The sequence below is a fragment of the Bombina bombina genome, chromosome 2 (genome assembly GCF_027579735.1).
Source record: "Bombina bombina isolate aBomBom1 chromosome 2, aBomBom1.pri, whole genome shotgun sequence".
NCBI classification, from domain to species: Eukaryota; Metazoa; Chordata; class Amphibia; order Anura; family Bombinatoridae; genus Bombina; species Bombina bombina.
The window spans coordinates 294,122,749-294,194,837 of NC_069500.1; positions in this window are offsets into that span (position 1 = coordinate 294,122,749).

Below are 72,089 nucleotides of genomic sequence, written 5' to 3' on the forward strand. Positions count from 1 at the left end.
TATTTGAAAAAGGGGATTGTTACTTCTGTGTGGGAAGTCACTCTGTGAGCTGCAGGACAGGTAGGCACATCAGTAAAGCTACTGAGGTATATAGGTAGCCTGAGGTCTATTTGGTTTGTTGCGCCAACACATATTTCTATTTAAAGACACAGTACACATTTATTTTTTATTTTCAAATAAAGAATTGTTACACTTTATCCTTATTTATTACATAAGATGGATCAAGAGGCTTTTCAAACCATTATCCTAGGCGAATTTGCTGCTTGTCAGTTATGTTTTGATGCTCAGGTGGAACCCCCAGTTCCTTTTTGTTCCTCATGCAATGAGAGAACTTTAAGTTATAGAGATAAAATATTTGAGCATGAGCCACCATTATCCCAGGCAAATGCTGTTCAGGTGTCTCCTGTTGCAGATATGCCTCAGCTTTCTCCTCAAGCGTCCCAACTTTTTCAGTCTCCACATACAGTGCTCTGTGTTTCCTCTTGAAATCCTGTAGGATTTTCTCTACAAGACATTGTTTCCTAGGTATCCCTTGCGGTATCTGAGGCCCTGTCAGCTTTCCAAAAGTTGCAGGGAAGGCATAAAAGGAAATATAAGGAAACAGTTAGTAAGGTTTCTGATCAAGTTCGGGCTATCCAGAGTGTCCCTTCCCATAGGCCTGAGGAAGAAGACATGTCGGTAGCATCTGAGGGGGAAATGTCAGACTCAGACAGTGTAATTCCTTCTTCTGATGCTGAAGTGGTATCCTTCAGATTTAAGCTAGAACACCTTCACTTATCACTTAAGGAGGTTTTGGCTACTTTGGACGACTCCGAAACAACTATCGTAGTCAATCTTAAAAAGTCTAGTAAATTGAACAAATACTTTGATGTTCCCTCTGCGGTGGAGGTTTTTCCTGTTCCTGACTGTGCTTCGGAGATTATTGCTCGAGAATGAGAAAGACCTGGTATTCCCTTTTCTCCATCTTCTATTTTTAAGAAGATGTTTCCTATAGCGGATTCTATTAAGGAGTCGTGGCAGTCGGTTCCTAAGGTAGAAGGCTCCACTTTAGCCAAGATGACTACTATTCCCATAAAGGATAGTTGTTCTTTTAAAGATCCAATGGATAAAAAATTGGAGGATTTACTAAAAAAGTATGTCCACCAGGGTCTACAATGGCAACCTGTGGTGTGTATCGCCACTGTTACCAGGGCTGCTGCTTACTGGTTTGATGTGTTGTCAAATTCTCTTCAGACGGATACCCGATGAGATCCAGGACAGGATTAAGGCTCTCAAGTTAGCCAATTCCTTCATTACAGATGCTTTCCTACAGGTTATTTAACTGGGAGCCAAAATTTCTGGTTTTGTGGTTGAAGTCCTGGTCTGTGGATGTTTCATCTAAATCTAAGCTCATGGCTATTCCTTACAAGGCTAAGACTTTCTTTAGACCTGGTTTGGCAGAAATTATCTCAGATATTACTGGAGGGAAGGGTTCTTTTCTTCCTCAAGATAAAAAGAATAAGCAGAAGGGACGTCAGAGTAATTTTTGTTCCTTTCATAACTTTAAAGGTAAGTCTTCCTCCCCTTCCTCCAAGGAAGATCAAGTCAAGCCTTCCTGGAAGCCCAACCAGTCCTGGAATAAGGGAAAGCAATCTAAAAAGCCTTCAGCTGATTCCAAGTCAGCATGAAGGGTTGCCCCCCCCCTCCCCCGGGAGCAGATCTTGTAGGGGGCAGACTCTCTCTTTTTTCCCAGGCTTGGATAAGAGATGAACTGGATCCCTGGGCGGTGGACATTGTCTCCCAGGGATACAAAATAGACTTCAAGTCTTTTCCTCCCAGAGGCAGGTTTCTCCTCTCCAGATTATCTGTAGACCAGATAAAAAGAGTGGTGTTCTTACATTGTGTCAAGGACCTTGCCGCCCTGGGGTAATAGTTCCAGTTCCGTTTCAGGAAAGGGGTCTGGGATTTTACTTGAATCTGTTCATAATCATAGTTCCCAAAAAGGAGGAACTTTTCGACCAATCCTAGATCTAAAATGTTTAAACAAGTTTCTCAGAGTGCCATCCTTCAAGATGGAGACTATACACTCCATTCTTCCCTTGGTACAGGAAGGTCAGTTCATGACAACCATAGACCTAAAGGATGCATACCTTCATGTTTCCATTCACAGGGACCATCACAAGTTTCTGAAATTTGCCTTTTTGGACAATCATTTCCAGTTCGTTGCCCTTCCATTCGGCCTTGCCACAGCTACCAGAATTTTTTCAAAGGTTCTGGGGGCTCTTTTAGCTGTGCTTCGATCTTGGGGCATTGCAGTAGCACCTTATCTGGACAACATTCTAGTTCAGGCGCCATCTTTTCAATAAGCAGAATCTCATACAGAGATCGTATTGTCTTTTCTTCGATCCCACGGATGTAAGGTGAATCGGGAAAAAAGTTCTCTGGTTCCAGCTACAAGGGTCGTATTTTTGGGGACCATAATAGACTCCCTGTTAATGAAGATTTTTCTGCCGGAGGTCAGAAAAAGATTTTTGACTTCCTTTCGTAACTTTAAAGGCAAGTCTTCCTCCCCTTCCTCCAAGCAAGATCAAGTCAAGCCTTCCTGGAAGCCCAACCAGTCCTGGAATAAGGAAAAGCAATCTAAAAAGCCTTCAGCTGATTCCAAGTCAGCATGAAGGGTTGTCCCCCCCCCCCCCTCCCCTGGGAGCAGATCTTGTAGGGGAAAGACTCTCTCTTTTTTCCCAGACTTGGATAAGAGATGTATCAGATCCCTGGGCGGTGGACATTGTCTCCCAGGGATACAAGATAGACTTCAAATCTTTTCCTCCAAGAGGCACGTTTCTCCTCTCCAGATTATCTGTAGACCAGATAAAGAGTGGTGTTCTTACATTGTGTCAAGGACCTTGCTGCCCTGGGGGTAATAGTTCCAGTTCCCTTTCAGGAAAGGGGTCTGGGATTTTACTTGAATCTGTTTATAGCTCCCAAAAAGGAGGGAACTTTTCGACCAATCCTAGATCTAAAATGTTTAAACAAGTTTCTAAGAGTGCCATCCTTCAAGATGGAGACTATATGCTCCATTCTTCCCTTGGTACAAGAGGGTCAGTTCATGACAACCATAGACTTAAAGGATGCATACCTTCATGTTCCCATTCACAGGGACCATCACAAGTTTCTGAGATTCGCCTTTTTGGACAATCATTTCCAGTTCATGGCCCTTCCATTCGGCCTTGCCACAGCTCCCAGAATTTTTTCAAAGGTTCTGGGGGCTCTTTTAGCTGTGCTTTGATCTCAGGGCATTGCAGTGGCACCTTATATGGACAACATTCTAGTTCAGGCGCCATCTTTTCAACAAGCAGAATCTCATACAGAGATCTTATTGTATTTTCTTCAATCCCACGGATGTAAGGTGAATCGGGAAAAAAGTTCTCTGGTTCCAGCTACAAGGGTCGTATTTTTGGGGACCATAATAGACTCCCTGTTAATGAAGATTTGTCTGCCGGAGGTCAGAAAAAGAAAGATTTTTGACTGTTGTTTTGTCCTTCAGTCCTCTACACAGCCATCAGTGGCTCAATGTATGGAGGTAATCGGTCTGATGGTGGCTTCCATTGACATCATTACGTTTGCTCGGTTACTCTGTATACAGCAGTAATTCACCAACTTAGTAGAAAATTATGCAATAAAATTGGTATTTTATACAATGTAACTATTTGTCATGTGGTGTCACTTTATCACTGGGTTTAGAGGTAAACATTTCAAGGAAACTGTATTATAAAATGTGTTTCTCCTTAATGTATTCCAATGACTTGTTATACCTACTGTTTAGTATTCAATGTATGGAAATTGATCCTTTGGGGCCTATTTATCAAAGCGTCAACTATGTTGCATTCGCCGGCATCAATATGCTCGCCAGACATCGCTGCCTGAATATGTTCTCCTTATTTATCAACAAAGCCGTCAAAAACATGAGCGTCACGTACGGTGTGAAGAGCATCGGACTAGTGTTAACTAAGCGTCATCGATGTTGCAGTTTTACGGGTTTTTCCCAACTTTATACCATTTTATTACTGTACATGAACAAGCACATTTCTCTAAAGCTAATCTTTTATTTTTCAACTGTTAATGTACAAGAAATAGATTGATTTACACCTCAACAAACAATATCTCATAGAAAGTTATTATTATATTGATTTTGTTATATGATACTTTCAAATAAAAAAAAAAATTAACGTGTATTTGTATTTCTAGGAGTCATATTTTTTTTATTATTATTATTAATGCTAGAATTTGTACATATATCCTTGCACATTATATATATATATATATATATATATATACATACATATATATACATATAAATATACATATATATACATATATATATATATATATATATATATATATATATATATATATATATATATATATATATATATGTATATATGTGTGTGGGTGTACTGTTAAGTCAGAAATCTTTTGCAAATATATTTACATGTCCCTAAGATCCTTTTTTTGTTCTAAACAATGTTGTCTGTTATATCTCTGTGTTTATTTATACCACTATATGTATATACTGTAAATGTATTATTATTCTGAGCAGGAATAATTGCGAATATAACATGTAATCAGAGTTTCATATGTATTTATTTGCAATCAATGTATATTTTAAAGGGATAGGAAAGTAAAAATTTAAGATGCATGATTCAGATAGAGCATGTAATTTTAAAACACTATAAAATTCACTTCTATTTTCAAATGTGCTTTGTTCTCTTGGTATCCCATGTTGTAAAAGAATACACACATATCCTATACTAGTGGGAGCTAGCTGCTATTTGGTGTCTGCACACATTTGTCGCTTGTGATTTACTAAATAGATGTGCTCAGCTAGCTGCCAGTAGTGCAATGCTGTTCCTTCAGCAAAGGATAACAAGAGAATGAAGCAAATTTGATAATAGAAGTAGATTGGAAAGTTGTTTAAAATTGTATATTCTTTCCAAATCATAAAAAAGAATATTTTGGGGTTTCCTGTCCCTTTAAGAGCTGGGCCAGTTTTCTCTATGCACCTGTCTAAACCCTCCTGATTGCAATCTATTTTTAAAACCCACCCCTACACAGGTGTTATAAAATGGGCTGGCATATAAGATGACATTTCTAACTGAAAAAGAAATTCAAGAGAAGGAAGAAATACAATGAAAATAGCATGCCAGTAAAGAGGTGATTTTAATTTCTGCTGTATCTGAATCATGACAGTTTAAGGTTAGGTGGGCTATCCATTTGAGCTATCAGCTTAAGATTCTATTGAATCAAAGATCAATTCGAATTTTAAAATCCTTGTCTAAAATATTGCACTGTGTGTCCTAATGTCAGCATCAATGTGTATCTTTAATACTAATTTCACATATACATACTTTCAAAGTATAACACACAATGTAACAAATGGCACTTACAAGTTCTGATAAGTGATCAATGACACAAGTATCAAGCAATTTGATTTGTTAGTGATAGTTTATGTGTATTTGAATCTGATTGGCAGATGTCATAAATCATGTGATTATGCATATTCCAATCAAAAGTGGTGGAAAAATTCACTAGTGTATGGCTTAATTGGTGTGAAAAGTGTTGAGTCAAATATGGCGTGAAGTGGAGAGTGGGACTTGCATGGCTTAAACATAGTGCACATAGATTTTTCACAGAAAATTAAAAGGAAGTTAGCTATATTACGTTGTGTATTTATTTCATTTTTATCTCTATTAGTGCAACAAATTTGGGGCAAAACTTTGCACCAAATATGTAGAAATAATATTGCCCCCTTGCTTTGTAATGAGAGACAAATTTGTAGCATAATCCATAAGTAGTAATGTGTTTTACATTTTTATCCATATATCTACTAGTGCACCAAATGTGTAGCAATACTATTGTTTGATTTAGAAAGGGTATACAATTTTAATGAAGTTTCTCATTTACTTTTATTATGTAATATACTTCATTCTCTTGTAGCATCGAACATAAGCTTTCTGTGTTTTCAGACTCCCATTGACTTATATGGCATCCGGGACCTCAAGGGTGGCGGATTGAAAACTAGGTACACTGAGTCAGAAAAGACGCAAGCATAAATGTAGAATTTTTGATAACTTTGTAAGAGCTTCAAATAGTGTCGAATAAGAGGGCGAATGAGTTCCGCTTGAATACCACGGTTTTCAACTCGCATCGATCTGTGTCGGATTGAGAACGCGGGAATATATTTTACACCACAAATTTTAACATTTGCTGATCTTGACGCTTTGTTAACTATGGTGGATCAATCTCGCGACAATTACGACTCGTAATTCCAGAGTATTTTCAGTTGACGCTTTGATATATAGGCCCCTTTGTGTTTATTTTTTGTATTTGAAATAACTATTTTTGCTCATTAAAACCATCACCTTTTGTTACAAAGGACATATCCATACAAATTGACTTATGACAGAAAAAATGTTTTTTTTTATATATTTGTGTACAGCAAAAACATCTATTTCAAACAACAAAATAAAGGTAAAGGGTATGTTTGCAAATAATTCAATACACTCCAGCAGATAAAATAAACTATGGGAACACATTAAAGGGGAGAAAAGCTTAGAGTACAATGCCCCTTTAGTTTACCTTGCCCTCGATCAGCCTCAAAAGACTAATTTTCGATCTGCACAATTACAATAGCATAATTTTGTCTAATTCCTGCACTCGCAAACAGGTTATTGGTCACTTGAAAAAAGCCCTATCTACATGATGGAGCAGAAAACTGCTTTGAGTTAACAATACTGTTTTAGCTCACTTTTTAACTACATTTCAAAACTATTTTTGGCTTATCGAATTCAGCACCTCAAGGCACTCTTTTACATTGCACTTATGGTAAACACTCTGAAATGGCCCCTGGAGACATTCTAGAGGTAAGTGGTATTGATTTATTAAACCTCCATTTATCCCTATTGAAGAGGCTGTATACAGTCAAGAGGGTACGCAATTACATATGTAATTGTGTAGACTATGTGATGTCATGTACAGCTATGGGGATCTGCAGGAAAATTCACTTTAGGACAACTACATTTACAAATGGCATATATATATTTTATATATGATATTTCTCACTCGCACTGTCTTGATTGTATCTTACAGTACAGCCGTTAATAAAATTGTGTTTTTACAGGAAATCACATATTCACAGGTTTCAGAGTTAACACATCTAAATGCATCTATTAGGTTATGTGGAGGGCCAGACTCTGCACTTTTTTTCTATCACTATATAGGCATTTGACAACTTTTACAATGATTGTGTTTAATCAAGATTTTTTTTCTAGTGTTTTTAAAGGCCCGGTACCATTTTGGCGTGAACTGTCACAAAATGTCGACTTTGAGTTTCTATGTAAAACACCTAAAATAAAAAAAAAAACAAATAAATAAATAAATATATATACAGTATATATGTGTATATATATATATATATATATATATATATATATATATATATATATATATATATATATAAAAACACACAGGTGTCCGGACAGAATTCTCAAAACAGGTTCATTTATTGAAGAAAATAGCATATAAAAGCATGCACACAGCGGCTCTGCAAATGTCTATAAAGTGTTAGCTTGTGAAATAGTGGCTTGCAGGCATTGATGGTAACATGGCCGGATGGATAAGGGCTGTTAGGTGCACAGATAGTGGGCTATGTCTGACGCGTTTCAGCTCCTATAGAGCCTTACTCATAGACTGCATAATGCCCACTTCTAACATGCAGCTTTAAATAGGCTGACCTAACTTATTATTGGTTGTAATATGGCCCAAATCATGTAACAGGTGAGTACACTTAATTGGGGGAAGGATAGGGAGATGTGTGGTTAACTGGAAAGCAAGCTATTAGATGTGTTATGTGCTGCGTTCACACCCACTCTTAATAGTATCTCCTTAGGAGGAGTTAAAAACTATATATATTATACTCCAAAGAAATAACTTGCACCCGGTTTCTTCAATAAGGATGTTGCCACTTTATTCACATATTGTGGTATACTTTACACCCAAAAACATCCAACCGAAACGTTGGATGTTTTTGGGTGTGAAGTGTACCACAATACAATATGTGAATAAAGTGGTAACATCCTTATTGAAGAAACTAGGTGCAAGTTATTTCTTTAGAGTGTGTTTGGAGACTCTGCACCGGCCATTGTTAACTTGCAGGGAGTGCTAAGGTTGTGTAAGATATATATATGTATATATATATATATATATATATATATATATATATATATATATGTATAGTATCTCACAAAAGTGAGTACACCCTTCACATTTTTGTAAATATTTTATTATATCTTTTAATGTGACAACACTGAAGAAATGACACTTTGCTACAATGTAAAGTAGTGAGTGTACAGCCTGTATAACAGTGTAAATTTGCTTTCCCCTCAAAATAACTTAACACACAGCCATTAATGTCTAAACCATTGGCAACAAAAGTGAGTATACCCCTAAGGGGAAATGTCCAAATTGATCCCAGTTAGCGATTTTCCCTCCCCGGTGTCATGTGACTCGTTAGTGTTACAAGGTCTCAGGTGTGAATGGGGAGCAGGTGTGTTAAATTTGGTTTTATCGCTCTCACAGTCTCATACTGGTCACTGGAAGTTCAACTTGGCACCTCATGGCAAAGAACTCTCTGAGGATCTGAAAAAAAAGAATTGTTGCTCTATATAAAGATGGCCTAGGCTATAAGAAGATTGTCAAGACCCTGAAACTGAGCTGCAGCACGGTGAGCAAGACCATATAACGGTTTAACAGAACTGGTTCCACTCAGAACAGGCCTCGCCATGGTCGACCAAAGAAGTTTAGTGCACGTGCTCAGCGTAATATCCAGAGGTTGTCTTTGGGAAATAGACGTATGAGTGCTACAGGCATTGCTGCAGAGGTTGAAGGGGTGGGGGGGGTCAGCCTGTCAGTGCTCTGACCATACGCTGCACACTGCATCAAATTGGTATGCATGGCTGTCATCCCAGAAGGAAGCCTCTTCTAAAGATGATGCACAAGAAAGCCTGCAAACAGTTTGCTGAAGACAAGCATACTAAGGACATGGATTACTGGAACCATGTCCTGTGGTGCAATGAGACCAAGATAAACTTATTTGGTTCAGATGGTGTCAAGCGTGTGTGGTGGCAACCAGATGAGGAGTACTGCAGGGCAGTATTCCAACATGATAACGACCTCAAACAAACCTCCAAGACGACCACTGCCTTGCTAAAGAACCTGAGGGTAAAGGTGATGGACTGGCCAAGCATGTCTCCAGACCTTAACTCTATTGAGCATCTGTGGGGCATCCTCAAACGGAAGGTGGGGGAGCGCAAGGTCTCTAACATTCATCAGCTTTGTGATGTCGTCAAGGAGGAGTGGAAGAGGACTCCAGTTGCAAACTGTGAAGCTCTGGTGAACTCCATGCCCAAGAGGGTTAAGGCAGTGCTGGAAAATAATGGTGGCCACACAAAATATTGACACTTTGGGCCCAATTTGGACATTTCCACTTATGGGTGTACTCAATTTTGTTGCCAACGGTTTAGACATTAATGGCTGTGTGTTGAGTTATTTTGAGGGGACAGCAAATTTACACTGTTATACAGGCTGTACAGTAACTACTTTACATTGTAGCAAAGTGTCATTTCTTCAGTGTTGTCACATGAAAAGATATAATAAAATATTTACAAAAATGTGAGGGGTATACTCACTTTTGTGAGATACTGTATATATTATATGATTTTTAATTCTTTAAAACTGTATATCTCCACCCCCCTGCTTGGCTGCTTAGTTTATTTCTAAAAAAAATAAATAAAAGAGATTGGCCAATAGTGAGTTTTTATTGGGGATGAGCCTCCATACACACTAAGTCCAAACTCATGATAGTGTATACATTATTGAACTTGTAACAAGCATTCCAGACCATGAGTTCAATTGTATTTAAATAGATCTGGGAGGTATTCTATAAAAACATTTTACTATAGTTTATATAGTGTAGCTGTTTAGCATTCTAAACATTACAGGACAAATCTGAACTTGCTAGGTATGAATTATCAGTTGTTTCTTATACAGGGAGTGCAGAATTATTAGGCAAGTTATATTTTTGAGGATTAATTTTATTATTGAACAACAACCATGTTCTCAATGAACCCAAAAAACTCATTAATATCAAAGCTGAATAGTTTTGGAAGTAGTTTTTAGTTTGTTTTTAGTTATAGCTATTTTAGGGGGATATCTGTGTGTGCAGATGACTATTACTGTGCATAATTATTAGGCAACTTAACAAAAAACAAATATATACCCATTTCAATTATTTATTTTTACCAGTGAAACCAATATAACATCTCAACATTCACAAATATACATTTCTGACATTCAAAAACAAAACAAAAACAAATCAGTGACCAATATAGCCACCTTTCTTTGCAAGGACACTCACAAGCCTGCCATCCATGGATTCTGTCAGTGTTTTGATCTGTTCACCATCAACATTGCGTGCAGCAGCAACCACAGACTCCCAGACACTGTTCAGAGAGGTGTACTGTTTTCCCTCCTTGTAAATCTCACATTTGATGATGGACCACAAGTTCTCAATGGGGTTCAGATCAGGTGAACAAGGAGGCCATGTCATTAGATTTTCTTCTTTTATACCCTTTCTTGCCAGCCACGCTGTGGAGTATTTGGACGCGTGTGATGGAGCATTGTCCTGCATGAAAATCATGTTTTTCTTGAAGGATGCAGACTTCTTCCTGTACCACTGCTTGAAGAAGGTGTCTTCCAGAAACTGGCAGTAGGACTGGGAGTTGAGCTTGACTCCATCCTCAACCCGAAAAGGCCCCACAAGCTTTGATGATACCAGCCCAAACCAGTACTCCACCTCCACCTTGCTGGCGTCTGAGTCGGACTGGAGCTCTCTGCCCTTTACCAATCCAGCCACGGGCCCATCCATCTGGCCCATCAAGACTCACTCTCATTTCATCAGTCCATAAAACCTTAGAAAAATCAGTCTTGAGATATTTCTTGGCCCAGTCTTGACGTTTCAGCTTGTGTGTCTTGTTCAGTGGTGGTCGTCTTTCAGCCTTTCTTACCTTGGCCATGTCTCTGAGTATTGCACACCTTGTGCTTTTGGGCACATTCTGCACTCCCTGTAAAGGTGTGTAGCATAAAGAGGATGATGTGGTCAAAATAATCATTTGCCTAATAATTCTGCACTCCCTGTAAAGGTGTGTATACCAAAATGTTTATACTAGGTTACAAGTGGAGCTATTGAGTAATGTTCAATGTAATATGTTAGCGCTCGAGCGAAAGCAAAAGTTGCACTGACACTACAAATCTTTGAGCACTTCCCAAGCCAACACCTTCTCATATACCATATCCCTTTGAAACACCTTTTTCAACAATTATTGTAATGAAAAATGTGTACTCTGCATATATGCGAGTGTGTGTGTGAATTTTTTTTTTAATATATTTACATGTGTTTGTTTATAAGACACAAACAGGGAGGATATCTAGCGTTTTACCACATTTTTGTGTGTGCTCACATTCTATGTCACAGAACAAAAAATAAATGAAAATATTAAAATGTGAAAAGGTTTTTTGTTACATAGTTAAAAACATTAAAAGACACTTGGATCTAATAAACTATGTCATCTAACGCTTTTCATGCTTATCATTGTACTAGTTCTACATCATATTTTGAACGTCAGTTTGAATTAACGCCTTAAAGCCTGTTAGCCAATCAAAAGGGCTATCTCCCTCTTTACACAGCTGATGCTATATTACTCTTTAGTTTAAGGTAGGGATACGGTATTTGCCGTAAACTCACAAAACTGGAAATGACGTATCAGTCAGCATATGTATGTATATATAAATAAATATATATATATATATATATATATGTATATATATATATATATATATATATATATACACACACACTGTGCAGCCACTTTATTACTGTTGAGCTTTCTTTAGCCTTCAAAACTGCCTGAATTCGTCTAGGTATGGATTCAACAAGATGCTGATATTGTTGTGGAGATATTGTGTACCATGAAGACAGTAGTGAATCTCGCAACTCCTGGAGATTCAATGGAAGTGCAAACCTGCAGCAAATAGCCCTTTCCAGCTCATCCTAAACATGTTCAATAGATTTGAGGTCCGGCGACTGAGCAGGCCACTGCAGCAAAGAAAATGAATTGTTATTTTCCAGGAACCATCCCATAGTAATGCAGGCTTTCTGCACCGGCGCATTATCCTGCTGGAAGTAACCATCTGCCTGAGGATAAACTGTCAACATGAATGGATACACTTAGTCAGCAATGATAGTTATGTACATTGTGGCATTCAGACATTAATCTAGGGTGGACCCAACGTGTGACAGGAAAACATTCCCCACACCATAACTCCGCCCCAACCACCTTGCACAGTTTTCATCAGACATGACAGTTCCATGGATTCATGCTGTTTTCACCAAATTTGGAGCTTGCCATTAATATCACGCACTAAGAACTTTGACTCGTCAGACCAAGCAACCTTTTTCAAGTTTTCGATGATCCAGTGCTGGTGTTGTTGTGCCCACAGAAGGCGTGTTCTCTTATTCTCTTATTCTTCTCTTATAACAACGGCCCCCGACATGGCCGCAGGCTTTGGTAGCCCATCTGTGACAAGGTGCGCCTAGTGGTGCATTTCAAAATGTTTTTCTCCACACCAAGGTTGAATTATGATGTGATTCACAAAATTGTGTCCTCTGACCATTCTCATCAGCGAGCATTTTTCTTCCACAGGACTGCCGCTGGCTGGATATTTTTTGTTCATTGCTCGATACATCCTTGAAACTATGGTACGTGAAAAGTTCAGGAGTACTGCCGTTTCAGATACGCTTTGTCCAGCACGTCTTTCCCATACTATAATGCCACATTCAAAGTCCATTAGATCACTGCTCTTCCCCATTCTAGCTGTTTGTACGCTTAACTGAATGTGGTTCTTCTGTATTTATACCAGAACCGTGGCCCCATGATGGGCAACGTAGTGGAACAAACCATTTGTGTGCACGGTAGTGCTGTTACTAAAAAAAGTGGCCACACAGTGTATATATGTGTGTGTAAATATATGTATTTATGTATTTATATGTGTATATATGTATTTACAGACATATAATCAAATAAATACATATGTATACATATATAGACAAGCCCTGAATATAATAGCTGAAAACATGTAAAATCATATTTATGCAATATTCATATTTAATAAAGCGTTTAACTGTGTATGTATTGTAAATATTTAGCATTCCAATGTTCTTCACATAGAGGAATATGTTCTAAGAATTTTTAAATAGATATTCCTAAATATATCTGTTTATATCTATACCTATATATAATCATTCATATATATATACAGTACTGTATATATATATATATATATTATTATTATTATTTTTTTTACCAAAAAAACATCATATATATACATACATATATATATATATATATATGTATATATATATATATATATATATATATATATATATATATATATAAAACAGGTAAAGTCCAGCACCAGTTTCTCCCTTAGTTGCTGGGTGCAAGCTGCCTCTGTCCCACCCAGACAGATAAATATAGAAGCATAGAATAAGCTGCAGCACTCCAAATTTCTTTTTGTGTTATTTTATTACAAGCAGTAAGACATAGGCGACGTTTCGGGCTTTCGCCATTTCTCAAGCCAAGTGATTAAACTCATAGTTAAGGCCTACTTTTTATAGGCTAGAGGTGTAGAAAAAACACAGGTGCAAAACATGCCAGTGATTGAATTTTAAAGAAACAGTATTATCTGTGACATTCAATATTTGCATACTCTTTTTATATAACATTAATACAACAATGTAACATTTTTAAGTGCAGGAATTAAAAAAACAATGTAACATATATTTATATATATATAGCATTAAGTGAATACTGTGTTTTTATATATAAAAAATTATATTTTTTTAACCAATTGTGTACATTTATTTGTTAGTGCATTAAATATGTAAAAAACTATTAATGTTAAAATTATCTGATTTGGTTAATTAAAACCAACAAATAGTTATTAATCATTTAAGAAGTGTTTATCTTTTTTGATGGATGTTTATAAGAGCTAGAAAACTAATAAACTGCTAAAGCTAGAGTGGACATGATTCAGATGAATTTATATAGAAAAATATCAATACAAAGCCTAATAATCCTCAATCTATTCCTGGTAACTAAGGTTAACAAAGAAAACTATCTTTTCTAGAATTTTTATTTTTATTTTTAATTTTTAATTAGATATTATTATTTGTAACCTGGTTATACATAGAATATAAGTTTTTGTAGAATTGGCTTCCTTTGTTTCTTATTTCTTATGTAAATCTTGATCTAAATTGATAGAGAAAAAGAAAGACATATAAGTTATTGCATCCAAAGCACTGGTTAAAGGAACAAAAATAGATTGTAATCTTTGTTCAATCCTTTAGGGTACATACTATCTAATGTATTAATCCATATAACTTCCCTTTGTTTTAATTTATTGATCCTATTCTGACCCCTTCTTTGTATTGGAACCTGTTCTAATATTTGATAGCGTAATTGATTTACATTATGATTTTTTTCTTTGAAATGTGCAGAGACTGGTAAATCTAATATGCCTTTACGTATGGTATATTTATGTTGAGTAAGTCTATCCTTTATTTTCTGACATGTTTCCCCTATATAAATTAGTCCACATGGACATTTTAATAAATATATCACATGGTCAGTTTGACAAGTATATAGCCCATTTATATTATACCGTTTTCCTGTATAGGGGTGTGTCACCTTATCTCCTCTTATAACACTATTACAATGTGAGCAATTGTAGCATGGAAAGGTGCCTTTTTTACTTGAAGTTAACATTTTAGTTTTGCTGCTACCTATATCTGTTTTGACTAAATTGTCATACAGATTCCTAGGATGTTTATAGGACAATAACGGGGATTTTGAAACTCTTTAATATCTTTATAACTATTTTTAAGAATGTGCCAATGTTTTTTAATGACTCCAGTTATTTGTCTGCTATTAGTGTTATATGTACTGATAAACGGGATTCTATCCTTTTGTAATGTTTTCTCTTTTTTGGTTAGTAATTCATTACGTTCAATATTATTGATCTTTCCTAATTCATTATCTAATATTTGCTGTGGATATCCCCTTTGGGTAAATTTTTTTACTCATTTCCTGAAGTCTCATATCACAAGATTTTTTATCACTGACAATTCGTTTTACCCTTATATACTGTGATTTTGGCAAAGATTTAATAGTACTTTCCGGATGACAACTGTTATAAGACAATAGCATATTCTTATCGGTTTCTTTTACAAAAATATCTGTTTTAAATGTATTATTTTCTAAATAAATTGTAATATCAAGAAAATTGATCTGTTTATGGTTATCTTGCATTGTAAATTCAATATTCTCCATGTTGTCATTGATTTGTGAAATAAATAAATTCAAAGTTTCTTTATCTCCTAACCACACCATAAAGACATCGTCTATATAGCATCACCATACGCTGGCATATTTTTTAAAAAGTTCATTTGAATATATATGTTTTTGCTCATACATTCCCATGTATAAGCCAGCGTATGGTGGCGCCATATTGGCAACCATAGCGGTGCCTCTTTTTTGTCTATAAAAGACATCACCAAACAGGAAATAATTGTTATACAAAACTAGAGTTAATAATTCAATAATGAATTCAATTTGTAAGTAAGAGTAAATATTTTCTGCTCTAAGAGCTTGCCTAGCTGATTTTATTCCACCTAAATGAGGTATGCACGTGTATAAATTTTTTACGTCTAATGTAACCAATATGGGATGCACATTTGTTTGATATGAGATCATATTTAATTTATTGAGGAAATCAGTTGAATCCTCTATATATGATTGTAACTTAGATACTATGGGTTTGAAAATGCGATCTAAAAAAGTGGCTACATTTGAAAGGACAGAGTCAATACTGGCAACTATGGGGCGACCAGGAGGGTTATGAATATTTTTATGGATTTTCGGTAATATATAGATAAGAGGAGTGATACATTCTTTCCTAATGAGATATTTTTGCAATTGATGATCGATAATTTTATTATCTAGAGCTTTTTAACAATATGTGTAAGTTCTAATTGTATTTGTTTAAGTGGATTTTCCTCCAATTTTTCATAGACTTCATTATCTCTTAATTGTTTGTTAATTTCTTCTATATATTTTACTTTGTCCATGATTACAATTGCGCCGCCCTTGTCGGCCTCCTTTATAATGATGTTAGGGTTATTTATTATATCCATTAAAGATTTTTTTCCCCATCTGTCAAGTTATATTTAATTGATACCCCTTTATGTGTGTTAATATTGTGCTTCAGTTGTTCTATATCTTTACTAACCAATGAGACATATGTTTCTATGGGGTGATAACTAGTAGGTGGAATATATTCAGATTTTATACTCAAATTATAATCAGACAATTTAAGACAGTTTTCATTATTAACATTGCTAGAATAAATATGTTCAGACATTCTAGAAAAATGTGCTTTGAGTCGAAGGTTTCTAAAAAACCTATATAATTCAATGTCCAAGTCCAGGAAATTGATCGTATTACTAGGGCAAAAGCCTAAGCCCCTATTAAGTAAGTTCATATCACACTCTGAAAGCGGTGTTTGTGATATATTTACCACCAAATTGTTTACCGTTTCATCCGGCATCCTCTCGGCGGCCGACTTGCAACTCTGCTGATGTTTGCGGCCGCCCCTCCTCCTCCGTCTTGTCTTGGCGCCTGTAAGGAAAAAGAAGACTGGGACTGTGGTGTTGTCCCCGCTGAGTTACTTCGAGATGTGTCGCTTGCATCTGATCGTGTGGAGCGATCTCTTCCGCGACAGCTTTGGCGTCTGACGTCATCTCTGTACCCTCTCGTCTCACGAGATTCCCATCTGTACATGTGACCATTCAGGTAGTTGTCTGCATCTCTGGAAAATTTGTTGCGTTTCTTTTCCTCATTGGTTTTTTCGAAACTCTTCCATTTTTCTATCAATCTCCTCTTTTAAGGTGGTAAAATCAGAAAGGGAAAGTTTATCGTGTAGACTATTTTCCAGTGCTTGTATCTTTTGTTGGTTTATTTGTATCTCCTTCTGTATACGTTGTATAGTCAATATCATTAGATCAAAGGAACATTTGTTTAAGATTTTTTCAAAGGTGGAGCAATATTCCTTATCATCCATAAATAGTATTGGTCTAAGTGACACTCTGAGGCCTCTTGGGATTCGGCGTAATTTATAATATTCTGCCAGCGTAGAGGAGTGCAGTTCCCAATTAATTTCTTTTTTCTTTTCTCTCTCCCACTGCTTTAAGCTTATTTCCGTGTCAGGAACTGCCAAAAAATTATACTTGATAATATTTTCTATATAAATTCATCTGAATCATGTCCACTCTAGCTTTAGCAGTTTATTAGTTTTCTAGCTCTTATAAACATCCATCAAAAAAGATAAACACTTCTTAAATGATTAACAACTATTTGTTGGTTTTAATTAACCAAATCAGATAATTTTAACAATAATAGTTTTTTACATATTTAACGCGCCAACAAATAAATATACACAATTGGTTAAAAAAAATCACAAAAATATAATTTTTTATATATAAAAACACAGTATTCACTTAATGCAATATATATAAATATATGTTACATTGTTTTTTAATTCCTGCACTTAAAAATGTTACATTGCTGTATCAATGTTATATAAAAAGACTATGAAAATATTGAATGTCACAGATAATACTGTTTCTTTAAAATTTAATCACTGGCATGTTTTGCACCTGTGTTTTTTCTACACCTCTAGCCTATAAAAAGTATGCCTTAACTATGTGTTTAATCACTTGGCTTGAGAAAGGGCGAAAGCCCGAAACGTCGCCTATGTCTTACTGCTTGTAATAAAATAACACAAAAAGAAATTTGGAGTGCTGCAGCTTATTCTATGCTTCTATATATATATATATATATATATATATATATATATATATATATATATATAAATAAAAAGAACATATTCTGCTATGTGAAGAAAATTGAAATGTGAAATATTAATATTTTATGTCGGGTTAGTGAGCTTAAATGTGATTGGGTTTGCGCGCAAGTAGGTTTTGTTTCCATTTTTTCACTCTCCATTGAAGTATATAGGGTAATACGTTAAAAAGTTTGCCTTTTTTTACGTGTTGGGTTAGGGCTTGTGCAAGAACATTTTACTTTCAACTGTGCTACCTGATGTGCGGGAAAAGACTACTTCTAGTGCAGTTAATGCAAGAGCGGGTGTGATAAACAGCACTAGCTTTTATTAATTAATACTCCAACAATAAAACATCTGTTACAATGATTAGAAAAATAAAAAATAACATTAAAAATATCCCACAAAACACTCACTCACATAAGGACATAGGGCTAGATTACAAGTGGCGTGGTATATTTCTTTTTCGCAACATTAACATTATTCAAAATTAAATATTTCTACACGGCTAGATTACAATTCGTGCACTGACTGCGGCACCTTGCAATATGTTTTTTTTTCGGCTCCCTCAAGCATATTCAGCCTCACTAGTCTCACCAGTCCTTATGTTATTAAATACTATTTAATAACATATCGCAAGTTCGCTCCAGTCAGTGCGCAACTTGTAATCTAGGCTACATATATCTGATGGTTTATAAAACAAATATAGATATATATACACACATATATATATATATATATATATATATATATATGCATATAAATATATATAAAATTATATATAGGTATAGATTCAGGTATACCTCACTTTACAGTGCTTCCCTTTACAGCGCTTCGCTTATACAGCGATTTGTGGAGCTGAAGTTCAACCTCCAAGGATTTTGAAACAGTACAGTGCTGTACACATTGTGAGATTGTGAGCAACGTGACTGGCACCATTTTGTTATGCACAGTTCACTCCTTTTACAGCATTACAGTGCAATCTGTGTCTCAGTGTTGTAGTCTGGCAAATTTTACTCACTATTTTACAGGTACAGTTTTTATTGAATACTAACTGAATACTGTGCTGTGCTAGTGTTAAACTAAACAAAGCACTATTGCACCCCTAATATATGTTAGTTCATACATGTTTTCAAGTTTTTAAACACACTAGCAAGTAAAAAGAAAGCTAAAACTGCCTTGTTTCACCTTTAGGCGGATTTCACTTTGCGGTAGGGCTCCGGACCCTAACCCGCTGTATGAGCGCGGTATACCTGTATATATATATATATATTTATATATATATATATATATATATATATATATACAGTATATAGATACAGTATACAGTATATATATATATATATATATATATATATATATATATATATATATATATATATATACTGTATATATAGGTATATCTATTTAAAAATGCATGGAACATATTCTGCTTTGTGCAGAACATTGGAATGTGAACTATTTACAGTAAATACATAATTAAACATATCTACAGTATATACATACAAATACACATTTAGCAATGTATGTGTATGTATCTCTATGTTAAAGTACTTTAGCTACTTTTTTTTCTTCTAACACCTGAGATCTCATATCTTTGAGCCCTTATAACTTTTTTGTGCAATATTTTTTTTTTTATATAATTTTTGTTAGATGTGTTATTAGGTGTATAACTGTACTCTGTAATTATTGTGTATGTGTTTTGTGACACTTTTTTGTTTCAGGAAACAGTTAACCACAGCTCTGAGATTGCTGTAAGGATTGAAGAGTAAATCAAGATTGCACTAGCGCAATCGTGATTCCACTCAACTCGTTATATCAGCGCAATTAAAACTGCTTGCAAAAAGACAATATCGCTAGCGCAAAACCATTTGTGCCTCACTTGTAATCTAGCCCATAGTATATACAAGGGGAATTCAGGTAACTGATCCTGCATTTTGCCACACTCTATTAAACTTAGATCTAAGAAATCATAATTATGGAGGTGGTGGTCAAGATTGCATTATTCTTCAAATGGGGTTACACTTATAATTTAATTGATTAATCAATAACCCACATATTAAGTTCACATCACATCGCATCTCAAGAGCCAATGGTTTCTTTGTGTTCAAATAAAAGATACATTTTACTTCTTTATTAAAAAAATGTTGATTTTACAAACAAAAAGTACGGCTTGGAAGGAAAAAGGTTCCTTTCCCTCTAGGTTTGATGAAAAATGCTAACTACTAAGGTTGGTGGCAGAATGGTATCTATATCTATTAGATGTTCTCTGATATATTCCTTTACCGTCCTACTAGTAGTACATCATGTATATTGCTTCTCTGAAGTTTTTTCATTCTTAGACCTCTAGAAATAATGTTGACATTTACATATTTATCCAGATATACAATTTTGTACCATAGTTTTAGTTCTTATATTCTTATGTTTTCCATAGCCAGTAAAGAGTCTTTTTTTCATCAAAAGTTATTTGTTCAGTGAGATACATCCCCAAGGACTTTACTTTGTGACATCTTTATAGATATGAGTATAAATGTGTCTCAAATTACTTTAGATAATTATCAGGCACTATATCTGCAATCAGGTTGTTTAAAACCAAGTTGTTTCTGACTAGTAAACATTGTCATTTATAAGCAGAACCACAATTGCACGAACATCTATACTTAAACCGTTTTGATAATAATCACGTATTTCATATGTATAATACACTTTGTTTATTTTTTTTAAACAAATAGAACTGCATATTTTATAACATGCAATTGTATATTAGCTCTTAAATTTCAGAAAGTCTCGCACTCACCCTTCTCAGTAGTAAGGTGATTCAATGGGCGCGATCCGATATACGGCGCAGGTTTTGGCGCAAGCGTGGAAACCTGCGCCGCCCGTAGTTTCACCTCGCACATCGAGCTATCACATATACGTCGCCGACAGTTGCTAAAGTGCCGTAAGTCGGACAAACTAGCGATGTCCAGAAATAAGCATAAGTACAAATTTCTGGAGTCGCCAGTGACTTACGACACTTTAGAAACTGCCGCTGCCTAAAAAAACTAACTAAAGTATAAAATATCCTGTAACTGTTTAACACGCCTCCCAAAAATAGCCCAACACTTATACCCCTCTAGCCGCAATCCCCCCTCTCACTCCTAACAATAAATGTATTAACCCCTAAACCGCCGCTCCTGGACCCTGCCGCCACCTATATTATATGTATTACCCCCTAATCTGACCCTCCTACACCGCCGCCACCTATATTATATGTATTACCCCCTAATCTGAGCCCCCTACACCGCCGCCACCTATATTATATGTATTACCCCCTAATCTGACCCCCCTACATCGTCGCCACCTATATTAACTATATTACCCCCTAATCTGAGCCCCCTACACCGCCGCCACCTATATTAACTATATTGAACCCCTAATCTGAGCCCCCTACACCACCGCCACCTATATTAACTATATTAACCCCTAATCTGAGCCCCCTACACCACCGCCACCTATATTAACTATATTAACCCCTAATCTGAGCCCCCTACACCGCCGCAACCTATATTAACTATATTAACCCCTAAACCTAAGTCTAACCCTAACACTCCCTAACTTAACTATTATTTAAATAAATCTAAATAATATTAATATTATTAATTTACGCCTAGATTTAGAGTTTGGTGTTAGCCGTCAAAAGAAGCATTAAGGGGTCCTAATGCTGCTTTTTACCGCCCACTGGTATTTAAAGTCAGCCAGGAAAGGGTCTATCGCTCACTTTCATTCCGCGGCTCGAGGCTACCGCAGATCCCATTATGTCAATTGCGTATTCTATCTTTTCAATGGGCTTTGCCTAACGCTGGTATTTCGAGTCTTGGAAGAAGTGAGCGGTAGACCCTCTACCGACAAGACTCCGACCGCCAAAAAAAGTCAGTAGTTAAGAGCTTTATGGGCTAACGCCGGAACATAAAAATCTTAACTACTGTGCTATAAAGTACACTAACACCCATAAACTACCTATGTACCCCTAAACCGAGGCCCCCCACATCGCAAACCCTCTAATAACATTTTTTTATGAACCCCTAATCTGCTGCCCCTAACATTGCCGACACCTACATTATATTTATTAACCCCTAATCTACCCCCCCAAAGTCGCCGCCACCTAACTACAATTATTAACCCCTAATCTGCCGACCGGACCTCGCCGCCACTATAATAAAACATAATTTATGTAAGAATTTACCTGATAAATTCATTTCTTTCATATTAGCAAGAGTCCATGAGCTAGTGACTTATGGGATATACATTCCTACCAGGAGGGGCAAAGTTTCCCAAACCTCAAAATGCCTATAAATACACCCCTCACCACACCCACAATTGAGTTTAACAAATAGCCAAGAAGTGGGGTGATAAGAAAGGAGCGAAAGCATAAAAAATAAGGAATTGGAATAATTGTGCTTTATACAAAAAAATCATAACCACCACAAAAAGGGTGGGCCTCATGGACTCTTGCTAATATGAAATGAATGAATTTATCAGGTAAGTTCTTACATAAATTATGTTTTCTTTCATGTAATTAGCAAGAGTCCATGAGCTAGTGATGTATGGGATAGCAGATACCCAAGATATGGAACTTCCACATAAGAGTCACTAGAGAGGGAGGGATAAAAATAAAGACAGCCAATTCCGCTGAAAAAATAATCCACAACCCAAATCAAAAAGTTTTAATCTTATAATGAAAAAAACTGAAATAATAAGCAGACGAATCAAACTGAAACAGCTGCCTGAAGTACTTTTCTACCAAAAACTGCTTCAGAAGAAGAAAAAACATAAAAATAGTAGAATTTAGTAAAAGTATGCAAAGAAGACCAAGTTGCTGCTTTGCAAATCTGATCAACAGAAGCTTCATTCTTAAAAGCCCAGGAAGTAGAAACTGACCTTGTAGAATGAGCCGTAATCCTTTGAGGCGGGGACTTACCCGACTCCACATAAGCAAGATGAATCAAAGACTTTAACCAAGACGCCAAAGAAATGGCAGAAGCCTTCTGACCTTTCCTGGAACCAGAAAAGATAACAAATAGACTAGAAGTCTTTCTAAAATCTTTAGTAGCTTCAACATAATATTTCAAAGCTCTTACTACATCCAAAGAATGTAAAGATCTTTCCTGAGAATTCTTAGGATTAGGACACAATGAAGGGACAACAATTTCTCTACTAATGTTGTTAGAATTCACAACCTTAGGTAAAAATTGAAATGAAGTCCGCAACACCACCTTATCCTGATGAAAAATCAGAAAAGGAGATTCATAAGAAAGAGCAGATAACTCAGAAACTCTTCTAGCAGAAGAGATGGCCAAAAGGAACAATACTATCGAAGAAAGTAATTTAATGTCAAGAGAATGCATAGGCTCAAACGGAGGAGCCTGTAAAGCTTTCAAAACCAAATTAAGACTAGACATGTGCGATTTGTTTTGGATTTATTCGGAAATTCGGAAAATTCGGTAAATTCGGAGATTCGGATCGATTCGAATTTCTGAATTAAAATACTTCCGAATCTACCGAATGAATCCGAAATAGCTGCCGTATCTCCGAATAAATCCGAATTAGCTCAGTAAAATTCGGCATGGGGAAACACTAACGGCTAGATTTAGAGTTTTGTCTGTAACAACCCGCGTAGCTAACGCTGGCTATTTTCTGGCCGCACCTTTTAAATAACTCTGGTATTGAGAGTTCACAGAATGGCTGCGTTAGGCTCCAAAAAAGGAGCTTAGAGCATATTTAACGCAACTTCAACTCTCGATACCAGAGTTGCTTACGGACGCGGGCAGCTTCAAAAACGTGCTCGTGCACGATTCCCCCATAGAAAACAATGGGGCTGTTTGAGCTGAAAAAAAACCTAACACCTGCAAAAAAGCCGCGTTCAGCTCCTAACGCAGCCCCATTGTTTGCTATAGGGAAACACTTCCTACGTCTGCACCTAACACTCTAACATGTACCCCGAGTCTAAACACCCCTAACCTTACACTTATTAACCCCTAATCTGCCGCCCCCGCTATCGCTGACCCCTGCATATTTTTTTTAACCCCTAATCTGCCGCTCCGTAAACCGCCGCTACTTACATTATCCCTATGTACCCCTAATCTGCTGCCCCTAACACCGCCGACCTCTATATTATATTTATTAACCCCTAATCTGCCCCCCACAACGTCGCCTCCACCTGCCTACACTTATTAACCCCTAATCTGCCGACCGCACCGCACCGCTATTATAATAAAGTTATTAACCCCTAATCCGCCTCACTCCCGCCTCAATAACCCTATAATAAATAGTATTAACCCCTAATCTGCCCTCCCTAACATCGCCAACACCTAACTTCAAACATTAACCCCTAATCTGCCGACTGGAGCTCACCGCTATTCTAATAAATGTATTAACCACTAAAGATAAGTCTAACCCTAACACTAACACCCCCCTAAGTTAAATATAATTTAAATCTAACGAAATAAATTAACTCTTATTAAATAAATTATTCCTATTTAAAGCTAAATACTTACCTGTAAAATAAATCCTAATATAGCTACAATATAAATTATAATTATATTATAGCTATTTTAGGATTTATATTTATTTTACAGGTAACTTTGTATTTATTTTAACCAGGTACAATAGCTATTAAATAGTTAAGAACTATTTAATAGCTAAAATAGTTAAAATAATTACAAAATTACCTGTAAAATAAATCCTAACCTAAGTTACAATTAAACCTAACACTACACTATCAATAAATTAATTAAATAAACTACCTACAATTATCTACAATTAAACCTAACACTACACTATCAATAAATTAATTAAATACAATACCTACAATTATCTACAATTAAACCTAACACTACACCATCAATAAATTATTTAAATAAAATATCTACAAATAACTAGACATGTGCGATTCGTTTCGTTTCGATTCGGAAATTCGTAAAAATCGGCAAATGCGGCGATTTGGATCGAACCGAATTTCCGAATTAAAATTCTGCCGAATTTTCCGAATCGAACCGAATCGAATCGATTCGTAAATTCGGATGGCCATTGGGATTACACTAGTATTGTACAGTATGTTAGGTTAACACCTAATATACAGTATAATACTAGTCTAATCCCACCTAACACTTACCGAAATGCTGAATTTACGAACCGAATCGAACAGAATCGAACCGAATCGAACCGAATTTCTTCGAATCCGAATGAATCCGAAACGAATCCGAAACGAATCGATTCAGAATTTTCCGAATTCGAATCGATCCGAACCGAACTTCGAAAAATTCCGAATCGATCCGAACCAAACCGAACCGAATTTTTTCGCCATGCACATGTCTACAAATAACTACAATGAAATAAACTAACTAAAGTACAAAAAAATAAAAAAGAACTAAGTTACAAAAAATATAAAAATATTTACAAACATTAGAAAAATATTACAACAATTTTAAACTAATTACACCTACTCTAAGCCCCCTAATAAAATAACAAAGCCCCCAAAATAAAAAAATGCCCTACCCTATTCTAAATTAAAAAAGTTCAAAGCTCTTTTACCTTACCAGCCCTGAACAGGGCCCTTTGCGGGGCATGCCCCAAAGAATTCAGCTCTTTTGCCTGTAAAAAAAAACATACAATACCCCCCCCAACATTACAACCCACCACCCACATACCCCTAATCTAACCCAAACCCCCCTTAAATAAACCTAACACTAAGCCCCTGAAGATCTTCCTACCTTATCTTCACCCTGCCAGGTTCACCGATCCGTCCTCGGAAGTCTTGATCCAAGCCTCGGAAGTGTTGATCCAAGCCCAAGCGGGGGGCTGAAGAGTGACGTCCATCCTCGGGCTGAAGTCTGGATCCAAGCGGCGGCTGAAGAAATCCATCCTCGGGCTGAAGTCGGAAATCCATCATCGGGATGAAGTCTTCTATCAAGCCGCATCTTCAATCTTCTTTCTTCTGGAGCGGAGCGGAACCATCTTCTTCCAAGCCGACGCGGAACATCCTCTTCAACCGACGACTAGACGACGAATGACGGTTCCTTTAAATGACATCATCCAAGATGGCGTCCCTCGAATTCCGATTGGCTGATCGGATTCTATCAGCCAATCGGAATTAAGGTAGGAATATTCTGATTGGCTGATGGAATCAGCCAATCAGAATCAAGTTCAATCCGATTGGCTGATCCAATCAGCCAATCAGATTGAGCTAGCATTCTATTGGCTGTTCCGATCAGCCAATAGAATGCAAGCTCAATCTGATTGGCTGACTGGATCAGCCAATTGGATTGAACTTGATTCTGATTGGCTGATTCCATCAGCCAATCAGAATATTCCTACCTTAATTCCGATTGGCTGATAGAATCCGATCAGCCAATCGGAATTCGAGGGACGCCATCTTGGATGACGTCATTTAAAGGAACCGTCATTCGTCGTCTAGTCGTCGGTTGAAGAGGATGTTCCGCGTTGGCTTGGAAGAAGATGGTTCCGCTCCGCTCCAGAAGAAAGAGGATTGAAGATGCGGCTTGATAGAAGACTTCATCCCAATGATGGACTTCCGACTTCAGCCCGAGGATGGATTTCTTCACCCGCCGCTTGGATCCAGACTTCAGCCCGAGGATGGACGTCACTCTTCAGCCCCCCGCTTGGGCTTGGATCAACACTTCCGAGGCTTGGATAAAGACTTCCGAGGACGGATCGGTGAACCTGGCAGGGTGAAGATAAGGTAGGAAGATCTTCAGGGGCTTAGTGTTAGGTTTATTTAAGGGGGGTTTGGGTTAGATTAGGGGTATGTGGGTGGTGGGTTGTAATGTTGGGGGGGGTATTGTATGTTTTTTTTTACAGGTAAAAGAGATGAATTTCTTGGGGCATGCCCCGCAAAGGGCCCTGTTCAGGGCTGGTAAGGTAAAAGAGCTTTGAACTTTTTTTAATTTAGAATAGGGTAGGGCATTTTTATTTTGGGGGGCTTTGTTATTTTATTAGGGGGCTTAGAGTAGGTGTAAATAGTTTAAAATTGTTGTAATATTTTTCTAATGTTTGTATATATTTTTTTATTTTTTGTAACTTAGTTCTTTTTTATTTTTTGTACTTTAGTTAGTTTATTTCATTGTAGTTATTTGTAGATATTTTATTTAAATAATTTATTGATAGTGTAGTGTTAGGTTTAATTGTAGATAATTGCAGGTAGTTTATTTAATTAATTTATTGATAGTGTAGTGTTAGGTTTAATTGTAACTTAGGTTAGGATTTATTTTACAGGTAATTTTGTAATTATTTTAACTATTTTAGCTATTAAATAGTTATTAACTATTTAATAGCTATTGTACCTGGTTAAAATAAATACAAAGTTACCTGTAAAATAAATATTAATCCTAAAATAGCTATAATATAATTATAATTTATGTTGTAGCTATATTAGGGTTTATTTTACAGGTAAGTATTTAGCTTTAAATAGGAATAATTTATTTAATAAGAGTTAATTTATTTCGTTAGAATAAAATTATATTTAACTTAGGGGGGTGTTAGGGTTAAAATTAGCTTTAGGAGTTAAAAAATTTATTAGAGTAGCGGTGAGCTCCGATCGGCAGATTAGGGGTTAATACTTGAAGTTAGGTGTCGGCGATGTTAGGGAGGGCAGATTAGGGGTTAATACTATTTATTATAGGGTTATTGAGGTGGGAGTGAGGCGGATAAGGGGTTAATAACTTTATTAGAGTAGCGGTGAGATCCGCTCGGCAGATTAGGGGTTAATAAGTGTAGGCAGGTGGAGGCGACGTTGAGGGGGGCAGATTAGGGGCTAATAAATATAATATAGAGGTCGGCGGTGTTAGGGGCAGCAGATTAGGGGTACATAAGGATAACGTAAGTAGCAGCGCTTTGCGGTCGGCAGATTAGGGGTTAATTATTGTAGGTAGCTAGTGCGACGTTGTGGGGGGCAGGTTAGAGGTTAATAAATATAATATAGGGGTCGGCGGTGTTAGGGGCAGCAGATTAGGGGTACATAAGGATAACGTAGGTGGCGGTCGGCAGATTAGGGGTTAAAAAATGTAATCGAGTGTCGGCGATGTGGGGGGACCTCGGTTTAGGGGTACATAGGTAGTTTATGGGTGTTAGTGTACTTTAGAGCACAGTAGTTAAGAGCTTTATGAACCGGCGTTAGCCCAGAAAGCTCTTAACTACTGACTTTTTTCTGCGGCTGGAGTTTTGTCGTTAGAATTCTAACGCTCACTTCAGACACGACTCTAAATACTGGAGTTAGAAAGATCCCATTGAAAAGATAGGATACGCAATTGACGTAAGGGGATCTGCGGTATGGAAAAGTTGCGGCTGAAAAGTGAGCGTTAGACCCTTTCCTGACTGACTCCAAATACCGGCGGTAGCCTAAAACCAGCGTTAGGAGCCTCTAACGCTGGTTTTCACGGCTACCGCCAAACTCTAAATCTAGGCCAAAGTCTGCACCTAACACCCTAACATGTACCCCTAGTCTCTAAACACCCTTAATCTAACACTTATTAACCTCTAATCTGCCGCCCCCGCTATCGCTGACACCTGCATTAGCTTATTAACCCCTAATCTGCAGAACGGATGTCGCCGCCACTATAATAAATGTATTAACCCCTAAACCGCAGCACTCCCGCCTCGCAAACACTATAATAAATGTCATTAACCCCTAATCTGCCCCCCCAACGTCGCCGCAATCTAACTACAAGTATTAACCCCTAATTTGCTGTCCGTAACATCGCCGACCCCTACATTATAGTTATTAACCCCTAATCTGCCACCTCCAACGTCGCTGCAATCTAACTACAAGTATTAACCCCTAATCTGCCGACCGGACATCGCCGCCACCTACATTATAGCTATAAACCCCTAATCTGCTGTCCCTAAGTTCGCCAACCCCTACATTATAGTTATTAACCCCTAATCTGCCACCCCCAATGTCACCGCAACCTAACTACAAGTATTAACCCTTAATCTGCCGACCGGACATCGCCGCCACCTACATTATAGCTATTAACCCCTAATCTGATGTCCCTAACATCGCCGACCCCTACATTATAGTTATTAACCCCTGATCTGCCACCCCCAACGTCGCCGCAACCTAACTACAAGTATTAACCCCTAATCTGCCGACCGGACATCGCCGCCACCTACATTATAGCTATTAACCCCTAATCTGCTGTCCCTAACATCGCCGATCCCTACATTATAGTCATTAACCCCTAATCTGCCCCCCCCCAATGTCGCCGCAATCTAACTACAAGTACTAACCCCTAATCTGCCGACCGGACACCGCCGCCACCTACATTATAGCTATTAACCCCTAATCTGCTGTCCCTAACATCGCCGACCCCTACATTATAGTTACTAACCCCTAATCTGCCACCTCCAACGTCGCCGCAACCTAACTACAAGTATTAACCCCTAATCTGCCGACCGGACATCGCCGCCACCTACATTATAGCTATTAACCCCTAATCTGTGTGTCCCTAAGATCGCCAACCCCTACATTATAGTTATTAACCCCTGATCTGCCACCCCCAACGTCGCCGCAACCTAACTACAAGTATTAACCCCTATTCTGCTGACCGGACATCGCCGCCACCTACATTATAGCTATTAACCCCTAATCTGCTGTCCCTAACATCGCCGATCCCTACATTATAGTCATTAACCCCTAATCTGCCCCCCCCCCCAATGTCGCCGCAATCTAACTACAAGTACTAACCCCTAATCTGCCGACCGGACACCGCCGCCACCTACATTATAGCTATTAACCCCTAATCTGCTGTCCCTAACATCGCCGACCCCTACATTATAGTTACTAACCCCTAATCTGCCACCTCCAACGTCGCCGCAACCTAACTACAAGTATTAACCCCTAATCTGCCGACCGGACATCGCCGCCACCTACATTATAGCTATTAACCCCTAATCTGTGTGTCCCTAAGATCGCCAACCCCTACATTATAGTTATTAACCCCTGATCTGCCACCCCCAACGTCGCCGCAACCTAACTACAAGTATTAACCCCTATTCTGCTGACCGGACATCGCCGCCACCTACATTATAGCTATTAACCCCTAATCTGCTGTCCCTAACATCGCCGATCCCTACATTATAGTTCCAATCAGATTCAAGTTCAATCTGATTGGCTGATCCAATCAGCCAATCAGATTGACCTCGCATTCTATTGGCTGATCGGAACAGCCAATAGAATGCGAGGTCAATCTTATTGGATGATTGGATCAGCCAATCGGATTGAACTTGAAACTGATTGACTGATTGAATCAGCCAATCAGATTTTCCTACCTTAATTCTGATTGGCTGATAGAATCCTATCAGCCAATCGGAATTCAAGGGACGCCATCTTGGATGATGTCATTTAAAGGAACCGTCATTCGTCGTCTAGTCGTCGGTTGAAGAGGATGTTCCGCGTCGGCTTGGAAGAAGATGGTTCCGCTCCGCTCTGTAATGTGGGGGGGGTATTGTTTTTTTTTACAGGCAAAAGAGCTGTTTTCTTTGGGGCATGCCCCGCAAAAGGCCCTTTTAAGGGCTGGTAAGGTAATAGAGCTGTTAACTTTTGTAATTTAGTATAGGGTAGGGCATTTTTTTATTTTGGGGGGCTTTGTTATGTTTTTATTTTTTGTAATTTAGTGTTTTTTTTGTACTATAGTTTAGTTTATTTAATTGTAGATAATTGTAGGTACTTGTAGTTAAATAATTTAATGATAGTGTAGTGTTAGGTTTAATTGTAACTTAGGTTAGGATTTATTTTACAGGTAATTTTGTAATTATTTTAACTAGGTAGCTATTAAATAGTCAATAACTATTTAATAGCTATTGTACCTGGTTAAAATAAATACAAAGTTGCCTGTAAAATTAATATAAATCCTAAAATAGCTACAATGTAACTATTAGTTATATTGCAGCAATATTAGGGTTTATTTTACAGGTAAGTATTTAGTTTTAAATAGGATTAATTTATTTAATTAATTTAATGATAGTGTAGTGTTAGGTGTAATTGTAACTTAGGTTAGGATTTATTTTACAGGTAAATTTGTATTTATTTTAGAAAGGTAGTTATTAAATAGTTATTAACTATTTAATAACTATTGTACCTAGTTAACATAAATACAAAGTTGCCTGTAAAATAAATATAAATCCTAAAATAGCTACAATGTAACTATTAGTTATATTGTAGCTATATTAATAGCTAGTAGGTAGCTTAGATTAGGTGTAATTAGTTGAAAATTCTTGTAATATTTTAATATTTTTGGTAATTTAGTGTTTGTTTGTTTTTTGGTACTTTTCTGATGGATGGAAGACCTCTTCTTGCCCCGCTTGGATGAAGACTTCTGCCGGTCTGGATGTCCTCTTCTGCCCCATCGGATGAAGACTTCGGCCCGGCTGGGTGAACACGACTCAAGGTAGGGAGATCTTCAGGGGGGTAGTGTTAGGTTTATTTAAGAGGGGTTTGGGTTAGAGTAGGGGTATGTGGGTGGTGGGTTGTAATGTTGGCGGGTGGTATTGTGGTTTTTTTACAGGCAAAAGAGCTGTTTTCTTTGGGGCATGCCCGGCAAAAGGCCCTTTTAAGGGCTGGCAAGGTAATAGACCTGTTAACTTTTGTAATTTAGTATAGGGTAGGGCATTTTTTTATTTTGGGGGGCTTTGTTATTTTATTAGGGGGCTTAGATTAGCTGTAGTTAGTTTAAAATTCTTGTAATATTTTTTTATTTTTTGTAATTTAGTGGGGGGTTTTTTGTACTTTAGTTTAGTTTATTTAATTGTAGATAATTGTAGGTACTTGTAGTGAATTTATTTAATCATAGAGTAGTGTTAGGTTTAATTGTAACTTAGGTTAGGATTTATTTTACAGGTAATTTTGTAATTTTTTAAACTAGGTAGCTATTAAATAGTCAATAACTATTTAATAGCTATTGTACCTAGTTAAAATAAATACAAAGTTGCCTGTAAAATAAATATAAATCCTAAGATAGCTACAATGTAACTATTAGTTATATTGCAGCTATATTAGGGTTTATTTTACAGGTAAGTATTTAGCTTTAAATGGGATTCATTTATTTAATTAATTTAATGATAGTGTAGTGTTAGGTGTAATTGTAACTTAGGTTAGGATTTATTTTACAGGTAAATTTGTATTTATTTTAGCTAGGCAGTTATTAAATAGTTATTAACTATATATATAAATAGTTATTACATGTAACTATTAGTTATATTGTATCTAGCTTAGGGTTTATTTTACAGGTAAGTATTTAGTTTTAAATAGGATTCATTTATTTAATTATAGTAAATTTATTATGTTTTATTTAAATTATATTTAAGTTAGGGGGTGTTAGGGTTAGGGTTAGACTTAGGTTTAGGGGGTTAATAACCTTATTATAGTAGCAGCGATGTTGGGGGCGGGAGATTAGGGGTTAATAATTGTAGGTAGGTGGTGGCGATGTTAGGGAGGGCAGATTAGGGGTTAATAAAATGTATTATAGTGTTTGCGATGCGGGAGTGCGGAGGTTTAGAGGTTAATACATTTATTATAGTGGCGGCGATGTCCGGTCGGCAGATTAGGGGTTAATACTTGTAGTTAGATTGCGGCGACGTTGGGGGGGGTCAGATTAGGGGTTAATAACTATAATGTAGGGGTCGGCGATGTTAGGGACAGCAGATTAGGGGTTAATAGCTATAATGTAGGTGGCGGCGATGTCCGGTCGGCAGATTAGGGGTTAATACTTGTAGTTAGATTGCTGCGACGTTGGGGGTGGCAGATTAGGGGTTAATAACTATAATGTAGGGGTCAGCGATGTTAGGGACAGCAGATTAGGGGTTAATAGCAATAATGTAGGTGGCGGCGATGTCCGGTCGGCAGATTAGGGGTTAATACTTGTAGTTAGATTGTGGCGACGTTGGGGTGGCAGATTAGGGGTTAAAAACTATAATGTAGGGTTCGGCGATGTTAGGGACAGCAGATTAGGGGTTAATAGCTATAATGTAGGTGGCGGTGATGTCCGGTTGGCAGATTAGGGGTTAATACTTGTAGTTAGATTGCGGCGACGTTGGGGGTGGCAGATTAGGGGTTAATAACTATAATGTAGGGGTTGGCGATGTTAGGGACAGCAGATTAGGGGTTAATAGCTATAATGTAGGTGGCGGCTATGTCCGGTCGGCAGATTAGGAGTTAATACTTGTAGTTAGGTTGCGGCGACATTGGGGGGGCAGATTAGGGGTTAATAACTATAATGTAGGGGTCGGCGATTTTAGGGACAGCAGATTAGGGGTTAATAGCTATAATGTAGGTGGCGGCCATGACCGGTCGGCAGATAAGGGGTTAATACTTGTAGTTAGATTGCGGCGACGTTGGGGTGGCAGATTAGGGGCTAATAACTATAATGTAGGGTTCAGCGATGTTAGGGACAGCAGATTAGGGGTTAATAGCTATAATGTAGGTGGCGGCGATGTCCGGTCGGCAGATTAGGGGTTAATACTTGTAGTTAGGTTGCGGCGACGTTGGGGGGGGCAGATTAGGGGTTAATAACTATAATGTAGGGGTCGGCGATGTTAGGGACAGCAGATTAGGGGTTAATAGCTATAATGTAGGTGGCGGCGGTGTCCGGTCGGCAGATTAGGGGTTAAATAATTTTATGATAGTGTTTGCGATGTGGGGGGCCTCGGTTTAGTGGTTCATAGGTAGTTTATGGGTGTTAGTGTACTTTGTAGCACTCAGTAGTTAAGAGCTTTATATTCCGGTGTTAGCCCATAAAACGCCTAACTACTGACTTTATTCGGTAGATTCGGATGGCCGTGTATTACACTAGTACTATTTACACCTAATATACAGTACATAATACTAGTCTAATATACAGCATATCCCACCTAAAACATACTGAATTTATGAATTTCGGAACCGAATCGAACCAAATAGAACCGAATTCAGCCGAATTTATTCGAATCCGAATAAATCCGAAACCAATTCATTCGAATCCGAATAAATCCAAAACGAATTCATTCAAATTTTGCAGAATTCGAATCGATCCAAACCGAAATTCGAAAAATCCGAATCGTTCCGAACCGAAAACGAATCAAATTTTTTAGCCATGCACATGTCTAATTAAGACTCCAAGGAGGAGAGATTGACTTAATGACAGGTTTGATATGAACCAAAGCCTGTACAAAACAATGAATATCAGGAAGATTAGCAATCTTTCTGTGAAAAAGAACAGAAAGAGCAGAGATTTGTCCTTTCAAAGAACTTGCAGACAAACCCTTATCCAAACCATCCTGAAGAATTTGTAAAATTCTAGGAATTCTAAAAGAATGCCAAGAGAATTTATGAGAAGAACACCAAGAAATGTAAGTCTTCCAAACTCGATAATAAATCTTTCTAGAAACAGATTTACGAGCCTGTAACATAGTACTAATCACTGAGTCAGAGAAACCTCTATGACTAAGAATCAAGCGTTCAATCTCCATACCTTCAAATTTAATGATTTGAGATCCTGATGGAAAAATGGGCCTTGAGATAGAAGGTCTGGTCTTAACGGAAGTGTCCAAGGTTGGCAACTGGCCATCCGAATGAGATCCATATACCAAAACCTGTGAGGCCATGCTGGAGCCACCAGCAGTACAAACGAACGCTCCATTAGAGTTTTGGAAATCACTTTTGGAACAAGAACTAGAGGCGGAAAGATATAGGCAGGATGATAATTCCAAGGAAGCGACAACGCATCCACTGCTTCCGCCTGAGGATCCCTGGATCTGGATAGATACCTGGGAAGTTTCATGTTTAGATGAGAGGCCATCAGATCTATTTCTGGAAGACCCCAGATTTGAACAATCTGAAGAAATACCTCTGGGTGAAGAGACAATTCGCCCGGATGTAACGTCTGGCGACTGAGATAATCCGCTTCCCAATTGTCTACACCTGGGCAGTGAACCGCAGAAATTAGACAAGAGCTGGATTCCGCCCATACAAGTATCCGAGATACTTCTTTCATAGCTTGAGGACTGTGAGTCCCACCTTGATGATTGACATACACCACGGTTGTGACATTGTCTGTCTGAAAACAAATAAACGATTCTCTCTTCAGAAGAGGCCAGAACTGAAGAGCTCTGAAAATCGCACGGAGTTCCAAAATGTTGATTGGTAATCTCGCCTCCTGAGATTCCCAAACCCCCTGCGCTGTCAGAGATCCCCATACAGCTCCCCAACCTGAAAGACTCGCATCTGTTGAGATCACAGTCCAGGTTGGACGAACAAAAGAGGCCCCTTGAATTAAACGATGGTGATTCAACCACCAAGTTAGAGAAGATCGAACATTGGGATTTAAGGATATTAATTGTGATGTCTTTGTATAATCCCTGCACCACTGGTTCATCATACAAAGCTGGAGAGGTCTCATGTGAAAACGAGCAAAAGGGATCACGTCCGATGCAGCAGTCATGAGACCTAGAATTTCCATGCATAATGCTACTGAAGGGAACAATTGAGACTGAAGGTTTCGACAAGCTGAAACCAATTTCAGATGTCTCTTTTCTGTTAGAGATAAAGTCATGGATACTGAATCTATTTGGAAACCCAAAAAGGTTACCCTTGTCTGAGGAATCAAGGAACTCTTTGGTAAATTGATCCTCCAACCATGTTTTTGAAGAAACAACACAAGCTGATTTGTATGAGATTCAGCAAAATGTAAAAACTGAGCAAGTACCAAGATATCCTCCAAATAAGGAAATACCACAATACCCTGTTCTCTGATTACAGAAGGGCACCGAGAACCTTCGAAAAGATCCTTGGAGCTGTTGCTAGGCCAAACGGAAGAGCAACAAACTGGTAATGCTTGTCTAGAAAAGAGAATCTCAGGAACTGATAGTGATCTGGATGAATCGGAATATGAAGATATGCATCCTGTAAGTCTATTGTAGACATATAATGCCCTTGCTGAACAAAAGGCAGAATAGTCCTTATAGTCACCATTTTGAATGTTGGTATCCTTACATAACGATTCAATATTTTTAGATCCAGAACTGGTCTGAAGGAATTCTCCTTCTTTGGTACAATGAATAAATTTGAGTAAAACCCCAGACCCCATTTCAGAACTGGAACTGGCATAATTACCCCAGCCAACTCTAGGTCTGAAACACATTTCAGAAATGCCTGAGTCTTCACTGGATTTACTGGAATGCGTGAGAGAAAAAAATCTCTTCACAGGCGGCCTTAACTAGAAACCTATTCTGTACCATTGTGAAACAATGTTCTGAATCCAAAGATTGTGAATCGTATTGATCCAAACATCTTTTAAAAATCGTAACCTGCCCCCTACCAGCTGTGCTGGAATGAGGGCCGCACCTTCATGCAGATTTGGGAGCTGGTTTTGACTTTCTAAAAGGCTTGGATTTATTCCAGACTGGAGAAGGTTTCCAAACGGAAACCGTTCCTTTAGAGGAAGGGTCAGGCTTCTGCTCCTTATTCTGATGAAAGGAACGAAAACGATTAGCAGCCCTATATTTACCTTTAGATTTTTTGTCCTGAGGCAAAAAGGCTCCCTTCCCCCCAGTAACAGTTGAAATTATTGAATCCAACTGAGAACCAATTTATTACCTTGGAAAGAGAGAGAGAGCAAGGTTGACTTAGAAGTCATATCTTAGAAGTCATATCTGCATTCCAAGTTTTAAGCCATAAAGCTCTTCTAGCTAAAATAGCTAAAGACATATACCTGACATCAATTCTAATGATATCAAAAATGGCATCACAAAAAAAGTTATTAGCATGTTGAAGAAGTTTAACAATGCTATAAGCATTATGGTCTGATAATTGTTGCGCAAAAGCCTCCAACCAGAAAGTTGCAGCAACATCAGCCAAAGAAATAGCAGGTCTAAGAAGATTACCTGAACATAAATAAGCTCTCCTTAGAAAGGATTCAAGCTTCCTATCTAAAGGATCCTTAAAGGAAGTACTATCTGCAGTAGGAATAGTAGTACGTTTAGCAAGAGTCCCAAAACTCTAATCTATCAGATGGCACAGGGTACAATTTCTTAAACCTTGGAGAAGGAGTAAATGAAGTACCCAGACTATTCCATTCCCTAGAAATCACTTCTGAAATAGCATCAGGAACTAGAAAAACTTCTGGAATAACCACATGAGGTTTATAAACCGAATTTAAACGTTTAGCAGATTTAGTATCAAGAGGACTAAACTCCTCCATATCTAATGCAATCAACACTTCTTTAAGTAAAGAACGAATAATCTCCATTTTAAACAAATATGAAGATTTATCAGTATCAATATCTGGGGCAGAATCTTCTGAACCAGATAGATCCTCATCAGAAACAGATAAGATAGAATGATGGCGGTCACTTAAAAATTCATCCGAAATGTGAGAAGTTTTAAAAGACCTTTTACGTTTACTGGAAGGAGGAATAACAGACAGAGCCTTAATAATAGAATTAGAAACAAATTCTTTTACATTAACAGGGACATCCTGAACATTAGATGTTGAAGGAACAACAACAGGTAAAGGATTATTACTAATGGAGACACAATCTGCATTGGAAAGTTTATCATGGCAACTAACTCAAACTACAGCCGGAGGAACAGTTACCACAAGTTTACAACAAATGCACTTAACTTTGGTAGAACCAGCATCAGGCAGCGTCTTTCTGATTCTGATCCAGGGTCAGGATGTGACATCTTGCAATATGTAAGAGAAAAAACAACATATAAAGCAAAATTATCAAATTCCTTAAATGACAGATTCAGGAATGGGAAAAATGCAAAACAACAAGCTTCTAGTAACCAGAAGCAATGAAAAAGTGAGACTTAAATAATGTGAGAAAAAAGTGGAATAAAAAAGACGCCCACATTTTTGGCACCAAGTATGACGCCCACATTATTGGCGCCAAGTACAACGCCCATATTTTTGGCGCCAAGTATGACGCCACATCCTCTGACGCCGAAACCGACACCCAAAAAAACGTCTGAATACACATGTGTCAAAAAAATGACGTTAACTGAAAACAACTTCCGGCGTCAACTACGGCGCCGGAAATGACAAAATTTTGCGCCAAAAAAGTTCACGCCAAGAATGAAACAATAAAATGAAGCATTTTCTGCCCCCGCAAGCCTAACAGCCCGCAGGGAAAAATAGTCAATTGAAAATTTTCAAGGTAAGAAAAAATATTTATTCATATGCATTATCCCAAATAATGAAACTGACAGTCTGAATAAAGGAATACTGAATATCCTGAATCATGGCAAATATAAGTTTAAAGACATATATTTAGAACTTTACATATAAAGTGCCCAACCATAGCTTAGAGTGTCACAAAAAATAATACTTACTTACCCCAGGACACTCATGTACATATAGTAGATAGCCAAACCAGTACTGAAACGAGAATCAGTAGAGGTAATGGTATATAAGAGTATATCGTCGATCTGAAAAGGGAGGTAGGAGAAGAAATCTCTACGACCGATAACAGAGAACCTATGAAATAGATCCCCTAGAGGAAGACCATTGTATTCAAATAGACAATACTCTCCTCACATCCCTCTGACATTCACTGCACTCTGAGAGGAAAACCGGGCTTCAACCTGCTGCGAAGCGCATATCAATGTAGAATCTAGCACAAACTTACTTCACCACCTCCATGGGAGGCAAAGTTTGTAAAACTGAATTGTGGGTGTGGTGAGTGGTGTATTTATAGGCATTTTGAGGTTTGGGAAACTTTGCCCCTCCTGGTAGGAATGTATATCTCATACGTCACTAGCTTATGGACTCTTGCTAATTACATGAAAAAAATGTATTAACCCCTAAACCACTGCACTCCAGCCTCGCAAACACTATAATAAATGTGATTAACCCCTAATCTGCCCTCACTAACATCGCCGCCACCTACCTACAATTATTAACCCCTAATCTGCCGCCCAAAACATCGCCGCTACTATAATAAAGTTATTAACACCTAAACCAAAGTCTAATCCTAACCCTAGCACACACCTAACATAAATATAATTTAAAGAAAATATAATATTACGTTTTTTTAAGGGGGGGTTTGGGTGGGTTAGAGTAGGGGTATGCGGGTGGTGGGTTTTAATGTTGGCGGGGGTTGTATTTTTTTTACAGGTAAAAGAGCTGATTACTTTGGGGCAATGCCCCGCAAAAATCCCTTCTAAGGGCTGGTAAAAGAGCTGATTACGTTTGTAATTTAGAATAGGGTAGGGCATTTTATTATTTTGGGGGGCTTTTTTATTTTATTAGGGGGCTTAGATTAGGTGTAATTAGTTTAAACTTCTTGTAATTTTTTTATTTTCTGTAATGTACAGGGAGTGCAGAATTATTAGGCAAATTAGTATTTTGACCACATCATCCTCTTTATGCATGTTGTCTTACTCCAAGCTGTATAGGCTCGAAAGCCTACTACCAATTAAGCATATTAGGTGATGTGCATCTCTGTAATGAGAAGGGGTGGGGTCTAATGACATCAACACCCTATATCAGGTGTGCATAATTATTAGGCAACTTCCTTTCCTTTGGCAAAATGGGTCAAAAGAAGGACTTGACAGGCTCAGAAAAGTAAAAAATAGTGAGATATCTTGCAGAGGGATGCAGCACTCTTAAAATTGCAAAGCTTTTGAAGCGTGATCATCGAACAATCAAGCGTTTCATTCAAAATAGTCAACAGGGTCGCAAGAAGTGTGTGGAAAAACCAAGGCGCAAAATAACTGCCCATGAACTGAGAAAAGTCAAGCATGCAGCTGCCAAGATGCCACTTGCCACCAGTTTGGCCATATTTCAGAGCTGCAACATCACTGGAGTGCCCAAAAGCACAAGGTGTGCAATACTCAGAGACATGGCCAAGGTAAGAAAGGCTGAAAGACGACCACCACTGAACAAGACACACAAGCTGAAACGTCAAGATTGGGCCAAGAAATATCTCAAGACTGATTTTTCTAAGGTTTTATGGACTGATGAAATGAGAGTGAGTCTTGATGGGCCAGATGGATGGGCCCGTGGCTGGATTGGTAAAGGGCAGAGAGCTCCAGTCCGACTCAGACGCCAGCAAGGTGGAGGTGGAGTACTGGTTTGGGCTGGTATCATCAAAGATGAGCTTGTGGGGCCTTTTCGGGTTGAGGATAGAGTCAAGCTCAACTCCCAGTCCTACTGCCAGTTTCTGGAAGACACCTTCTTCAAGCAGTGGTACAGCAAGAAGTCTGCATCCTTCAAGAAAAACATGATTTTCATGCAGGACAATGCTCCATCACACGCGTCCAAGTACTCCACAGCGTGGCTGGCAAGAAAGGGTATAAAAGAAGAAAATCTAATGACATGGCCTCCTTGTTCACCTGATCTGAACCCCATTGAGAACCTGTGGTCCATCATCAAATGTGAGATTTACAAGGAGGGAAAACAGTACACCTCTCTGAACAGTGTCTGGGAGGCTGTGGTTGCTGCTGCACGCAATGTTGATGGTGAACAGATCAAAACACTGACAGAATCCATGGATGGCAGGCTTTTGAGTGTCCTTGCAAAGAAAGGTGGCTATATTGGTCACGGATTTGTTTTTGTTTTATTTTTGAATGTCAGAAATGTATATTTGTGAATGTTGAGATGTTATATTGGTTTCACTGGTAAAAATAAATAATTGAAATGGGTATATATTTGTTTTTGTTAAGTTGCCTAATAATTATGCACAGTAATAGTCACCTGCACACACAGATATCCCCCTAAAATAGCTATAACTAAAAACAAACTAAAAACTACTTCCAAAACTATTCAGCTTTGATATTAATGACTTTTTTGGGTTCATTGAGAACATGGTTGTTGTTCAATAATAAAATTAATCCTCAAAAATACAACTTGCCTAATAATTCTGCACTCCCTGTAGTGGGTTTTTTTGTATTATAGATTAGTTTATTTAATTGTTTTTTAGTTTAGCTAATTGTAGTTAATTTATTTAATTAATTTATTGATAGTGTAGTGTTAGGTGTATTTTTAACTTAGGTTAGGATTTATTTTACAGGTACTTTTGTACTTATTTTAACTAGGTAGCTATTAAATAGTTATTAACTATTTAATAGCTATTGTACCTAGTTAAAATAAATACAAAGTTGCCTGTAAAATAAATATAAATCCTAAAATAGCTACAATGTAACTATTAGTTATATTGTAGCTGTATTAGGGTTTATTTTATAGGTAAGTATTTAGTTTTAAATAGGAATAATTTATTTAATGATAGTAAATTTATTTTGTTTAATTAAAATTATATTTAACTTAGGGGGGTGTTAGGGTTAGGGTTAGACTTAGGTTTAGGGTTTAATAACTTTATTATAGTAGCAGCGACGTTGGGGGCGGGAGATTAGGGGTTAATAATTGTAGGTACGTGGCGGCGATTTTAGGGAGGGCAGATTAGGGGTTAATACAATTTATTATAGTGTTTGCAAGGCGGGAGTGCGGCGGTTTAGGGGTTAATACATTTATTATAGTGGCGGCGATGTCCGGTCGGCAGATTAGGGGTTAATAAGTGTAGTTAGGTGGCGGCGACGTTGGGGGGGGCAGATTAGGGGGTAATAAATATAATATAGGTGTCAGCGATGTTAGGGGCAGTAGATTAGGGGTTCATAGCGATAATGTAGGTTGCGTTGGTGTCCGGAGCAGCAGAATAGGGGTTAATAATAAAATGCAGGTGTCAGCGATAGCGGGGGCGGCAGATTAGGCGTTAATAAGTGTAAGGTTAGGGGTGTTTAGACTCGGGGTTCATGTTAGGGTGTTAGGTGTAGACTTAGAGAGTGTTTCCCCATAGGAAACAATGGGGCTGCTTTAGGAGCTGAACGCTGCTTTTTTGCAGGTGTTAGGTTTTTTTTCAGCCAGCTCAGCCCCATTGTTTCCTATGGGGATATCGTGCACGAGCACGTTTTTCCAGCTTACCGCTACCGTAGGCAACGCTAGTATTAAGGGTTGAAGTGGAGCTAAATTATGCTCTACGCTCCCTTTTCTGAGGCTAACACAGCCTTTCAGACAACTCTAAATACCAGCGTTGTCTTGAGGGTGCACTGGAAAAAAAGCAGCGTTAGCACAGCGGGTCTTTACCGTCAAAACTCTAAATCTAGGCCTAAATTATTCCTATTTAAAACTAAATACTTACCTATAAAATAAACCATAAGATAGCTACAATATAATTAATAATTACATTGTAACTATTTTAGGGTTTATATTTATTTTACAGGTAACTTTGTATTTATTTTAACTAGGTACAATAGCTATTAAATAGTTAATAACTATTTAATAGCTACCTAGTTAAAATAAGTACAAAAATACCTGTAAAATAAATCCTAACCTAAGTTAAAAATACACCTAACATTACACTATCAATAAATTAATTAAACAAATTAACTACAATTAGCTAAACTACTAAACTAAATAAACTAATCTAACTAATTCTATTTGAATAGCCAATAGAATAAGAGCTACTGTAATTCTATTGGCTGATTTGAATAGCCAATAGAATTACAGTAGCTCTTATTCTATTGGCTATTCAAATCGAATTTGAAGGCTCAAATCAGCCAATAGGAATTAAAGGGATGCCATTTTTAATCGCGTTCCTTGAATTCCTATTCAGTATATGGCGGAGATCGTATGAAGAGGATCCTCCACGCTTCATGGCTCCGTGGTCTTCAGTTCCAGCGTCGCCGATCTTCTGTTCCAGCATCGCCAGTCATCAGTCCCAGAGCGGACGGTCTTCAGCTCCGCGGTCATCGGTCTTCAACTCCTCCGCTCCGCGCCATCTGGTTCCTGGAAGAAGAAGAGGTCGCCGCTTGGAAGAAGACTTCACCGCCTGGAACAGGACCTTCTCCGCCAGTCTTCAGGACAGGTAAGGACCACTTGGGGGTTAGACTTAGGTTTTTTTAAGGGGGGATCGGGTGGGTTTTAGAGTAGGGGTGTGTGGGTGGTGGGTTGTAATGAGTGGGGATTGTGCTTTTTTTTTTTACAGGTAAAAGAGCTGATTACTTTGGGGCAATGCCCCGGAAAAGGCCCTTTTAAGGGCTGGTAATAGAGCTGATTACTTTTGTAATTTAGTTTAGGGTAGGAAAATTTTATTATTTTGGGGGGCTTTTTTATTTTATTAGGGGGCTTAGATTAGGTGTAATTAGCTTAAAATTCTTGTAATTTTTTTATTTTTTGTAATTTAGTGTTTGTTTTTGTAATATAGTTTAGTGTATTTAATTGTATTTTAGTTTAGATAATTGTAGTTTATTTAATTAATTTATAGATAGTGTAGTGTTAGGTGTAATGGTAACTTAGGTTAGGATTTATTTTACAGGTAATTTTGTAATTATTTTAACTAGGTAGCTATTAAATAGTTATGAACTATTTAATAGCTATTGTACCTAGTTAAAATAAATACAAAGTTACCTGTAAAATAAATATAAACCCTAAAATAGCTACAATGTAATTATTAATTATATTGTAGCTATCTTAGGGTTTATTTTATAGGTAAGTATTTGGTTTTAAATAGGAATTAATTAGTGAATAATATTAATATTATTTATATTTATTTAAATAATAATTAAGTTAGGGGGTGTTAGGGTTAGACTTAGGTTTAGGGGGTAATATACTTAATATAGGTGGCGGCGGTGTAGGGGGGTCAGATTAGGGGTTAATATAGTTAATATAGGTGGCGGTGTAGGGGGGGTCAGATTAGGGGTTAATAAATTTAATATAGGAGGCGGCGGTGTAGAGGGATCAGATTAGGGGTTAATTTAGTTAATATAGGTGGTGGCGGTGGTGTAGGGGTCAGATTAGGAGTTAATATAGTTAATATAGGTGGCGGCGGTGTAGAGCGGTCAGATTAGGGTTTAATAAATTTAATATAGGTGGCGACGGTGTAGGGGGATCAGATTAGGGGTTCATATAGTTAATATAGGTGGCGGCGGTGTAGGGTTAATACATTTAATATAGGTGGCGGCGGTGTAGGGGGGTCAGATTAGGGGTTAATACATATAATATAGGTGGCGGCGGGGTCCGGGAGTGGCGGTTTAGGGGTTAAACACTTTATTAGGGATTGCGGTGGGGGATTGCGGTTGACAGGTAGATAGACATTGCGCATGCTTTAGGGGTTAGGTTTTATTTTGCAGGCAGTTTAGGGAGTTATGGGGCTCCGGTACTCAGCGTAAGGCTTACTACGCCTGCATTTTGTGGCAAGGTGAAAACGGAGTAAGATTTCTCCATTTTCTCCACGTAAGTCCTTACGCTGTTTAATGGATACCAAACTGCGCAGGTTTTGTATATCAGTGTATGGGGGGAAAAACTACAGGTGAAGGCAGAAATATACGAGCGTAACTTCTAGGTTACGCTGTATATAGGATACCAAACCAGCGAAAATTTGGCGTCGCCGGCTTTTGCGGCCGACACTGCATATCAGATCGGGCCCAATGTGTTTGTTTATACTTTAATTCTAGTCCGAACACTTTATCCAAATGCATATTATAGAGTACATTAAGCCAACATAAAAATATGTATATTTAACAAAAGATTGAGCTCCGCTCGTAATCTGGCACATAATTTCTTATGTTTATTTTGATAGTAAGTGGTGCTTAAAGTATAAGTATAGTATTTTGTGGCTGGCATGTAATGAAATCATTGGATACTTCTTCAGCTTTCATTTTAATTTAATATACATTTTTATAGGTTTGCACTATGAGAATCAAAATTTCAATGCTACAATTTGGTACTTTAAAGGGACAATCTACTCCATTTTTTTATTGTTTAAAAAGAAAGATAACCCTTTATTACCCATTCCCCAGTTTTGCATGAGCCGTCTGGTTATATTAATATACCTTTAACCTCTGTGATTACCTTGTATCTAAGCCTTTACAGACTGCCCCCTTTTTTCAGTTATTATAACAGGCATGCATTTTAGCCAATCAGTGCTGACTCATAAATAACTTCATGGGAGGGAGCACAATGTCATCTATATGGCACACATAATGCACTTATAATGCACTGAGATAAAAGGCGGCCTTAAACAGCTTAGAAATTAGCATATGAGCCTACCTAGGTTTAGCTCCCAACAAAGAATACCAAGAGCAAAGCAAATGTGAGGATAAATAAAATTGGAAAGTTATTTAAAATTGCATGCCCTATCTGAGTCATGAAAGTTTCATTTTGACTTGTCTGTCTCTTTAAGTAATATCTTAGATAGATTTACATTTATTTTGAGAAACATAAAATTTTAAATAGTGAAATTTAACATTTATGAGGTCCCTTTTCCCAGGTGCTGCTGTGTTTTGTTTTCATCTCAGAGCTGCACAGCTTGACGAGGTGCTACCCAATTGGCTGGAGCAAAGAAAGAAAAAATGACCCTCTATAATTTATCATCATGTCACAATCTTGAATGTGGGAAGGCATCACAGACAAATAGTTTTCTCTATCCCTGCAGTTTCTTTTAAGTGATGGTAAACAATCTGTATCTGCTATGAAGCATGTGAATAACCGAGAAAAAGCAATGCCACTTTCATTCATGATTTCTTTTAAATATGCCTTGTTTAACAATTAATACCACTGATGAGTCTTTATTCCTCCTGCTGTTCCTCTGCCCGTCTATTCGAAAGCATTTTTTTTTTCACATTCTTCGATTGTCAAATCATTAACAGGGCCAGCTGGTGTCTTTCACTCTAAATCATACGCCCTTAAAGCATATAGCGCATGCGATACCCATTTTCAGCAGCTACAGACTATACACTTGTGTCACACATGCGTTAAAGGGACAGTCTACACCAGAATTTTTATTGTTTAAAAATGTAGATATCCCTTTATTACCCATTCCCCAGTTTCGCATAACCAAAACAGTTATATTAATATATGTTTTACCTCTGTGATTACCATGTATCTAAGCTTCAGCTGACTGCCCCCTTATCTCAGTGCTTTTGACAGACATGCAGTTTAGACAATCAGTGCAGACTCCTAAATAACTCCACGCGAGTGAGCACAATGGTATCTATATGACACACATGAATTAGTACTATCTAACTGTGAAAAACTTTCAAAATGCTCTTAGCTAAGGGGCGGTGTTCAACGGTTTAGAAATCAGTTTGAGCATACCTAGGTTTAGCTTTTAAAAAATTCCACCAAGGGAACAAAGCAAATTAAATGTAAAAAATAAAATTGGAAAGTTGTTTAAAATTGCATGCCCTATCTGAATCATGAAAGTTTAATTTTGGCTAGACTGTCCATTTAACTTCTAAAGACTGGAGGTGAAACAAAGTATCTAAGAGGCAGAATCAGATTGCAGCAGTGCAGCATTTGAAGTTAGTGTTTAGCACATGTGCAAATGATTGTTTGAATGCAGAAAGATGAGATAACTGCATAGGGAGTGGGGGAGGGCCCTCTCTAAAAAGCAGTAAGAAAAGAGGGGCAGAGTTATCTTATGTCGTAAAATGGAATAATATATATAAAAAAAAAATGATGGGGCAAATATTAAAAATATAGCGATTAATAATGAAAAGCATAATGGAATGCATTGAGCTATTCAGATTAGTAAAAAAAATGACCATCACTTTAAGCAAACTGGGATCCAGCATTGTAATTTCCATTACTCAGTTCTCACTTTGATAACTCCTGCAACCTATTGGTAGGAGTAGTAATTTAATAGCATGTGGTGGACACAGGTAGAGATAAATATTTCAGTATTATATCTTGGAGGGAACAACTTAGAGACAGTTCAAACAAATGGTGATGACTAAATTGGCCTTTCCTAACATTTCTTAGATAAATTACACACACATTTTTAAGTGTATAAACATCACATTTAAATAATCAAATCTAACATTTGTATCCAGATCCCTTAAATGTCATCCAGATCCCTTTAATAAAACAGTCTGCTGTCTTCCAGAGGCTCTTGTTAGGCATATTGTGAAGCGTATTGATAGAATGTTAGAGGGATCTGTGTCTGATCCTGCAGTAATGATGGAATCAACAGGAGATGGAGTGTCTTAAAAAATGACTTCGACCTCTAAGGTGATATTTTCTGAGATATTACCACTGCCCTGTGCTATCCCAGTAAGGGAGAAGAAGCTAAGGTCAGTTAATTCCTAGTTAAAAACATGGTGTAAAAATAAGGGGTTTGACTTTCTAGAGCACTGGGCTGACTTTTCCCTTGGGTACAGTTTGTACAGTAAGGGTGTATTGCCCCTGAATGACTTGGGTGCAGGTGTGTTGGGGAGAGGATGGTAGCCCACTTAGAGAACCTTTTAAAATAGGCAAAGGGGGGAGGGTCAGTTCAAGAACAATAGAACAGACAGATCAGTCTGTGATTATGGCACGCCTAGGATAAAGAAATAAGAGTGGTGAAAAAAATCCTAAAAATATTACTAGGCACATGCTTCAAGTCCTCCAACATTAGTGAATTAGAGGAAACTCAACTACCAATGCAAAAAGGAAAGGCTGCTAAGTGCTGTAATTATAGAATATTTTAACTACCCCAGCATAAACTGGGCAAATGAAACTAGTAATTCAGCTAAGTGAGATAGATTTTCAAATGCTCTCAGGGATAACTCTTTGTGACAATTAATAGAGGAGCAAACTAGAAATAAAGCTATATTGGATGTAGTGCTATCAAATGATACATATATAATATCAAACATAGAAGTAAAAGAACATTTGGGTAACAACGATCATAAGGGTTCAACTAAGACCTTTAATTTAATAAAGCAAAATTCAATGATTTAAGGAAATTGTTAATATAAATTGGGACAAAGTATTCTCTAATAAAATACAGAGGATAAATGGATAACGTTTAAAACTTTGTTAAACAAATATACATATTAACAAGAGAAATTAGGAAAAAAACATAGGGCATTTAAATTATTCAAAGGAAATAGTAAAGACTCACCAAAACAAATATATAAAGAATGTAACAAAGCATGCAAAAAAAGCAATTAAATTAGTCAAAATTGAAAGTGAAAGATTAATTGCAAAGTATTCTAAGTCAAACCCTAAAAGGTTTTTTTTTAAGTACATAAATGGCAAAAAATATAAGAAGGACAATACAGGTATATTAAAATACGTGAAGGGTAGCATGATTAACAGTTAGAGGGAAAAGGCTGAGATACTAAACCAGTTCTTTTCTTAAGCATACACAAGAGATATACAAAAAGGAGATACTCTGAAACAAACAAACAAACTAGAACATATAAGCTCATACCATTAACTGGGTTATCTCTAGAGTATATCAGGAAAAAATGCATAATATTAAGGTAAATAAAACTCCAGGCCTAGATAAAATACATCCAAGTGTTTCTTGGGAACTTAGCACTGTTATTGCCAAGCATCTACTGTTAATTTTTCAGTATTTCAATTATACTCAGGCATAGTATCCCAGGACTGGTGTAAAGCTGGTGTGGTGCCACTTTTTTTAAAAAGGGAAGCAGGGCTGATCCAGGAATCTATAGACCAGTTAGTCTGACATCAATAACATGGTTTTATGAGAAATAGATCATGTTGAACTAATATAATTAGGAAGGAAAAATATAGATAAAGGGGAATTATTTGATTTGATATACTTGGATTTTGCAAAGGTGTTTGATACAGTGCCCCATGAGAGATTAATGTACAAAATAAAGGGACTGAGAATAACTGAAAATGTTAGCTCATGGATAAATAACTGGATAAAAATACGGGGAGCAATGAGTAGTAGTGAAAGGATCATATTCAGATTGGACAAAGGTAATTTGTGGAGTCCTCCAGGGATCGGATAAGTACTGGACCTTGTTCTTTTTAATATTCGGCTAGATTACGAGTTTTGTGGTATGAGTGAAAAAAGCAGCGTTAAGGCTCTTTTTCACTACCGCTGGTATTACGAGTCTTGCAGGTTTATCTGTAATCCAAATCCATAGGTAAATACAGCACCACTGAGTGTGCACGGTGGTAAGGAAAAACTGCAATTCCTCAATATATAAATAATGTTCATGCAATCCACCAGCACTTATAGGTATAAAAAGTATCTTTTATTGAAGATCAAGTTAAAACAAGCAACGTTTCGTGACCATATGTCACTTAGTCATGCTTTCTGTTACATGCTAACAAGTTGTGCCTTTTAAACATTTGATTTCTCGCGCCAAACTGTTGCCCATAATGGACTCCTGGCGCCATCTACTGGTACATTTTTATATTACATCTCATAACATTTTCTAACATTTTCATAGGCCACTTGTATAGCAATTAAAAACAAGTCACTGAATCTAGATTTATATAACAGCAAACATTATATTAGAGAACTATGCCACTTAATGGAGTGTTGTCACATTTTAATGTGTTATGACAAAGATAGCTTACACTAGTACTATGATGTACTACAAGAAGTGAAGGTTAGGGTTATATCACAAAAAACATGATAGGTCAAAATCCCTATTTAACCCTTTCGGTACCATGGATTCCATTTTATGAATCCACCATACTTCTCTTTGTTTGAGCAACTGCTCTCTATCTGATCCATTCCTAGGTGTTTGTACCTGTTCTATAACCTGCCAACGTAATTGACTGATACCGTGTCCTTTTTCTAAGAAATGTTTTGCTAGGGGGGCCTCAACATTTTTTCTTCTGATGTTACTACGATGTTGTGTAAGGCGATCCCTAATTTTTTGGGTAGTCTCCCCCAAATAGATAAGTGAACACAGACATTTAATTAGATAGATAACGTGTGAGCTATCACATGTATAAAAACCTTCAATTGAAATTTTTTTCCACTCTGTGGGTGAAAGAAATACGGGCCCTTGATAATGGAACTACACGACATGCATCCCAGGCAGGGATAACTCCCTTTCTTCTTACTACCTATGTATGTCTGTCTACATTCTCTACTGGGTCCCACATCGGTCCTCACCAAATGGTCCCCTATGTTTTTTACCCGCCTATAGGCCATAAGGGGTGGATTTTGTAATTGAGGTATACCTGGGTTGCAGTTTTTTAAAATCTTCTTCTAGCTTATTCTCAATAAGTTTAGCTGGATACCCTCTAGAGAGAAACTTATGCTTCATTTGTTCCAATCTGTCTGTTTTTTCCCTTTCATCACTCACTATTCTTTGCACCCGTAATAGCTGACTCTTGGGCAAGGAGTCCACAAGCCTCCTGGGATGAAAGCTATCAAACTTCAACAAAGTGTTCCTATCCGTCTCTTTTACATACAAATCAAATTTTAATCCTTCAGTTGATTTGCTAATCTTCGTATCAAGGAAGGTAACGGACTCCTCACTGTGTGTAATGGTAAAATGTAGGCCTCTTACCTCCACGTTAAGCTCTCTAACAAACCTCTCTAGGGTTCCAACGTCCCCCCCACCACACGCCAAATATGTCGTCTATGTATCTCCACCAGACCTCTCCATACTTCCTGAAGAGGTGGTTTTATAGACTCTTCTCTCTTCGAATTCGTTCATAAACAAATTGGCGTATGATGGGGCGACGCTGGAGCCCATTGCCGTGCCCTTCACCTGGATGAACCAATCATCCTGAAAAAGGAAGTAGTTACAATATAAGACAAGGCACAACAGTTTCTCAATAAATTCACATTGACCAGCCGTGTATCTACCGCACACCATGAGTGTCTTTCTGATAATTGATATGCCTGTTTCATGATTAATGGAGGTATATAAGCTCCTGACATCCATGGTATACAGTAGATACCGGCTGGTCGGCAAATCCAACATTTTTGCTTTTTCTAGGAAATGGCCTGTGTCTTTTACAAAACTGGCCATTTTCATCACCTCAGGTTGGAGCAACTTATCCAAAAATTTGGAGATATTGGTAAAAATAGATTCCACACTGGAGACGATGGGTCTCCCCGGTGGCCTATTTAAGTCCTTGTGGACTTTTGGCACCGTGTAGAATATTGGTGTCCTTGGTTTTGCCACATATAAATATTCTGCTAACCTTTTGTCTATGATTCCTACTGTCATAGCCTGATCCAAAATACATTTTATTTCTTTTTGTATTTTATACACAGGATTTTCAGGTGTTTTCCTGTATGTGTCAGGGTCCTCCAACTGGGTTCTAATCTCCTGTATGTAATATGCCTTGTCCATTATTACAGTGGCACGAAACGTTGACATATGGTCACGAAACGTTGCTTGTTTTAACTTGATCTTCAATAAAAGATACTTTTTATACCTATAAGTGCTGGTGGATTGCATGAGCAGGTTTATCTGTGTCGCACACTTTTTTGGCCGTAACACAATGTAACTACCGCAGCTTTCAAAAAGTCCTTTTTCAATGGGACTTCCTTTGCGCCGGTATTACGGGTATGCCTGGGAGGCCAAAAAGTGACCAGTACAGTCTAAAACTACAAGATCCATAACGTAAACTGAAAGTCAGTAGTTATGAGTTTTACACTACAAAGCTGTAACATAAAATAAACATAACATAATAAATTAAAGGGACATAATACTCATATGCTAAATCACTTGAAACTGATGCAGTATAACTGTAAAAAGCTGACAGGAAAATATCACCTGAGCATCTCTATGTAAAAAAGGAAGATATTTTACCTCACAATCTCCTCAGCTCAGCAGAGTAAGTTCTGTGTAAAAAGTTATACTCAACTGCTCCCAGCTGCAGGTAAAAAAATTAACGGCAGCCAATCAGCATCAGCAGTGCTGAGGTCATGAACTTTTACTGTGATCTCATGAGATTTGACTTGACTCTCATGAGATTTCATTGTAAACTTCCTTTACCTGATTGGTGAAATAATATGAGAGTGCACGATGCTCATCCCTTCAGATGTCCCAGGACAGACACACTAAAATGCTGCTTAGAAATCCTTTACAATGGGAGGTGGCTACTGAGGAACTTTTGAGGTAAAATATCTTTCTTTTTTACATAGAGATGTTCAGGAGATATTTTCTAGTCAGCTTTTTTACAGCTATGCTGCATCACTTTCAAGAGTTTAAACATTTGGGTATTATGGCCCTTTAAAATTATTAACCCCTAATCTGCCGCTCCGGACATCGCCACCACTATAATAAACATATTAACCCCTAAACCGCCGCACTCCCACATCGCAAACACTAGTTAAATATTATTAACCGGTAATTTGCTGCCCCTAACATTGCCATCACCTACCTACCTTTATTAACCCCTAATCGTCCGCCCCAACGTCGCCACTATACTAAAGTTATTAATCCCTAAACCTAACCCTAAGTCTAACCCTAACACCCACTAACTTTAATATAATTAAAATAAATCTAAATAAAACCTACTATTAATAAATAACTAATTCATATTTAAAACTAAATACTTACCTGTAAAATAAACCCTAAGCTAGCTACAATATAACTAATAGTTACACTGTATCTATATTAGGTTTTATTTTTATTTCACAGCTAAGTTTCTATTTATTTTAACTAGGTAGACTAGTTAGTAAATAGTTATTAACTATTTACTAGCTACCTAGTTAAAATAAATACAAATTTACCTGTAGAATAAAACCTAACCTGAGTTACACTAACACCTAACCTTCCACTACAATTAAATAAATTACATTTATTAAATACAATTAACTAAATTACAAAAGAAAAACACTAAATTACACAAAATAGAAAATAAATTATCAAATATATAAACTAATTACAGCTAATCCAATAACCCTATCACAATAAAAAGCCCCCCCCCAAAAAAAAAACCTAGCCTAAACTAAACTGCCAATAGCCCTTAAAATGGCCTTTTGCGGGGCATTGCCCCAAAGAAATCAGCTCTTTTACCTGTAAAAAAAAAAAAAAAATACAAACAACCCCCCAACAGTAAAACCACCCACACAACCAAACCCCCCAAATAAAATCCTAACTCAAAAAACCTGAGCTCCCCATTGCCCTGAAAAGGGCATTTGTATGGGCATTGCCCTTAAAAGTGCATTTAGCTCTTTTTCCGCCCAAACCTTAAGCTAAAAATAAAACCCACCCAATAAACCCTTCAAAAACCTAACACTAACCCCCGAAAATCCACTTACAGTTTTTGAAGACCCGATATCCATCCTCAACGAAGCAGCAGAAGTCCTCAACGAAGCCAGGAGAAGTCTTCATCCAAGCGGAAAGAAGTGGTCCTCCAGAGGGGCAGAAGTCTTCATCCAGACTGCATCTTCTATCTTCAGCCATCCAGCGTAGAGCAGGTCCATCTTCAAGACATCCAGCGCAGAGCATCCTCTTATTTCCATGGCTCTTCTCGAATGAAGGTTCCTTTAAGTGACATCATCCAAGATGGCGTCTCTTGAATTCCAATTGGCTGATAGACTTCTATCAGCCAATCAGAATTAAAGGTGAAAAAATCCTATTGGCTGATGCAATAGGTTTTTTTAAGGGTTTATTGGGTGGGTTTTATTTTTAGCTTAGGGTTTGGGTGGAAAAAGAGCTAAATGCCCTTTTAAGGGCAATGCTCATACAAATGCCCTTTTCAGGGCAATGGGGAGCTTAGGTTTTTTGAGTTAGGATTTTATTTGGGGGGTTTGGTTGTGTGGGTGGTGGGTTTTAGTGTTGGGGGGTTGTTTGTATTTTTTTTTACAGCTAAAAGAGCTGATTTCTTTGGGGCAATGCCCTGCAAAAGTTCATTTTAAGGGCTATTGGCAGTTTAGTTTAGGCTACTTTTTTTTGGGGGGGGGGCTTTTTTATTTTGATAGGGCTATTAGATTAGGTGTAATTAGTTTATATATTTTATCATTTATTTTTTATTTTGTAATTTAGTTAATTGTATTTAATAAATGTAATTTATTTAATTGTAGTGTAAGGTTAGGTGTTAGTGTAACTCAGGTTAGGTTTTTTTTTACAGGTAAATTTGTATTTTTTTTAGCTAGGTAGTTAGTAAATAGTTAATAACTTTTTACTAACTAGTCTACCTAGTTAAAATAAATACAAACTTAGCTGTGAAATAAAAATAAAACCTAAGATAGCTACAATGTAACTATTAGTTATATTGTAGCTAGCTTAGGGTTTATTTTACAGGTAAGTATTTAGTTTTAAATAGGAATTAGTTAGTTATTAATAGTAGGTTTTACTTAGATTTATTTTAATTACATTAAAGTTAGTGGGTGTTATTGTTAAGGTTAGACTTAGGGTTAGGGGTTAATAACTTTAGTATAGTGGCGGCGACTTTGGGGGCGGAAGATTAGGGGTTAATAAGTGTAATGTAGGGTGTTAGGTGTAAACATAAATTTAGTTTCCCCATAGGAATCAATGGGGCAGCATTACGGAGCTTTACGCTCCTTTATTAGGTGTTAGGCTTTTTTTCAGCTGGCTCTCCTCATTGATATCTATAGGGAAATCGGAAATCGTGCATGAGCACGTAAAACCAGATCACCGTAGCGCTGGTATTGGAGTGCGGTATGAAGCTCAATTTTCTTTATGCTGCCATATTGCTTGCTAACGCCGGGTTTTGGCAAAACTGTAATACCAGCACTGTAGGGAGGTGAGCAGTGACAATAACTTGCAAGTTAGCACCAAGCAGCTCTTACCGCAAAACTCGTAATCTAGCCGATTGTTACCAATGACTTGGAGCAAGGATTAAATAGCAACATCTCTATTTTTGCAGATGATACAAATTTGAGTAAGGTCATTAGGTCAGTGCAGGATGAAATTGCTTTATAAGAAGATCTACAAAAATTAGAAAAATGGGCACGTAAATGGAAAATTAGATTTAATACTGAAAAATCCAAGGTTCTACATTTTGGAAGTAAAAATATGCAAGCCACCTATTATTTTAATTGGAGTAGACTTAGCAAAACAGAAGGGAAAGGGATTTAGGAGTACTTATAGATAACAAGCTAAAGATGGGTGCACAATGCAGGGTATTGGCTTCTAAGGCTAATAAGATACTAGTATGTATTAAAAGAGGCATTGATGCAAGAGAGGAAAGCATAATTCTGTTAAGATATAAAGCCCTGGTAAGACCTCAACTGGAGTGCAGTTCTGGGGACCAATCTCAAAAAAGACATTGAAGACTTAGAAAAAGTTCAGAAAAAGGGCCACAAAGCTAATAAGGGGAATGGAAAATTTATAATATGAGGAGAGGTTAGCCAAACTTTTCCCTAGATTACGAGTTCTGCAAGTCCTAATGCTGCTTTTTAACGCCCGCTGGTATTACGAGTATGGCAGGTACAGGTGTACAGCTCACTTTTCTTCCGCGACTTTTCCATACCGCAAATCCCCTTACGTCAATTGCGTATCCTATCTTTTTAATGGGATTTTGTTAACGCTGGTATTACAAGTCTTGGAAGAAGTGAGCGGTACAGCCTCTACCTCCAAGACTCCTACCGCATAAAAAAGTCAGTAGTTAAGAGTTTTATGGGCTAACGCCGGAACATAAAGCTCTTAACTACAGTGCTACAAAGTACACTAACGCCCATTAACTACCTATGAACCCCTAAACCGAGCCCCCCCACATTACAAACACTATAATAAAATTATTTAACCTCTAATCTGCCGACCGGACATCACCGCCACCTACATTATACCTAAGAACCCATAATCTGCTGTCCCTAAAATCGCCGACACCTACATTATATTTATTAACCCCTAATCTGCCCCCCCCAACGTCGTCTCCACCTACCTACACTTATTAACCCCTAATCTGCCGACCGGACATCTCCGCCACTATAATAAATGTATTAACCCCTAATCTGCCCCCCCCCCCAACTTCGCCGCTACCTACCTACAATTATTAACCCCTAATCTGCCGCCCCAACGTCGCCGCTACTATAATAAAGTTATTAACCCCTAAACCTAAGTCTAACCCTAACACCCCTCTAACTTAAATATAATTTAAATAAAATGAAATAAAATTACTATAATTAAATAAATTAATCCTATTTAAAACTAAATACTTACCTATAAAATAAACCCTAATATAGCTACAATATAACTAATAGTTACATTGTAGCTATTTTAGGATTTATATTTATTTAACAGGCAGCTTTGTATTTATTTTAACTAGGTAGAATTGACTACAGTTATCTAAAATACGCAATATAATATACCCAAACAGAGTAAAATGTAGGGGCGCTATCAAAGAGTATACTGTATAAATAACCCAATAGGGTATCGCCAGAAAGTAGAAAAACATCGGTATGAATGTGTACAAAAATGGTTCACCACAAATTAGCAAGGTTATACCAATATAAAAGTAACCTGTATATACATATAAATGAGTTTATATATATATATATATATATATATATATATATATATAAGTACAAAAAGTCCCAAATACACAGATAGTCCAAAGAATATCCAAGGTAAAGTTTATATCGATATCGGGCAGCTCTCCTCGAGGTATAAGGCCATCCACATCAAGAAATTTCTATAATATAAAGAAGCAGAGAAGGCGCCTTCTCTGCTTCTTTATAGAAATTATCTAAAATACAATTAAATAAACTAAACTATAGTACAAAAACAAACAAACACTAAATTACAAAAAATAAAACAATATTACAAGAATTTTAATCTAATTACACCTAATCTAAGCCCCCTTATAAAATAAAAAGCCCCCCAAAATAATAAAATTCCCTACCCTATACTAAATTGCAAAAGTAATCAGCTCTTTTACCAGCCCTTAAAACGGCTTTTTGTGGGGCATTGCCCCAAAGTAATCAGCTCTTTTACCTGTAAAAAAAATACAAGACCCCCCTAACATTAAAACCCACCACCCACACACCCCTACTCTAAAACCCTCCCGATCCCCCTTAAAAAACGTAACACTAACCCCCGCAAAAAGCCCTTTTAAGGGCTGGTAAAAGAGCTGATTACTTTTGTAATTTAGTATAGGGTAGGGAATTTTATTATTTTGGGGCCCTTTTTTATTTTATTAGGGGGCTTAGATTAGGTGTAATTAGATTAAAATTCTTGTAATATTTTTTTATTTTTTTGTAATTTAGTGTTTTTTTTTTGTACTATAGTTTAGTTTAATTAATTGTATTTTAGTTTAGATAATTGTAGTTAATTAATTTAATTAATTTATTGATAGCATAGTGTTAGGCGTATTTGTAACTTAGGTTAGGATTTATTTTACAGGTAATTTTGTCATTATTTTAACTAGGTAGCTATAAAATAGTTATTAACTATTTAATAATTATTCTACCTAGTTAAAATAAATAAAAGTTGCCTGTAAAATAAATATAAATCCTAAAATAGCTACAATGTAACTATTAGTTATATTGTAGCTATATTATGGTTTATTTTATAGGTAAGTATTTAGTTTTAAATAGGAATAATTTATTTAATTATATTAATTTCATTTAGATTTCTTTAAATTTTATTTAATTTAGGGGGTTTAGACTTAGGTTTAGGGGTTAATAACTTTATTATAGTAGCGGCGACGTTGGGGGTGGCAGATTAGGGGTTAATAATTGTAGGTAGGTGGCGGTGACGTTGCGGGTGGAAGATTAGGGATTAATAAATATAATATAGGTGTCCCAATGTTAGGGGCAGTAAATTAGGGGTTCATAGGGATATTGTTGGATGGCGGCGGTGCCCGGAGCGGCAGATTAGGGGTTAATAGTATAATGCAGGTGGTGACGATGTCGAGGGCGGCAGATTAGAGGTTAATAAGTGTAAGGTTAGGGGTGTTTAGACTCGGGGTTCATGTTAGGGTGTTAGGTGTAGACTTAGAAAGTGTTTTCCCATAGGAAACAATGGCGCTGCTTTTTTGCAGGTGTTAGGTTTTTTTTCAGCCAGCTCAGCCCCATTGTTTCCTATGTGGAAATCGTGCACAAGCACGTTTTGCGAGCTTACCGCTACTGTAAGCAACGCTGGTATTACAGGTAGAATTGGAGCTAAATTATGCTCAAAGCTCACTTTTCTGAGGCTAACACAGCCATTCAGAAAACCTGTATACCAGCATTGTTCAAAGTAAGCTCTGGGAAAAAAAGGAGCGTTAGCCAAGCAAGTTTTTACCGTCAAAACGCGTAATCTAGGCGTATGTCTGTTTTCTCTAGAAAAATAAGTGATTGAGAGGTGATATGGTTACTTTATATAAATATATTCAAGTCCAAAATACAATGATGGCAGAAGCTCTGTTAATTCCAAGAAAATTGTTTGTGACAAGAGGTTACAATGTAAGGTTGAAGGAAAGCACATTTAATCTACAGTAATGTTTTCTTATTGTAAGAGCAATCAAATTGTGGAACTTATTACCTAAGGAGGTAGTAAATGTCAATACCTTAGATACATTTAAAAAGGATATTTCTGGCTAGAAACATAATTCAGGGATATTATTGCTTGTGTTAAAGGGGCCATTTTTTTTTTTAAAGGGACTAATTTAAGTTCAACTGGAGCTTCATTTGTAAGTACTGCATATTAAGATTTGTATAGGTTAAATGCAAAGGACATCTGTCTTTTTTCAACCTCATCTACTATGTTATGTTGATTCATCAGCAATAATGTATGAAACATCTGGGTATCCTAATTTAATTTAATTGTTTAAACAGATATGTATATGTTTTAGACATTAAAAAATGTCACGCTGCTCCTCCGCTTTGCTGTGGCCATTGCCACTGATGCAGGCAGTCCTCCTGTTGCTTGGGATGCGGCAGTGTAACTGCAGTATGGTGATGACATCATCACTGCCCGCCCTGTCTTCCCTATGCAAGTGCCTCATTTTCTCTCACCTGTGCCCAAGTATAGGTGCTGTATTTCTGTTTACTGGATTGCTATATTGATACTCTTTTGATAAACTCTGCCTGTTTGACTACTCTGCTTGCCCTAACCCCTGAACTACTGAATTGCTATATTGATACTAAACTCTGCTTGTTTGACTACTCTGCTTGCGCTATACTGCTAGATATCCTTTTGTTGCTGACTCCTGCCTGTTCCCGGTCCTTCTATTGAGTTACACCTGAACTGCCATACTTCTGGATTACCTTCCTGTTACCACTGAGTACTGCCCTGCCTGCTATGAGTACTGTTTACCTCATTTTACAAACTCTCTCTCTGCTCTGGGATATTTCCTATCATTCCACATGACGCCGGGATAAGAAGACTACTGGCCAAGTTTGGTCTGGTAGTGGAATATCCCAAGAGCATTACATTATACTTGGGCCATGGACCCAAATTAGGTAGCAAATGCAGTTACTCGTCAGGGTCTGACACTGGGAACACACACCGCACATTTGCAGAGTGTGGATTCAAAACTACAGGCTATAACCGCTTTGCTCTCTTCACTGGTTGCAGAAAAGAACGCTGCTCCTGTTACATAGCCAGTACCCGCTTTTAGTGCTGCAGCTCCTTCCCCTGCTTCTGGAAGTATAACCTGGATACCATTACCTGACAAGTATGATGGTACTACCGACTGTAGGAGTTTCCTCAACCAGTGCAGGCTGCACTTTCACAATGACCCCCACACCTTCCAGTCTCATCTGTCAAAGGTCACTTTTATAATTTCCTTACTGAAAGACAAGGCCCTAGCCTGGGTCTTTCCTCTTTTGGTACAGAGCGCTCAACTCCTGAATGATGCTGATGCCTTCACTTCTGCATTATCTTCTGTATTTGGGACCTCTGGCCGCACTGCTGCTGCAGAATACTCTCTCTTGGATCTCCACCAGGGTAATAGAACTGTTACACAATATGCCATTGAGTTTTGCACTTTAGGAGAGGTTTACATGAATGCATCAAGGAAGAGCTTACCTATCGTGATGTCCTTACTTCCCTGGATGAATTCATAGCACTTTGTTTTAGTCTGGATTCTCACTTTCAGGAGAGACAAGCTGAGAGAGACAGAACTCGTAGAATCCTTCCCTCTTGTCCTTCTACTCGTCCGGTCTCTAGTCTCTAGACCATTCTCTACCCCTTCAGTACCTCCAATTACCTCAGTAGTGGAACCCATGGACCTCTCCTCCCTCAAACCAATAGAATCTGAAAGACAGAGAAGAAGGAGATTGAGAGATTTTGTTTATACTGTGGTTCTAACTCACACCAGCTAAAGAACTGTGATATCCTGCCGGGTTAAGCCAATGCTTGGAGGATAAAACTGGGGTACCTCTAAGCGTGGTCACTGCTAAATCCCCTCAATCTTCTCGAATCCTGGAACCTGTTACCCTCTCCTTTCTTCAGAATTCTGTCCACACTCAGGCCTTTATTGATTCAGGGGCAGCTAGAAATTTTCTGGATCACCATTTCATGATTCAGGCAGGGTTACATCTTCTGCAGAAAAAACACTGTCTTAAAATAACTGCTCTGGATGGCACTCCCCTTGGATCAGGTTTAATTCATTTTGAATCAGCACCCCTAACCATGACTGTGGGAGTCCTTCACACCCAACAGTTGCAGTTCAATGTCATTCATTCTCCAGCACAACCAGTAATCCTTGGTCTTCCTTGGCTCCGTATACACAATTCACATTTCGACTGGACTGAGGCACAGTTGGCCTCCTGGGGTACATCCTGCTTCCACTCCTGTCTGGCTAAATTTACTCCATTACACCACATCCCCATTGCCAGCCCAGCCTACAGACCCCTTCAAGCCTTCCCTTGATTTACACAGATTTTACTGATGTGTTTGAAAAGAAAGCAGCAGATGTGCTGCCACTCCACCGTCCTTACAACTGCAAGATTTACCTCTTTCCTGGAGCCTAAAGGGAAGACTTACCCACTTGCCGAAGCTGAAACCAAGGCCATGGAGGAGTATATTCAAGAGAACCTAGCTAAAGGTTTTATTCGCCCTTCCTCTTCTTCTGCCGGGGCTCGCTTCTTTTTTGTCAGTAAGAAGGATGGTGGGCTCGGACCCTGTATTGACTACAGGCCCCTTAAGCCCTTAAGGACCAATGATGTACAGGGTACGTCCTACAAAAAAGGTCCTTAATGACCAAGGATGTACCCTGTACGTTGTTGGTGTTTGAAAGCGATGAAAGCAATCCTGATCGCTTCCAGCCACTTTCAAGTTATTGCAGTGATGCCTCGATATTGAGGCATCCTGCAATAATATATTTTAGCCATCCGATACAGAGAGAGCCACTCTGTGATTGTTGGTCATGGGAGTCGATATGGGAGGCAGGTGGGCGGGGTCACCGGGGGCGGGCACGAGGATGGGAGCAGGTGGGAAGCTACACTATGGTACATTTAATTTTGTACATATGGTGGGAGAAAGGACTGGGGATGTGGTAATTATTAGCTAAGAGATCTAGGAGGGGTGGGGGTTGGATTTTATGGACATTACAGAAGATTTAAAAAAAAAGCACATAATTTTAAGGCAAACTGGGTACTGGCTAAGGGGGATCCTACACAGCATATATATATATATATATATATATATATATATATATATATATAATTTTATTTTAAAAAAAACACTTATTTTAGTACTGGCAGACTTTCTGCCAGTACTTAAAGGACCAGTCAACACAGTAGATTTGCATACTCAACAAATGCAAGATAACAAGACAATGCAATAGCACTTAGTCTGAACTTCAAATGAGTAGTAGATTTTTTTTCTGACAATTTTAAAAGTTATGTCTTTTTCCACTCCCTCCCATGTGACAGCCATCAGCCAATCACAAATGCATACACGTACAATGTGACAGCCAAATGCATACACACTTATTCTTGCACATGCTCAGTAGGAGCTGGTGACTCAAAAAGTTTAAATATAAAAAGACTGTGCACATTTTTTAATGGAAGTAAATTGGAATGTTGTTTAAAATGGAATGCTCTGTCTGAATAATGAAAGTTTAATTTTGATTGATGTCCCTTTAAGTTGGCGGGAACTATTGTGAGGTGGGGGAGGGAAGAGAGCTGTTTGGAAGGGATCAGGGGGTGGGATGTGTCAGATGGGAGGCTAATCTCTACTCTAAAGCTAATATTAACGTTGCAAGCTCCCTACAAGCTACGTAATAAAATTCACCCCTTCACTGCTGGGCATAATACACTTGTGGTGTGCAGCTGCAGCGGCCTTCTAATTACCAAAAAGCAACACCAAAGCCATATAAGTCTGCTATTTCTGAACAAAGGGGATCACAGAGAAGCATTTACAACCATTTGTGCCATAATTGCACAAGTTTTTTGTAAATAATTTCAGTGAGAAACCTAAAGTTTGGGAAAAAACTTGTGAAAAAGTGAACGATTTTTTTTTATTTGATCGCATTTGGCGGTGAAATGGTGGCATGAAATATACCAAAATTGGCCTAGATCAATACATTGGGGTGTCTTCTAAAAAAAAATATATATACATGTCAAGGGATATTCAGGGATTCCAGACAGATATCAGTGTTCCAATGTTACTATCGCTAATTTTGAAAAAAGGGATTTGGAAATAGCAAAGTGCTACTTGTATTTATTTCCCTATAACTTGCAAAAAAAAAAGCAAAGAACATGTAAACATTGGGTATTTCTAAACTCAGGACAAAATTTAGCAAACTATTTAGCATGGGTGTTTTTTGGTGGTTGTAGATGTGTAACAGATTTTAGGGGTCAAAGTTAGAAAAAGTGTGTTTTTTTTCCATTTTTTCATCATATTTTATAATTATTTTTATAGTAAATTATAAGATATGATGAAAATAATGATATCTTTAGAAAGATAATGGCAAGAAAAACTGTATATAATATGTGTGGGTACAGTAAATGAGTAAGAGGAACATTACAGCTAAACACAAACACTGCAGAAATGTAAAAATAGCCTTGGTCCCAAACAGACAGAAAATCGAAAAGTGATGTGGTCCTTAAGGGGTTAACAACATCACTATCAAGAATCGCTATCCTATTCCATTAATTACTGAACTTTATAATTAGCTCCAGAATGCTCGCTACTTCAATAAGTTGGATCTACATGGGGCATACAATCTTGTTCATATATATATCCAGAGCATAAATGGAAGACTGCCTTCAACACAAGATCAGGGTATTACGTATGCCTTGTAATGCCTTTTGGGCTGTGTATTGCCCTTGCTGTCTTCCAGGCATTTGTCAATGATGTCTTCCGTGACCTCCTCAATTGCACTGTTGTCGTCTATCTGGATGACATCCTTATTTTCTCCTCCACCCTTGAGGAGCATCATAAATATGTGAAACAGGTACTTCTTCACCTCAGGGACAATTCCCTGGTAGCCAAACTAGAGAAATGTAAATTTGACCAATTTCAGATCCAGTTCCTTGGCTATGTTATTTTGAAGGAGGGTTTTGCCATGGATCCTTCGAAGCTCACCGCAGTCCTGTTATGGCCTCAACCCATCTCATTAAAGGAAATACAGAGATTCTTGGGGTTCTCTAATTATTAACGCAAGTTTATAAAAAACTTCTCCCAAATAGTTGCTCCCCTTACAGAGTTAACTAAATGGAACAGAGACTGCAAAAACTGGCCTCCTGAAGACGTGCATGGCTTTTTTCACCTGAAAAGGGTCCTTTGTTCTGCTCCTGTGCTCCGCCATACTGATCCTGACCTGCAGTTCACTTTAGAGGTTGACGCCTCCTAGATTGGAGCTGGAGTAGTCCTAACCCAAAGGGATCCTTTATCCTCCAAGTTTAACCCTGTAGCCTTTTTCTCCAAGTGCTTTACTCCTGCAGAGAAGAACTATGACGTGGGTAATCATGAACTCTTAGCCATTAAGATGGCTCTGGCTGAATGGCGTCATTGGCTAGAGGGTACCGTCAATCCCATTAGGATTGTCACTGACCACAAGAATCTGACATACCTTGAGACTGCTCATAGTCATAGACTCAATCCTCGACAGGCCAGGTGGGCCTTGTTCTTTTCCTGTTTTAACTTTGTGGTCTCTTATCTTCCTGGGTCCAGAATAAAAAAGGCTTATGCCCTTTCCCATCAGTTTCATCACTCTAGTGATTCATCTGAAGCTCCTACACATTATTGAATACATTATACCCCTCTTCTGTGTGGTTGCTCAACTTAACACTTCTCTTCTTAAAAGACTGCAACGTGCCCAGTCTAGAAAGCCTCCTGAAGCCCCTGCGGCTCCCAATATCTTCTTTGTACCTCTGAACTTACACACCCCTGTGCTCATTATAGTAAACTTTCAGGACATCCTGGTTTAACAAGAAATTTTAAGCTTCTTTTCAAGCATGTATGGTGGCCTACCATGAGGACCGATGCTCAGGATTATGTGAAAGCCTGCACGACTTGTGCTGCCAATAAGACTCCCCAATCCTTGCCTCCTGGCTTACTCCAACCGTTGTCCATTCAAAAACAACCTTGGATACGCATAGCAATGGATTTCATTGTGGACCTCATTCCTTCTGACCATCGTACGGTTATCTGGGTTGTGGTGGATCGATTTTCCAGATTAGCTCCCTTTGTACCCTTAAAGAAACTTCCATATGCCCAAGAGTTATCATCTCTTTTTCTGTTACATGTGCTACAACTTCATGGTATTCCTATGAATATTGTCTCCGATAGAGGTCCACAATTCATCACTAACTTTTGGAGAGCCTTTTGCAAGTTGATTGGAACCACCATTTCCTTGTCGTCCGGCTACCATCCTCAGACTAATGGCCTGACTGAGAGAGTGAATCAAGATCTTGAAGCCTTTCTCAGAACTTTTGTTAAGTCTTTCCATATGAACTAGTCTGAATTGTTGCCCCTAGCTGAGCTGGCAAAGAACACTCATTGGCACTCTTCTCGACGATGTTCTCCATTTCAAACTGCAGCAGGTTACCAACCTTGTCTCTTTCCTCTTTCTACTCAGTCCACAGGGGTCCTTCTGCAGACCTACACATTACTAACCTCACTACTCATTGGCAATGTATTTGCTCTCAGTTACATTCAGCTGTCTCAAGATACAAGAGGTTTGCTGATCATCATAGAGCTAAACAACAAATTGGACCACACACAAATGTAAAGTAACTGTGTGTCCAGAAGGGGAGGTGCGCCAATCCTAAACACCTCTATATATTATATAGAGAATAATCAGTATTAGTAAAGATTATAATTACTTATAACCATATAAGAGAGATAACATATCTGTATATCTGGATGTCTAATATAAAACGACACCTACATCTATAATATCACATGTAAATACAGAGCACTTATATAGATTAATAGTCCGTTTGACTGTCCCAGTGAATATATGTGTCCAATAAAATTTTATCTCGAAAACAAAAATACTCTCAACACGGAACCATCAACCAGATGATTGGCAGCTCTCTCCACAAGATCGAAAAAATCAAAGCAAGTCCTGAAAGACAAAAAAGAGAGGCGCCCTTGGTGCAGCAAGTCCTAAACCATGTAGAACCAGTATCAGCATTAAGCGATTTGATACTCACAAAGGAAGTTGCACATCCAGTGCAATAATGGACGAGCAGAAACTTCAGAGCCGTTCGGCTGACTCCCCAGTGGCAGGTCAGGTGTGAATAGGAGCAGAACTCCGTTGATGTCTCAATTTCCAATAAAGCTTACAAGCTCTGAACACCAGCTAAGTTCCAATAGCGATATAATCCACAATCAGTATTTGATGGAAATAAATGTTCCGGAGCAAGGTAGTAAAGTGAACAATAACTTTTATTAAAAACAAAATAAAAAGTTGCTTTGCAACGCGTTTCTCGACTAGATATGCCGTTTCATCAGGCTACATAATGTTGTAATCTACCTTGCTTCTTTTTAAAGGAAATCTGAAGCTGTGTAACTCACACACCCATTAAAAGTAACATCTGTGCTAATTATGTCCGATCGGTAAGTTCCGGGGGGGTGTGAAAGACACAGATTACAAATTTACATATCAGGTAATAAATCCTCTCCCTATAAATGATAATTCTAGAAACCTTTTTACAATAAAAACAATTGGCACCGAAACACACATAAGGAATTAACTTCCATAATAAGACCACAGCGTATTAATAGTTATTCTGAATATATATATATATATATATATATATATACATGTCAGCATGAATATAGATACGCTAACATATTAACATATATATATATATAGGGATTGTGGTAAAACCTACCCAGCTATACAATGACATAAAGTAAGTTCTTAAAGGGAAAGATCAATGTTTATCGCTAGATATTTGTTGCCAGGTATAAAAACATTACTACATAAAATTGCAGAACAGCTAAAAGAACTTGCAAAATAGCTAAAAGAGTAACCTTGATTACATTGAATATATAAACAGTAAGTGTGCATAATGCGAAGAAACTTGTTGGAAAGTAAATAACTCTTCTCATAACATAATTGTCAACATCATAGATACACATAGTGATAATATGCTGTTGATAGCTAAATATATACTCTTAAATTTTTTATTAGTTATTTTGATTCAATGGCCTTATTTATACGTGTCACTCGTGTACCCCTTAATATCACATGAACTTCATATATAACTAAAAAAATATCCTTGATAAATAGTAATAACAAATAAAATAAGGAATATGGTCCTACTATATGATGCATGCAATAATCTATAAAATACTATTGTAAAATTGATTATGATAAGTAAAAGCTCTTGATGAACTACTATATGTCAATGATGATATTTGTGAATGTGGAACTTATAAAAATAAAGTGTGATAAGTAAAACGGATGAAATATATCTATACTCTAATGTAGTATAAATTATCGTGTGTAAAAATATTAATTCAATAAATAATATGGTCCTACTATATAGTGCATGCAATGATCTATATAATGCAGAAATACTATTATGAAGTTGATTACAAAAAGTAAAAACCCTTAGTGAAGTACTACATGTCAATGATAATATTTGTGAATGTGGAACGTGTAAGAATTAAATGTGATAAGTGAACAGAATATATATATATATATATATATATATGTATACTATAAATATAGTATGATCATAAAATTAACGTGTGTAGAAATTTTGTGTAAGTGATACCAGTACAATTGTGTTGTGGAATTTACATACTGTGTACTAATAAAGTATATATATATGAATTACTCTACAATCTATAATGATAATTTGCGAATATAGTGGTGTGATAAGTCTAATAATAATGATACAGTAATGTTAAGAAAAGTGGAGTGAACTAATCAGAAATATTAATTGTTAAGTGTAAAAGCTATAAAATAAGTAAAAATCGCGGTATATCTATTTGTTGTTGGTAAATAACAGTATTAATGACAATAACCATAACAATAATACTATTGATGATGGTGATACAAAATAAACTGAATGCTATAGGGGATTCAAACACTGTTATGTGATATCACCTGTAATGTATATGGGTTTGTGACCTGTAAAGTATACTGTTATGTGACCTATAGTATATATACATTGTCAGGACATATTAGATGTAAGTTGATCACTAAAAAGCTGCTAGATCTACATTCATATTGAGTCCCAGGGGGTGAATAGTTTTTAATTTATGAATCCAGTATGTTTCTCTCTGTCTTTGTCTTATACATCTATTATAGATATGAGATGTGGGAATTTCTTCTATAGGTGTAATGATATAACAATTGGAATTTCCCTTATGTTTCTTATGGCAATGCTTAATAACACTGTGTGATTTTTTTTTGTTTTTAATAATACTACAATAATGTTCTGACCATCGGTGGCTGAGGCGCCTAATGTTACGACCGATATATTGAATCCCACACTCAGATGATAATAAATATATCACGTAATGTGAGGCACAAGTCAACATACTTCTGATCTTATAGGTCTTCTTGTCAAAATGAGAATGGAAAGAAAGTTTGCCATGACTAATGTGGTCACACATTTTACAGTTAGTAATTTTGCATTTGAATGCTCATCTATTTATTGTAGATGGGTTGTTTCTAATGTTGTTTCTATTGATAGTACAATGTGTTCTAGTTTTTTTATGTTTGACAATTTTACTAGGCGCTAAAATATTTTTTAGGTTAGGAGCCTTCCTATAAACTATAGAGGGACTGTCCCAAATCAATTCATTTAAAATGGGGTCCCTCTTGGGTATTTTCCAATGTTTTTTTAAAAATTTCACTTATGAGTTTATGACTACAATTATATTGTGTGATAAATCTAATCTCAGAGGGTTTCAAGATCTCTTGCTTATCTTTTTGATCTTTTTTATATTTTTTGAAAGTACTCCTCCCTATTTTCATTTCTAGCACGATGATAACTAGATTCAATGAGATCCACAGGATAGTGTTTTTTCTTAAATCTTTCCTTGAGTATAAGGCTCTGTTCATCATAATCAGATATCAAACTTGAAAAGCAAAATTAATTAAGCCTGTTAGGGTCTTCAAATATTTGGAGGTGGGATCTTCCTTCAAAAGAGAATAGTAGGATTTATCTTGTAGAATTCTTGTTGCTTCTTTTATATCATCTCTATAAGTTTGAAGGACTATGCCACCTCCTTTGTCGGCTCACCAGCTCAAAGTTGTTTTTCAAAGTCTCTAGTGCTTGTTCTGCTTTTTATAGAGAGGTTTATTGTTGCCGCCATGCTCTCTGTCAATGAAAGAGTCAACAAAAGATTAACATTGGTATCATCGGTATCTCCCACTAATCCTACACTCTGTGAAAATGATAACATTGATAATTTATCTATTCATTCCTCATTCTCCAAATTGGAGGAACTTATCAACACCGAATACAGGCATTGGTGGGACGCTGAAATGTTAAGAAAATATATTGAGAGGAAGCAAATCCCTAGAGGGTTAAGAATTTTAAAAAATTGTTCATTCAAAGATGATACAGATTTGTTGACCAAATGGGAAGAAGCCCTAGGTGATTGCTCCTTTCGCTTAATTAAAATCTTAATATCCCACAGGGAGGCCCTAGTGGCCAAAATTACAATTGAAATAGAAAAATTGCAAACACACTTAGAGAAATTTAAAACATCAACTGAATATGAAGAATTAATTAAACTAACACTACAGAAAACTGATAATTATCAGAAATAATTATTAGACAACAAAAACCGCAAATTATTGCGTGATGAGGGTGATTATAGCAGGGGCGAAATTCACACATACAATCATGGTAGATATAAGAATAAGACGAGACAAAATCATCGATCAAATTTTAACTCTTCAAACAAGCCTCTCAGGGAAAATATGGAGAGTGGTTCTTCATCATTTAATATATCAAACATACAGCAAACAAACAACAATCAAAGTGTTGACAGTAGATATAGAAACAACGAATGGACTGTTGTGGACAGAAGCACTAGTCATAGGAATGGTAGTAATTCTAAGCCTAACTATAATAGCGGAAGCAATACAACACAATCAAATAGGACGTATCATAATTTTAACACCAATACCAACCCTACTTTTCAGTCTCAACACAGTCATAATCCAATGCATCATCGTTCCCATAATTTTGTGCATCACTCTCAACCCAGTCATAATTCTACTAGACCGGTTTGGCATAATAATTCAAACTCTAACCATGACACTGATAGTAGACATGAATTTACAAGAAGAGAGTCTTATGACCACACTACTTTTGCTAATGTTCCTACTTCCAACAGATTTGAAGTTTTAGATGAGCCCACTACCCCTCTAGTAGCAAATATGAGAAATCCACTAATTCATAGGGATAATGATAATCACAATCACAATGGCAATAGTCATATGAATGGCACTGAAAACTTGTTTTTTTTAGAGCAGCGACCGAGACAACAGTCTTGGTCACAGAGGAAAATAGCCAGCTACCTAGAACCACTTACCACACACACTCAATCTCAAAAAGGAAAAAAATGTATACAGACGGGGGTGCAGAGGGCGTGGGTCCACCTCCAAAAAAACAAGATTACAAAGACTAAAGAAAGGGATATACAATTTATCATCCTATAGTCTGACAGATGACAAAATAAGAGTTTTGGGTAAAGGACTATCCTTTAGTCCTTCTAATGTACACAGAAACTCACCATGCAGAAATACTTAGCTGAGAAGAAACTAAAAGAATCAAACTCACTACCCATTTTGACTGACTCCATGGATACCAGAATACCTTCCGGTATCCTCACATATGAACCAGATCCCCTCTTGGAACAATTAAGTGAGGGATATATACAAACAAATTTTAGGAATAAGTCAAACTTTAATCCACAAATATCTAACAACACTTATATATAATTTTTTAAAGAATTAATTTTAGAGGAATTAGAACTTCTTCCTAAAAATATTGATAACCAAAATTTGTTCCCCAATGAAATAAAAGCACTATAGACTTTGAAAAACAACTCTAAGCTGGTGATCCGCCAAGCCGACAAAGGAGGTGGCATAGTCCTTCAAAATTATAGAGATTATATAAAAGAAGCAACAAGAATTCTACAAGATAAATCCTACTATTCTCTTTTGAAGGAAGATCCCACCTCCAAATATTTTAAGACCCTAACAGGCTTAATTAATTTTGCTTTTCAAGAGGGAATAGTATCCAAAAGAGAAAAAGACTTTCTGATCCCCAAAGAACCAAACTGTGCCTTCTATTATCATCTGCCCAAAATCCACAAGGATACGGTTAATCTACCAGGCAGACTGATAATAGCAGGCATAGGTAGTCTAACTGAGAATGCCTCTGCCTATATAGATTATTTTCTTCAGAAGTATGTGATAAACTTAGATTCATATATCAGAGACTCTTATGATTTATTAGATAAATAAAGACACATTCAAGTCACCAAGGGTTATCTATGGATAACCTGTGACATGGAAGCGCTTTATTCTAACATTCCCCATAATCAGTTAATGCTATAGCAAACTTCTTAGAAGAAGATTGGTACATTCCTCTACTTCAGAAACAATTTATTTTACAACTTATTTTGTTTGTTTTACAACAAAATTATTTTTTATATCAAGATGATTATTTTTTTACAGATAAAGGGTACTGCCATGGGCACCAGGTTTGCCCCTAGTTTTGCTAACCTTTATATGGGTAGCTTTGAACATCAGTATATCTATCAATAAAGATATGGGGTGAACCTGGTGTTCTATGGCAGATTTATAGATGATTTAATTTTTTTATGGAATGGTACTAAGGAAGAAGCATTACAATTTATAAACCATCTCAATACCAACGACTGATGCCTTAAGTTCACCAGCTGTATCCATTCTGAAGGTGTGGTGTTTTGGACCTGTGCCTGCAATTCAATGAACTGGGCGGAATAGATAGTTCTACTCATTTTAAAACTGTTGATAGTACCAGCTATTTAGACTTCTCTAGCAATCATTACTATCCCTGGAAAAGGAATGTCCCTTATGGGCAATTCAAGAGAATTAGGCGTAATTGCAGTTTGATATCTGATTATGATGAACAGAGTCTTATACTCAAGGAAAGATTTAAGGAAAAACACTATCCTGTGGATCTCATTGAATCTAGTTATCATCGTGCTAGAAATGAAAATAGGGAGGAGTACTTTCAAAAATATAAAAAAGATCAAAAAGATAAGCAAGAGATCTTGAAACCCTCTGAGATTAGATTTATCACACAATAAAATTGTAGTCATAAACTCATAAGTGAAATTTTTAAAAAACATTGGAGAATATTAAAGAGGGACCCCATTTTAAATGAATTGATTGGGGACAGTCCCTCTATAGTTTATAGGAAGGCTCCTAACCTAAAAAATATTTTAGCGCCTAGTAAAATTGTCAAACATAAAAAAACTAGAACACATTGTACGATCAATAGAAACAACATTAGAAACAACCCATCTACAATAAATAGAGGAGCATTCAAATGCAAAATTACTAACTGTAAAATGTGTGACCACATTGGTCATGGCAAACTTTCTTTCCATTCTCATGTTGACAAGAAGACCTATAAGATCAGAAGTATGTTGACTTGTGCCTCACATTACGTGATATATTTATTATCATGTGAGTGTGGGATTCAATCACACAGTGTTATTAAAGGGACCTATAACACCTTCAAAAAATCCTTTAAACTAACTTATACTGATAAATAATAACACACTACGCATGAATCTCTATTCTTGAGGGTCAGTTTACCTCAAACAGTTCAAATAGAGTGTCTTCAATCAAACTGCTGATCTAGCACTTGGTAAAACTATGTATGCCGCCATATTGCCACACAGGCACAGCAGTCATGTGATGAACATGGCATATACTTTTATTAATCAAGTCAGAGGATTA